Source organism: Amborella trichopoda, chromosome 4 (assembly GCF_054954075.1).
Source record: "Amborella trichopoda isolate Santa Cruz 75 chromosome 4, AtrichopodaSantaCruz75HAP2 v2.0, whole genome shotgun sequence".
NCBI lineage: Eukaryota > Viridiplantae > Streptophyta > Magnoliopsida > Amborellales > Amborellaceae > Amborella > Amborella trichopoda.
Window position 1 is genome coordinate 8,400,647 of NC_142339.1, and position 72,089 is coordinate 8,472,735.

At 34.0% G+C, this 72,089-nt stretch overlaps 4 protein-coding genes across 5 annotated transcripts; 1 reads left to right on the forward strand and 3 right to left on the reverse strand.

Annotated features, from left to right (window-relative positions):
- Window positions 1-4,640: 4,640 nt before the first annotated feature.
- Window positions 4,641-6,593, reverse strand: LOC18442864 (berberine bridge enzyme-like D-1). Its single transcript, XM_006853074.4, has one exon. It carries the CDS (start codon window positions 6,480-6,482, stop codon window positions 4,866-4,868), a length of 1,617 nt encoding a protein of 538 aa, XP_006853136.4. The 5' UTR covers window positions 6,483-6,593; the 3' UTR covers window positions 4,641-4,865.
- A 4,810-nt stretch (window positions 6,594-11,403) lies between these two features.
- Window positions 11,404-19,039, forward strand: LOC110007980 (uncharacterized). Its single transcript, XM_088863730.1, has 4 exons — window positions 11,404-11,463; window positions 15,813-15,980; window positions 16,077-16,226; window positions 18,705-19,039. The coding sequence occupies exons 1-4, from the start codon at window positions 11,404-11,406 to the stop codon at window positions 18,720-18,722; spliced, it is 396 nt and encodes a 131-aa protein (XP_088719856.1). The 3' UTR covers window positions 18,723-19,039.
- An 11,746-nt stretch (window positions 19,040-30,785) lies between these two features.
- LOC18442866 (GDSL esterase/lipase At1g28590-like) lies at window positions 30,786-37,835 on the reverse strand. Of its 2 annotated transcripts, XM_088863625.1 has the most exons (5): window positions 37,483-37,835; window positions 37,140-37,364; window positions 33,154-33,302; window positions 32,591-32,867; window positions 30,786-31,375 (listed from the first exon to the last, which is right to left on the reverse strand). In XM_088863625.1, the coding sequence occupies exons 1-5, from the start codon at window positions 37,829-37,831 to the stop codon at window positions 31,137-31,139; spliced, it is 1,239 nt and encodes a 412-aa protein (XP_088719751.1). In that variant the 5' UTR covers window positions 37,832-37,835; the 3' UTR covers window positions 30,786-31,136. The 2 variants fall into 2 exon arrangements, with proteins under 2 accessions (XP_088719751.1, XP_088719752.1); XM_088863626.1 differs by lacking the exons at window positions 37,140-37,364; window positions 37,483-37,835 and adding an exon at window positions 36,239-36,400.
- A 4,966-nt stretch (window positions 37,836-42,801) lies between these two features.
- On the reverse strand, window positions 42,802-45,733 carry LOC105421311 (GDSL esterase/lipase At5g45910-like). Its single transcript, XM_088863745.1, has 6 exons — window positions 45,460-45,733; window positions 45,145-45,363; window positions 44,859-45,007; window positions 43,739-44,048; window positions 43,647-43,695; window positions 42,802-43,158 (listed from the first exon to the last, which is right to left on the reverse strand). The coding sequence occupies exons 1-6, from the start codon at window positions 45,731-45,733 to the stop codon at window positions 42,864-42,866; spliced, it is 1,296 nt and encodes a 431-aa protein (XP_088719871.1). The 3' UTR covers window positions 42,802-42,863.
- Window positions 45,734-72,089: the final 26,356 nt, after the last annotated feature.

The window sequence follows — 72,089 nt, forward strand, 5'->3', positions numbered from 1 at the left end:
AACTTTTTAGAGAGAGAAATTATCTCAGAATTTTTAGAGAGAAATTATCTGAAATTTTATGTTTTGGAGGGAGAAAGTATCTTAAAATTTTAGAGAGACAAACTACATCAAATTTTAGAGATACAAACTACCTAAAATTTTTTAGACAGTGAAACTATATCAAAATTGTTAGAATGAGAAGCTATCTCAAATTTTAAATTTTAAAATGTTAGAGAGGGAAACTATATCAAACTTTAGATCAAGAAACTACTTGAAATTTTTTAGAAAGAAATTATCTCAAAATTTTAAAAAAAGAGATACTATCTCAAATTTCAAATTTTAGAGAGAGAAAGTATTTTAATATTTTAGACAGAGAAACTATATTATTTTAGATAAGAGAAAGCACTTAAAAATTTTAGAGAGAAAAACAATCTCAATTTTTTAGAGAGATAAACTATATCAAACTTTGAGTTTTAGACATAGAAAGTATATTAAGATTTTGAGCAAATTATGTTCGTACACTATTGGGTCAATTTCCAATTAACCCTATTTTTTTTTTCTTCTAAGTTATACTCTTATTTGGCAATGACATTGCAAAAGACCGGACAGTAGGATTTTTATTTTCGCACTTACAAAAACTGTCCAAGATATGCATTGCGGGTACGTTTGAACTTGGTTGAGTTTGCTATCTTGTGTTTAAAATACCGAACAATTATTGGTCTATCAATCAACTCTCTCTTCTCTAAGATTAGATTTATAAAGTTGACCTAATTCTCTCTCCTCAACCAAACCCCGTCTCTACTCTCTCTCTCTCTTTCTTTCTAAGTATCCCGTCTCTGTTCACTTTAGGTGTCCGGCTTTCTCTCTCGCTTTAATTCTTTTTACTTCAATCTCAAATTCTTGACAGCAGAACCATATTCATGTTCCCTTTTCCCTTCTTGCCTCTGGTTTCTTACATGCTTCTCTGAGTCCATTGTATCAGAGGTCTCGGAGAGCAAACCCTAGTTGTACGGACTGGATGAGGATGAAGCTCTTCGTGAGGTCATTGAAGGGAAGTCACTTTTAGATCGAAGTTGAAGCTAGTTACAAGGTTGCTTCTGTTAAAAATAGCACAGAGACTATCCATGGCCAAGATGTCGTTGTTGATACACCAGGGGAAGGTTTTGAAGGATGATATCACTTTCTTCGATAACAATGTTGTTTTAACTTTCCTAATCATCTGCAACAAAGGGCAAAGACAAACGCCCTTTTTGCCAAATTGTCTCTACAAAATCCAACACCAATGACTTTTTCCTCTGCGAAATAGAATATGCCAAACCCTCTCGCTCTCTAAAGTATGACCAATCCTCTGACCTCCTGAAGCTCCACTCCTGAAAGAGAGCTCTCACCCACATAGCATATGGAATCCCTTTTTTTTTTTTCCTCTCTCTCAAAGCCTCACCTCGATGCCTTCCTTATCCCCTGTCCAACAATGCGAAGGCCGGACAGCCTCGTGAGTGCGAAAATAAAAACTCTGCTCTCCGGTTTTGTATCGCCGGACGGGGGTTTGTATCGCCGGACGGGGACACAAATTTTGAAAAAGAAAAAATGAAAAACTTTACCGCAGTTGGGGGGTGATCATCGTAACTTCGAGCAAATGAAGGCCCATTAAGACCCAATACATAATTTGTATTAAAATTTTAGAAAGTTAAAAAAGAAAAACTATATCAAATTTTAAATATTAGAGAGGAAAAGCAACTTCAAATTTTAAAAATAGTAACTATATCAAATTTTAGAGAGAAAAATTACTAAAAAATTTTTAGAAAGAAACCATCTCAAAAGTATTACAAAAAAAACTATCTCAAATTTAAGGCTTTAAAGTGAGAAAGTATCTTAAAACTTTAGAGGCGGAAACTATATCAAGTTTTAGATAGAGAAAGTATCTAAAAATTTTAAAAAGAAAAACTATCTCAAAATTTTAGGAGAGAGAAATTATCTTAAAATTTTAAAAGGAAATATCTTAAACTTAGAGAGAAACTATCTAAAAAAATTTAGAAAGAGAAACTACTTCAAATTTTAAGTTTTAAACATAGAAAAAGTATAATAAAATTTTAGAGAGAGAAACTATCACAAAATTTTTAAAGAGAGAATATCCCAAATTTGGGTTTTAGTCAGAGAGTACATTACAATTTAAGGGAAAGATACTCTATTAAATTTTGTTACCACAAAATGGATATGAAAAAGATCGTAAGGAATCAATGAATTTTGTATTCTAAATCCAAACAAGAGATTTGAAGAATCCATAACAAAAAACTTATATATATTAAAAATACATAGATTTTTTTATTTATTTCAATATCCAAAATTCTTAATTTCCTCCTATCCAAATGGGCCCTAAGATTTATTGCCCATCAACTAAATATTCTAGACTCAATCTTTGAGGAGTAATTGATTTGAAAGTTTTTTTGGGAGCTCCCAAAAAAAAGCTTTTCCTTTTAAGATTGATCTAGAGACTAAGGAGTATGATCGAGTGTTTTCAGTTTGAAAAAAGCCCCTATTTGGGTTTTAGTGAGAGAGTACATTACAATTTAAGGGAAAGATACTCTATTAAATTTTGTTACCACAAAATGGATATGAAAAAGATCGTAAGGAATCAATGAATTTTGTATTTTAAATCCAAACAAGAGATTTGAAGAATCCATAACAAAAAACCTAGATATATTGAAAATACGTAGATTTTTTTATTTATTTCAATATCCAAAATTCTTAATTTCCTCCTATCCAAATGGGCCCTAAGATTTATTGCCCATCAACTAAATATTCTAGACTCAATCTTTGAGGAATAATTGATTTGAAAGTTTTTTGGGAGCTCCCAAAGAAAAGCTTTTCCTTTTAAGATTGATCTGGAGACTAAGGAGTATGATCGAGTGTTTTCAGTTTGAAAAAAAGCCCCTAATATGGCATTAACATGAAGTTTTGATGCATATTTCGTCCGCTTGTAGCACCAACTGTTTTTCTTTGTCTGATTATTATTCATTTAAATATGAAACCTTTGAGAATTTCCATAACAACTTAGGCATATCAATAACTAAAGGGTGCAGTTTGCACTGTAGAGGTAAGGTGCACCTTCAAATTTTCTCATGGGATATAATTTTGATTTAAAATTTTTTTAGGATTATCTCAAAATCTATTTTTATATCTAATTATAAAAGTTTAAATTTCAAAAGTAGTTAAAATCAAGTAGATCTATAAACATATGAAAATATTAAAAATGGACGGTGTAGATAATATGTTGTAAAATGTATTATTTTTAAGACTTAAAATCTTTTTATTTTTTATGGTCACATATCTCAATGTCGAGATGATCAATCAAAGGGTTTTTCAACACTAAAACTACCTTTTGCGATGGATTTTTGAGGTGCATCCGTAGTTCTACATTATAAGGTTGCATCCTTATATAAACTTTTTCCATAACTAAATGGAGATTATATTGTACTCCGTCCATTTTATAAAGGTTTGCTAATAAGACTGCCAAGTTCATCAGAGTCATCCAATCGGTGGGTTGCATAGTGCAAATGGACCGTATGCTCCAGGGGCGCACCAAATCATTTCACTATAACGGCATGTTTGATTTCGTGTAAAACTGTGTTCTAGAAAACATTTTTATATGAAAAAATTATCTCATGTGGTCAAGTGTAGAAATATTTATTGATCGATTAGTTGCCAATTGGTGTGAAAAGATGCACTAGAACCAATTGGTATGAAAATATAATTGGTATGAAAATATTCCTACACATTATTGCATGAGAGAATTTTTTTCATGTCAAAATATTTTTTAGAAAACATTTTCATACGAACCAAGTGAGCTATAACACAACATATATAATACGTTCCCGCAGGAGCAATAATGTATACAAACTCCCTCAAGCACAAAAGCTACTTGGAGATTTTTTTTATCTACATTTTTCTCCCTCAAGCACAAAAGCTACTTGGAGATTTTTTTTATCTACATTTTTGTGTATCTGCTTTAGAACAATTAGATATTCAAAAAGAAAAGATAAAGACTTCGAGTTTGTCGATATTTATGTTGCTCCAAAAATGGGACAGTCTTATGTATGATGTAAAAATACTCCACATTGCTAGTCAATAAACTTATTTTCTCTGGGATTGTATATAAAGAGACCATTTACCTTGGGTACACGAATGTCACAATTACATACAACCATCCGATGTGAAATCTGATGGCTTGGTATGTCACAAAGTTCGAAAAAAATTCGTTTGAACGATGAGTTTGGTCAATGAAATAAATACAGCCACCAAATTTCACATCTAGTAGTCAATATTAATTTTGACCACTTTGTACCAACGTAAATAGTCTCATTCGATACTTTCCATTTTCTCCATTATTTTTTCCCTTTGTTTTGGGTCAACTTTTAAAATATTTATGTTGAAGCAGAAATTGAGAATGCATGTACCATTTTCCTAGGGAATGAATTGTACATTTGTTTTCTTTGGGCACAAGAACCACTTATTTACCTGGGGATGGCAATGGACCAGTTGAATTACACAGCGTAGCTCGGATTTGGCCAGGGTCAGGGCCAGGGCCAGTCTAGCCCTAAGGGGAACAGGGCCAGGGCTGGTCCAACCCGTTGTCTTGCTAATGATAAAGAGTAACACAATGAGACAATACAAGAGTCTAGGGTACACATTTCTTATTGATGGCAAATTTATTACATGGATGATATTCTTATTGCCTGCTTGTTACAGAGAGCATTAGAGCACATCATAGTTCAGTTGAGACCACAAAAAACATGGTTCAGTTGAAACCACAACAAGAAACCACAGCAAATCATTTACAACATAACCCAAGCCCCAAAGATGACATGGCTCGAGGAGATCCATTAAATTCAACGTACTTGTTTCGGGTCGACAGGAATACCCTGTGGGTTCCTAAACACATTGTGAGGGTCAACATGGCTCTTTACAGTAACCAGACGATCAAAATTGTTCTTGAAATACCTCTTTCCCCATTTTCTTGCAGTTTCCACACTTGCAGTTCCATTTCTAGCAGCTCCTAAGTCCATGTCCAAGTAATTGACATAAGCCTCTCTTGGGGACTTGCTCACATAGGGCTCCATGTAATCATAAAAACGTTTGATCCAATTCATGTACTTGTAATCATCCTCTTGTCTTTGCCAATTTACTATATACTGGATGCCATATAGGTTACCTTTACGGTGTGGAAAAGCTATATGATCTTCCTCAAACTCGTCCATTTTCCCACCATAAGGATCAAGAATGATCGTCCCGGAAGGCTCTTCCTCGAGATACTTAATAGCACCCTCTAGAGAACTAGCATTCAATGGTACTTTCACATAATCAGATTTTGCCTTGAAAAATGATTTACCCACTAAGAACCGATTAAGCAAGTCCTCTTTGGTGCTCCCATCTGGCAAGCCTGAGAAACGAAGCACAGAATCAATCCATGGCATCTCTTTACATATGGACTTTCTAATGGCTAGGCTCCTGAACTGATCTCTCATTATCCTGACTGTATCATCAACACCTCCCAGATACATTCCTAGGAATGAAACGCCAATAACATGACTCGAATTAGCCGCTAAAGTTGCCGAGAGATAGAACTCTTTAGGCAAATTGTGGGCCACAACTTGCCATTCACGAACCAAATTCATTACTGTTTCATTTCCCTCTCTCTTAGCTTGGAACACAGTCACTTTTCCATTGATATCAGCTAACCTAAGCTTCCAAGCGACTACTATTCCCCAACTCCCACCACCACCACCCCTAATGGCCCAAAACATGTCTTTGCCCATTGTGGTCTTATCCAATAGGAGCCCGTCGGCATTGACCACTAATGCATCCAATATGTTATCAGCAGCAAGCCCAAATTTCCTAGATAGGAGCCCAAATCCCCCTCCGCTAATGTGCCCCCCACTTCCCACTGTGGGGCAAGATCCGGCGGAGAAACCATACCGATCCTTACTAGCCTTTGCTATGTGATAGTAAGTCTCACCTAAAGTTGCTCCTCCCCCGATCCAAGCTGTTCCTTCGGCAACATCAACGTCCACCTTGTTCAGCCTCATCAGATCGATGATGACAAATGGTGAATCCCCAGTTGAGGAGAAGCCCTCGTAGCTGTGGCCCCCGCATCGTGTACGTATAAGCCACCCATGTCGCCTTGAGCACACCACAACACTTTGTACTTGGATGTTGCTTGAAGGGAGAACGATAACATAGGGCATCGGGGTGGACGGCTCGGCAAATCGAAGATTTTGTATGGAGAAATTGAGGAGGTTGTAGTAAATTTGGGGTGATGAAGTGAATGTGGTATAGTTTATCACGCTATTGTCTTCCAAACAATCTAGAAGGCCACTCTCCAAAGTTGAAGCCATGGAGGGTGATGCATTGAGAAGAGAGTAGAGTAAGGGATTAAGTAAGGCCACGATAACAAATGTTGTTAGGGTAGCCATTGTTAGAGGAGAATGAGCTACGATTGTTGCCATGCTTCCTATTTATAATCAAATTCTTAGTCCATGCTCACCGTCCATTATGCAGAATGCTAGGTACGAAGACAATAGTTTGAAGGATTAAAACTTATATTATAGACGCATGTTGCCATTATCCATTTGATTAGGTGGCCTTGTAATCTTAAAAGTATTTGGTCAAGGCCTCGTAAGACCCGATGTGATTAATAAGAATAGGGAATAGTCTTAATAACCAAGGAACAAATAGTTGTACATTTTGGACTTTGAGATGAGATCATGGCCATTTGGGACATGGTGCTAATTAAAATTTTGTTCAAACTAGAAGGGACCCTTGTTATTATGTAGAATTCTTTCATGCGGCGAGGATCTCATTTCTACATTTGCGGTTATCGAGGTTAAAAATATTCGTCTAAAAAATGGATGCAAATAGGTAGTTCATTTTAAGACAATTGAAACTAACGGTCCAAATGTTTTCTTAATAGAATTATTATTTTTATTTATCAAAATTTATTTATTTATTCATATTCATGATCTCCATATTGGAGATTACATGTCTTTAAATATTAAGTCCAAAATTCCATCTCAAAATTAGATTTTTACGAAGTGACTAATTTCTACATGGGCTCATAGAAACTGTGTCCTATTACTATTGGAATATGTATACAATGAGACTATTTACTTTTAATCCCTCAGTTTGAAGGCTTATTTGGGAGATTTTTTGGATTTTTTAAATTTTGCTAACCACCTAAGAATCTCTAGATAATTATTTTCAAAAAGAAAAAAATTAAAACATTCGAGTTTTATGATATTTAGATCTCAACTTCTAAAAATTAAACGGTCTTTATTCCATCTTGAGACATTATTTCGTTTCATATGTGTAGGGGATGAAAATTGGAATCTTTTTATTGATATTAATCTATGTGTTGAAGACGTTATATCCCTATATTTACGGTCCTAAAATTAATCTTAGAATAGGTCTTAACTGAGGGAGAAAATAAAATAAAAATAAAAATTCAAACTTCAGTCCAAACATATTTTGTTCAACACTAAGTCGAAAACGTGTAAATTTTAACACGCAAGCGTAAATTGTCCATGTTTAATACGCAAGGTGCACATGCTTTTTAAACTTGAATGGTCTCGCACGCATTGTATATGTTAATAGACAAGTGATGAGGATAAACATGAAAACCTCAAGCAAATAATTATTAAATTATTAATTTTAAAAGAAAAAAATGAATTTTGAATTTGTTAAAATCTGATAGTTTTTCTTTAAAACTTAAAATTTGAGATAGTTTTTTTTTTTAAAATTGTGAGATAGTTCATCCCTCTCAGACTTTTTACCTCTCTAAAATTGTAACACACTTTCTCTCTCTAAAATTTTAATATACTTTTTCTCTTTAAAAGTTAAAATTTGAGATAGTTTGTTTTTCTAAAATTTTGAGTTAGTTCATCTCTCTAAAAAATTTAGTAATTTCTCTCTCCAAAATTTTAAAATAATTTATCTCTCTAAAAGTTAAAATTTGAGATAGTTTTTCTCTATAAAAATTTTCAGATAGTTTCTTTCTTGAAAAAATTTAAACATTTTCTCTCTAAAATTTTCATACTTACCAAATGCTCCCTATATTTCGGGTCGAGGGAGCCAATAAATGAAATCCATCGGCTTTAAAAATGTAAAAAAATAAGTTTTGGTATGGAAACGAAATCATGAAAGAATTGGTCTAATTTCCATGATTTTGATTTTCTTGATTTTAAGTATCTAGTCATTAAACAATCCAAACAGTAAATTTTGACAATATCCATAGGGTTAGAAATCTATGTCTTAAAATCCATATACGCAAAGAGACCCAAAGGTTTTTCTATATATTGAAAAAGGAAGTAACCCAAAAGTATTCTCGGCCTGGTGTACGAAATCTCTAGGCATATAGGTAAACTAGTTTTTAGAGATAAAAAGGGAAAAATAAACCATACACCTTTTAAATTTGTAGCGTATAATATGACTGTGGATGTTGAGATTTACGTTAGACTGTCTTCCGCACTCTTACACACTAGAGGTGAAACGTGCTTTGAATCTCTGCCGAGTCTACTCAGTCTGGGCCTTAACTTTGTGCGTTTCACTGAGTACTACAACTAATCTACAGAATAAATGGGGCACCACCCCACTTATTTTATCTCTCTTTAAAATCTAGGGGCTCACCCACTTTCTTCTCTCTTTAACAGGGGCACTCCCTTTTCTCGGCTCAATCATGTACGCTGTCTGTGATTTCTGCTCTCCTTTTCCATTCTTCTCTCTCTCCCCCTCCTCTTTTTATCTTTCTCCCTCTATTTCACTCTTTTTCTACCTCTCTCTTTCGCTCTCTAAAAGGTGATAAAAGTCTGCCCCGTTTGTCATTTCTCTATTAGGAAGAGAGATTTCAGTGGAAAGAGGTGTGAGAAACAGATATGAAAGAAATAAGAGGGAGAGAGAGATCGTAGAGATGGATAAAAGAGAGGTGAGAGAGAGAGAGAAATCAAATAGTGGGCGTGGAGAGATCCATAAGGGGGACAAAAAGGAAGAGACGTGGCCAACGACCCCTCTCCCTTTTGCCATGGGTGCAGGGTGCTTTCTCATTTCTCATGAGCATGCGGTCAAAGTCCCCCTCCCTCTTTTTTATATTTGTTTTATGTTTTTACTATTTTTAATCTTACAATGTCATTTCTCCGGCGGTGCGCTCTGACCTACCCTAGTAGCGTCGGACTAGGACCTGGCCTTTGGTATGAGTCGAGTCCAAAAATAGTTCTTTATAATATATATATACTATGTTAAGTTTTGGATAAATCCAACTTAATGATTTTCAATGCAAATTTGAAAGATTTTCAAATGAAAATCCCTTGATCTGACACTATAAACTCGTTTATTAAAAAGATGATAGAGAAGTCGTGGGATCATTCAAATTATGATCTAGGGGTTGATCTATTCAAATGAATAGATCCATCTTTAAATCATTCGAAGGGCCAACATGATCTTTGCACCAAGATACTTGTTTGAAAATAGTATTTCTCTTGATATATAAAATTGATGTTACAACGGTGGATTTATACAGTAAGAATTGCATGTAACTGCAATATAAATTAGTAGTTACTAAATTTTTGAGATATGGTTTCTATATACTTTTAGTATAGAACTGTACATTATTTCAATGCATTATTCGATTAAGATGAAGGGTGCAGGTTGTTATATATATTGATGAAGAGTGTAGGTTGTTATATATGCTCACACTCTCTCTCAAACTTGAGATGATTTGAAATAAATGATGGAAAGTTTGGAAACAAAGCGCGTGAAGTGATGCAGAGAATGAGATTTTGTAAAGAAGTCCGCGAGTTGAGCAGCAAAAGGGGCATAGGGCAGAGAAATTGTGCCTGTCAAATATTTTTGTTAAATATATTGGCAATCAACTTCAATATGTTTGGTACATTTATGAAACTCCAAAATTTTTCAAATATAAATAGCACTCTTGTTGTTAAACACAAAGTGGAGTAGAAGTAGTAAGAGTGACACCCATGTCTGCAAGCAACCAACGTAGCCAAACATCTCAGTGGTAGTTTATTCTATAGCCCTGTATTCAGCTTTTGAGGTAGATTAAGAAATGTGTTTTTGTTTCTTACTTTTCCAAGATTTAAGAGAGTCTCCTAGAAAAATGCAGAACCTAGTGGTAAATTTTCAGTCACATGGATTCCCTACAAAATCAGAGTTTGTATAGGTTGGAGCTCAAGTGAGGAAGAGGATGAGAAAAATGAAGCCTGGTGAAGGATATCCCTGATATAACGAATGATATACAAGATAGCAATGAGATGAACCGAATAAAGAGCACTTAAAAATTGACTAACAATTGGTAGACCTGGGTTTTCTGCAAGTCCGAATGGGTCTCGGGTCGGTGACCCGGGTTCGGTAGGAAAGCCCCATTATACGATGAGTTACCTTTATTTATAGGCATCCACGAAAACATGGGTGGAAGCTCAAAAGTGGACTAAATTTGCTAAAAATACCATTTTTCTTGAATTAAAATGTAATTTCGTGTTAGTGAAAAGGGACCAAAATACTCCTTCCCACAATTGAAGAAATGACTAATTGGTCCCTTTTGAAGAAGGCCTAAGCCGTGGACACCATCTAGGGGCAATTTGGGGGCTTTTTAATGGCCATCTGAATAATCCGTTGCCGTATAAATGACACTCGAATTATTTTTGTCGTTTTGATATCCATTTCGATACCGAAATCGTATTTTTTTATGGCAATAAAAATATTTGCCACTTTCAAGAACATGGAAACTTTTGATTCTTCATGTAGACCATTATGTCATGTTTTTGGCAAATTATTTCATCACGACTTGGATAGAATCGCATCACGGTCATTTCATCAAAATTGATGGTCATTTGAACTTGTTACTAATTTAGAAAGTCGTCGGAAAATGAGATTTCGGCCACTGAAAAATGGGATTCCGGTGACCGAAAAATGTGCTATTTTCATGTTTAAATTGTTCTCAATCCGACCCTTCATCTCGCTTGAATTTTACCTCATATTTTTCATCTTCATCCCACGATCGCAACACATCTATTTTCATGACGATCCAATATCGGGATCTCAAAATATGCCCACTTGATCTAATGCCATTTTCTCCTTTTAGACCATTCAATTTCAAGCCAAACTTCTCTCTACGAATTCTCTTCACCTGCTCATCATTTAGGGGGTGGATTTATATCAAATTGTGCGCGTCACTGAGACGAACCTTGCATTGGAATTTGGGCTTGATCGGGTCTAAGGAGATATGTTCATTCAAAAATCAATCCCATGCTCAAAAGTAGCAGTTTCCATAAATGGAAACTGGTTCCCTACAGGCTCACCAGAATAGTGTAAAACCTGTCATTTTTGTGTAAGTTGGGCATACGGGGTCTAGAAGTGACAGAAATGGCTGAAAATTCCTATACAGGGGTTTTGAAACATTTTGAATTCAATGGTGGTGGTCTGGTGCTCATTTGAGATGTAAAAATTAGGGCTCTAGTTATGAGGTATTTTTCAAAGCAATCGGAGCTAAATTTTCGAATCGGATCTCGATCAGACATAACTTAAACTTGTCAAATAGGGCTGAAATTTGATCAGGATCCTTAATGTACCCCAAGCCATCATCCTATAAATTTTGGGGTTATTTTTACTTGGGGCTAAGTCAAATAAAAAAAATACCATATAACAACAATAAGAATTGCATAAGCAATATCTAGATGTGAGATTGTTAGATATATCAGTTTGCCAAACATTTGCCTGGAAAACGTTATATCAGGAAGAGGTTTACCATGTGTAGCCCAAAATTTAGCATTCAATTGAATAGGGGTATTAACTCTCTTTGTATCACCTTTTAGTCCAACTTGGGAAACAATTTTTTAGGCATATTTTAGATGTGAAAGCAGATACCCATGAGGGGAATATTCAACCTCTAATCCAAGAAAATAGCGCAAGAACCTCAAATATTTCATTTCGAAAGTTTGATTAAGCTTCTATTTGATTTTATGAATTGTATCCATATCATTACTAGAGATGATGATGTCTTCCACGTGTAGTAACAAGAGAACTCATCGTTCACAAGTTTTAGACACAAATGGGGCCGGATCATGATGACTCTGTTGAAACCAACCGATAGAAATTCACTGCGGAATTGCTCAAACTAAGCACGGGGTGCTTGTTTGAGGCTATAGAGGGTTCGTTGAAGTTTACACACCCTCTTTTATGAATCAATAACCCTATGAGGTAACTTCATATATACTTCTTTAGCAAGATTACCATTGAGAAAAACATTTTTAACATCAAAATGATAGAAGAGCCATTGCTGAATGGATGCTATTGAAATGAGTGTCCGAAAAGTAGTCATATGGGCTACTGGAGCAAAAGTTTATACTATGTCGATTCTATATTGTTGATTGTAACATTTTTCCACAAGGTGAGTGTTGTACCGTTTAAGGCTGTCATCTGCGTTTGTTTTGATTGACATTGAACAACAGTCTCACCTTTTGGAAGAGGTGCTAGTTCCTAAGCATGCATCGATCAAGAGCAGTTAACTCATCCATCATCGTCTGTTGCCATTGAAGTTTACTTGCAGCTTTTTTGTAAGTTTGGGGTTCAGAATAAGAACAAACAAAAGCAAGAAAGGCTTGCTGCTAAGGTAAAATAGTTTCATGGTCAACAAGTCGGGTAGGTGGTATAAAGACACGAGTGCTACGTCTAAGAGCAAGGAGTGACATAAGATCAGCAGTTGCAGGGTTTTGATGAGGACTGTTGACATGAGTTCGTTGAAGTAAGAAAAACAATAATTGGATTTAAGGGTATGCTATGAACAATATTAGGGAGTTGAATGTCTACAAAATACATTTCAAAGGAAAAAAATGGATGCTCTCGGAGCTTTATAAAGGAAAAAAGTGGATGCTCAAAAAATTAATTTAATGTACATTTTATGTCTTTATTTGAACTTTTGGAATTGTTCAAGGAACACTTGCCTAAGCATACTTTGGTAGGAGAAATTTTTTTGGCGAGTTGGCTTTCTCATATGTCTATCTTCGTTCCCAAGGTTTCTAGAATCCGACACATATATCCGTCCTAGATTTTCAAGGTGTTTAGGATCCGGATATTTCTTAGATACTGCAAATCTAATTCCACTTTTACATATATGAATTTGGAGCTCCAAAAATACTATAGTAATGATTTTTATGAATTGCAATGAACAATTCTACAAAAAAAAAAAAGTATAAGACAGGCCATTTTTAAGATTCAAATTCATATTATTCGTTTCTTGAGATACATAACTACTGTAATTGAGATAGGATCTTTAAAATTTGGGGGCTAAAATCCTACTCTCAGATGGACTTGGAAGAATGAACTCACTTCAATATGCACCTGAACCCCACCCTTTATGTATTGTGATGATCCACACTTTCTAGTACTCAAAACCAATGTTCTTGGTGGAACAACTCTGCATATCGTTTGACAGGAAAGTTATTTTGAGAATTGAAAATCTACTTTACGCACTGTGAGTATTTCTTGGGGTGCTTATACAAGCTATCCACCATCTGAGTTTATTCATGAATAAGGGAACATGGGATGATATCGAGAATGGGCTCTAGGCAAAGATGGTCAGGATGGTGAGTGCCGCATCGTGATGTCTAAAGTTCTATCTCTCCAGCTCCCATGCTAACATTAAAATAAAAGTTCGACGCCAATGGCTGTTGAAGTTGTAAACGGTGGCTGGTAGGGCAGAGTATTATGAAGAGAAATCGAGTATTATGAAGAGAAATCAAGTATTTGGAGTGGCGTAACAAATAAATTAAGGATATCATTTAAATTTTGCATTCATCTCTAATTTAAATGGAAAAATAAAATAAGGATATCATTTAAATTTTGCATTCATTTCTAATTTAAATGGAAAAATAAAATAAGGATATCATTTAAATTTTGCATTCATCTCTAATTTAAATGGAAAAGACACTCTATGCTCCAGTACCAGTCTCTCTCTCTTTTAGGCTAAGTTGGGAAAACAGAAAGGAAAAGCAAGAGTAGTTAAAAAGTTATGGTACATTTTTGTCTTCATCATATTTTAGAAATTTTCCCTCTCAATATGAATTCTGCTTGGGTTGTTTTGCGAAAGTTGTGGCGAGGGATATTATATATATATGGAAAACGTTTTTGTATGCCTATATGGATACCACTACAGTAAACGATCAATGGTTTAGATCGAATCTAGGTTGATCTAATGGTCATAGTTATTTGAGAGTGTTTTAATTTTAGTTATTTTTTTACAAATTGGAATGATCTAAAATTTGGAGTGTGTATACATCTTAGTGAGGCGCACCTAATAAAAATATATAAAAAATAATATGTAGAAACTAAATTAACCAAAATAACTTTGAAACTTTTTTGGGTATTTTGGGCAATTTATTTCATGTAAAATATTATTTTGATATTTTTCGTAGATTCACCTATTTTTGATGAATACACGCTTTAAATTTCAGATCATTCTAATTTGTAGAAAAAAAATAAAACACTATCAGACATTTGTGATCGTCAGATTGATCCAGATTCGATATGGGTCGTTCGGTGTTTATTGTAGCGGTACACGAATCGTCGTACCGTAGCATCTTCCTATATATATATATATATATATATATATATATATATATATATATATATATATATATATATATATGGAAAAATTTTATATAGGGATGCTACCTTATAATGTTGAACTATGGATGCCCCTAAAAAATCCATCGGAAAAGGTAGTTTTAATGTTGAAAAACCGTTTAATTGATCATCTCGATATCGAGATATACGACTATGAAAAATAAAAAGATTTTAAATCTCAAAAATAGTGCATTTTACAACATATTATCTACACCGTCTATTTTCAAGGTTTTCATATGTTTATAGATCTACTTGATTTTAACCATATTTGAAATTTAAAATTTTATAATTAGATATAAAAATAGATTTTGAGATAATCCTAATAACATTTTACATCAAAATTATATACCATGATAAAATTTGAAGGGCACTGTACCTCTAAAGCTACTGAGGAGTCCGTATGCCAACTGCCCCATCTATATATATATATATATATATATATATATATATATATAAGTGGATTCTGTACACCCATTAGCTGACTGCTACAGTAAACGCTAATGGCCCATATTGAATTTAGGCCGATATGACGGTCATGACCTCTTTTCGTGTTTGAATTTTAAATTTTTTTTTATAAATATAAATCACTTGAAATTTTAAGTGTATATTCTTCTCATCAAGGTGCACCTAATAAAAATATAAAAAAAATAATCTACAAAAATATTTTGATTAAAATACCCCTAAGACTTTTCATAGGTATTTTGATCGATGTTTTTCATGTATTAAAATTTAAACACTATCATATATTCGGAATTGTTAGATCGGCCTAGATTCAATCTGGACCGTTGGCAATTACTGTAGTAGTACGCGAAAAGATGGGATATGCGAATTCGCGTATTTGGTTGTGGTGTGCCAACGGCCCGGATTAACGTATTTAAAATCAAGGCTCCTCATTCAAAAGGGCAAACTTTAGCTTGCAGAAGGGAAACTCCATTTGAAATAGAGACAGCTTAGGCCTGCAAACTCCAGCTTACACTCCCACCTACTGTCCAGAGATGGCAAGCCTACCTGCCTCAAGCCTTTCTTATACTTCATCTTTCTCTCTCTACCGATGCATCCACTCCCTTTCTCTCTCTAAACCACACGAAATAAAAAACCATTCCTTTTCTCTTTCTAAAACCAGAGGAACCCTATCTCTCCCTCGCGCCTAGTTTCCTCTCTATCTTTTACAAACTACAGGGGCCCTAATACACCCTCGCGAACTCTCTCTCTCTAAACCAGAAATACAGGGGAAGCACTACCAAACTGACGTCTCCCTCTCTCTGCGCCTCTCATACGAGAACAGAAGTGAAAGTTCTGTCTTAATCGCAGTCACAGAGGTACGAATTGTTATGGGTTATTGGTTTGAAAACCCCGTGATGGGTTTGCATTTGGGGTATTCATTACTGATCTGCGTTTTTTGCTATGAAAAATAGGATGTTTGTTCAAATGCTGTAAACCCTCGCGAACTCTCTCTCTCTGAACCAGAAATACAGGGGAAGCACTACCAAACTGACGTCTCCCTCTCTCTGCGCCTCTCATACGAGAACAGAAGTGAAAGCTCTGTCTTAATCGCAGTCACAGAGGTACGAATTGTTATGGGTTATTGGTTTGAAAACCCCGTGATGGGTTTGCATTTGGGGTATTCATTACTGATCTGCGTTTTTTGCTATGAAAAATCGGATGTTTGTTCAAATGCTGTAAATCTGGCTTTTTTTGCTAGTTTGCATTTAAAGATTATCTCTTTATCTCTCTGTGATATATATTGTGTTCACTTGACCTAAGTGTTGTGAAGATTGGCTTGGCTTGATCGCTTCTTTGACCTGGTCTGCACCAGGTTAAGTTTCATGCCTTCTATTATTTTCTCCTTTATTTTTTTTACATATCGATTGAAACTCTACATCACTACTATTTGAAACATCCTCTCTGATCAATCTGGGTCTAATGGTTTTTATTGATTTGTTTCAATATCTCGTTTGAGATGGGGCAGAAGAATTACCTGTGTTTGATGGATTATGTGTTTTTGGAGTTGTAAATGCTTGTCTTATCTTGTGGTCATATTTAGTTAATCCTTATACATAGACTTAACTATCCTATTTTTCTTTAAGAAAAATTATTTTGTGAATTTTGGTGGCGGGGCTTTGGTTTGGATGTGACCTCACACTCGGAGGTCCTGTGTTTCCAGTAAACAATCTATTGGTTTGTGGCCAATTAACAAGTCAAAGGAGGAGAGAAGTCACGTTGTTTAGTTTTGTGCAGAAATTTATGCATATTAAGATGGACATTTTTGAGGTTTCAATGTCTGGCTGCTTGGTCAAAGTCTGTGAAATCTGTTAAGTTCGTGGTTTTGAAATCTTAAAAGTTGATGGTTTTCTCTTTTTATGCATTCGTGTCTGGGGAAGAATTTGAAGAAAGCATATTAGTACTAAGGTGCACAACAATTTGATTTTGGTGATGTGGAATAAAGCTTCTGATCCTCTTCATTATCATTGTTCTTTGTGGTTTCTGATCAGTATAATTAATACCATTGACTAAAACAACAACTTGAAGTGTTTAGGGCAAATAGAAATCTATTTTCATGGACCATGGAACAATGATAAACTGGGTGTGTTTAGGGTTTCCATTGAGATATTGCTTGATTGACAAAGTTTGTTATGATAGAACTATCCACAATTAGAAACTGAGCATTTTGTGGATTACATTCGGGGTCTTCCTCAGTTACAGTGGCCAATTTATAAATCCGGGGTATTTGGAAGGAGTGTTCATCGACTTGGGAGTGTTGATTAGTGATTGCCTGGTTTTTGTCAGTCTGTCTGGTTTTGCATTGCACAATTGTTGACATTTTTGCTTTGAAAGTTAACATAAACTCACCGATCAAAAGAAAAGTAAACATAGATTCAGGTGATTTACTCTTTCTTTTTTTTCTTTTTTTTTTTTAATAGTGACTCGTGTGACGTTATTGTTTTTGGGTAAGGTTATAAGAATTTGGAGATGCTATTGTTTAATTTTTTTTTTTTTTTAATTGCGGGATGCACATTTCAAAAGTATTTGTAATGGAATAATTCTAATAAATTGGAGTTAATTAGACTTCAAGAAAGAATTTTTGATACTTGATAAAAAAAGAGGACGAATTTAGTTTGACTTACTTGAAGAATTGTGAATGCCCATAATTAGCAAGAAAGAGGTAATAAAATAGATATTACTGCATAATTTTGTAAATCAGGGTTCCTTGACCTTAGAGCTTTTGTTGGAAAATAATAAGCTAAAGGAATTAGAAAAGGGACATAAGTTTGTATTTGAAGGAAAGTGTTAATTAGTATTAGACAAGAGGGTAACATAGTATGTGTTGACTTGTTCCAGAGCAACACAAAAGAATCAGTCTTCAGGAAATTGAAAGGTAAGCACTTGATGATGGCTTCTTGGGTGTTCTGCTCAACTTTTGGGCGATCATTAAAATTACAGTTTGGAGATTTCTGGGGAATTTTTTCACCATTTTAGGATGTTAGTGGAGGTTAATGTTAACTTCTATACACTAACATCAACAAGAAGGGATTTTTTTTGGTGGGTGAGGTTCAAACTCATTAATCATTTTTACGCCTTACAGCATTCACATTTTGTGTTAGTGTGTGGTGTAGTGTGGTGGGGTGTACCGTGTTTTTGTTTTTTTATTTTTTTAGGGGGGAAGGGGCATATACGATCTTGGCATACCATTGGGCAATATGCTTAGAAGGTTTCATATCTAACTATATCCCTAAGCAGAGGTGGCTCTGCATGAATCTTTTGTTTTTTTGTCTGCTAGCCTTTCCATTGGATCACCAAACCATACCACATGATTCCATTGTTTCTTCTGTACCTACTCATTCCTACCATGTGCATCATGTATAAATTGCTATTGTTTGTTTGCAAGCATATTTGATTTGAATAGGCTTATTTCTTTAATCTGTAAATTGTTATTGTTTCACTTGAAAGAAAAGCACTCTTTGAGAATTTTTTTCCATTGTTTCATGCTATCTTGGGTAAATAATTAATTTCCTTTGTTTACTTCTTATGAAATTGGGATGCAGGTCTACACCTTTGGATGACTACCGGTGTCCAAATTGTACCTTTTTTCCAATTGACATGAAAAGTTAAATGACACACTATGGGCCTATCGAACAAATGAGAAGACTCCTATAAGCATGACCCCATACTCATTAGTGTATCGTATGGAGGTTGTGCTAATTTATTTTCTAATTATAATATTAGAATATAGATTAGTTTTAGAATCTTTTACCTCTTGAGAGCTCGAAATTAATGCTTTCAAGTTTTTTTTTCATAAGTCATTTTGTTGTGTTTTAAAGACGTTTCAAAATAGAAAGATCAGAGTAAATTTTACTGTGAAAGTCTCGTGCTTTCAAAATAGTCTATGATTAATTTTTAAATTTCTTATAAATTAGTCAATTGCTCCTACTGTTTAACTATAATATTCTTTTCCCTTTTATTTTAGAAAAACGGTTATATAAATCCGAGGATCTAAACAATCAAATTAAAGCCCACCTAAAAAATTCTCAAATTGATGTCCAAATATCCTCAAATTGATCATCTCGATATCAAGATGCATGGACATGAGAAAAAAAATGGATTTCCAGTTTTGAAAATAGTGCATCTTTTAAAGCATTTTTTGACCGTCAATTTTCAAGATTTTGGAATTTTCATAGATCTGCTCGATCGACACTATTTTTTAAGCTTTAAATTATATAATTAAATATGAAAACATATTTTAAAGCTATCACAAAGATTTCCCGTATTGGAACCATATTTCTCGACACTATTTGAAGGTGGGCTTTAGTTTGATTGTTTAGAGCCTCGGCTCTATCCAAAGCACCATTTACTATATTTACAAATATCTTATTTTATTGGCCGCTTCGTTAAAATGACATTTGAACCTAACGTATCTTTTGTTGTTTTAATCTTTTTTTCAGTCTTCTATCTCTCATTGCATGTCTACGTGCATTAGTTATTATAATTTAAGAAATCGTCATATGAATCATTCATTTTGTTTGTCATAATCCTACTTTAAGTGTGTTAGTGTGTTATTTTCAAATAATCTCCTTCATTGAATTGAAACATCAACAATAGATAGAAAAATAAGCCGCTTTATGACTTGCACATAAAGCGAATTCTCAAATTTATTGGACAAAGGAAGTTAATTTCCCAAGAATTTACCCTCATCGAACGATATCACTTTAATTTCTAGATAAACCAATTCCTTAAAAAAGACATTTGCAAGGATTAAATTTTCTCTAAGGTTTAAAAAATGGGAAATTTTCGCTAATATACTTTAATTTTAAGAAAATCACAAAAAACTCTAAACTTCCTAAAACCTCGCCCACATCTTTTTTCTCAATTTTCGACATTTTTTGGACAAAAATACCATTTACAGTAGTCTTTCTACCGTAATGCATTGTGACCATTACGATAATTAAAATACTGTTGTAAATAGAGACAGAATTATGGTAATTCTAGTACCGTAATAACATAAACATCTATTACGGTACTTTAATTACCGTAATAACATAGAGTATTACGATAATTAAAATACCGTAATACTTTAAAGTAGTATTACGGTAATTTAAGTATCGTAATATTGCCTCACTCCACACGAAAGATGTTTTTACTCTCTCGAGCCTACTATTTATTTACTCCTTAGACAAAAATCCACGCTAGCTCTTATTTTTCAAATCTCAAATTTTTAAGATATAATCTCTACTTAATTTTTATATGGCTCTCAAAACTTTTAAACGAAAACACATTTAAATAGGTGTTTTTGAACGAGGGATTAGATCCACATCGTGCTCTCATGGGAACATAGATTTTTTGAAAAGGGTATCTCTGATATTAGTTTTAGTTTGAAGCTTTTAAAGTATTACCATAATACTTTAAAAGCTTCAAACCAAAGCTAAAAAACATGGGAGCACGATGTGGATCTACTCCCTTGCTCAAAAACACCTATTTAAGTGTGTTTTGGTTCTAAAATTTTGAGAACCACATAAAAATTAAGTAGATATTATATCCTAAAAATTTGAGATTTGAAAAATTGCAGCTAGCGTAGATTTTTGTCGAGGGAGTAAATAAATAGTAGGCTCGAGAGAGTAAAAAAATCTTTTGTGTGGAGTTGGGTAATATTACGGTACTTAAATTACCGTAATACGACCTTAAAGTATTACGGTAATACTCTATGTTATTACGGTAATTAAAGTACCATAATAGATGTTTATGTTATTACGGTATTAAAAGCACCATAATTCTATCTCTATTTACAACAGTGTTTAAATTATCGTAATGGTCGCAATGCATTACGGTAGAAAGATTACCGTAAAAGGTATTTTCGTCCAAAAAATTGAGAAAAAATGTGTAGACGAGGTTTTGGAAAGTTGGAGGTTTTTTTGCGATTTTCTTAAATTAAGGTATATTAACAATAATTTTCCTTAAAAAATTAGATCGGGTGGCCGAACACATCCCCACTAGGTTATAGTTGACCCGATGAACCAGCCGACTCAAACAGATTTGATTAATTAGAGCTTACCCGAGTTAGAAAGCATTTTAAAAAAAGAAAGTTAAAAAATCTAAAAATCAAATTAAGTTGATATGTAAAAAACGATGAATTTGTTGCATATTTTGATAAATTATTGAAAGGTCCGAACATCGAGAATTTAACTTTTGTCTGAGGGCCACACAGTCATTTCATAACCTAAAATGTACTAATTCGAAAAATAAATAAAAATGCAAGAACAATAAAATCTAGAAAACTTTACACACATATCCCTGAATTTTCCTATTATTCAATATTCCCCTTGAAATTTCATAGTTTATGTTCATCCCACTAGTTTAAAAAACAAATCGGTGATTAGGATCGGGCATCTCAAAAATCAGTCTGGATCGGTGAATTGGCGGTCCGGATCGCCTTTTTATTGTAGGAAAAAATAGTGAACCAGCAAAAAAACACATATAAAAACAGTGAACCGATCAAGAACTTATCAAGATCGGTGAATTGAAATTTTAATTGTAGCAAAATGACATTTTTACTGTAGCAATCATCGGTCCTCTTTTAGACCTAGCTGATTTCCTATATATTGATAGAAGCAGTACGGGGTGACCGATTCCTGGGTCATATCGAGTGATTATGTGCCAACCCGAGGCTTTTAAAATCAGTGGTCCATCCCTAAAAATTTAACTTTTTTTTGTTTTGTTTCAACGACCCTTATTTCGAGCCTTGAAAGTCAAAAACTCTATACGCTAAAAACGTCTGGGTATTGGATGGGCTATTAACCTTGTTATTACCCATTGAAGTTGAGATACCGTATCTCCGAGGGCTCATTCATAATGATTTAGATGAGGAACAAAAGATCAAAGTACAAATCGCTGCCTCGATACTTTAGATGAAAAAACGACTATGAGTAATACAAAATATCATAGTTTACCATTGTAGAATCGAAAGGGCATACCAAAGAAAAGTTGTTCCCCGACAATTTAGAGAAGGAGACATGGTACTCAAGAAGATCTTTCATGCTCCTGCAAATCGACACCCATTAGGCAAATTCAAACCTAATTGGGAGGTGCCATTCGTGGTAACCCGAGTGCATGTAAGTAATTCCTACAAAATAAAAAATCAGAAGCGGTATGAACTTCATGACCCCATTAATGTAATGTATCTCAAAAAATACTATCCGTAACGGGTTTAAAAAAAAAAATAAAATAAAAGAAAATGAAAATAAAGGATGTGGTGAAAACCCGAAAGATGCATCAAGGCAAAAAAATTGAAAGAAAATCCTCCAAAAATGAGGCCCTAGTCCAAACTCAAGTACAAAATAAGTGCTTGCAAGCCACAATAATACTGCATAAGCAAACCTTGAGGATAAGACTCCCCCTAATCCTTTTAGGCTCCCAACAAGACCAACTTCGGGTAGATATGGGAAGGCAACATGAATTGGAGACCCAAGACTTCAATAAATCTTGAGAAGAATGTCGAGACCTCTTTAAGAAGGAAGCCCAACAATAACCCAAAGAATTGTTCATGCTTCTGCGAAACACATGATATGAGTTCCAAAGACCAAAGGAAACTTCAGGTTTCGTGGGTCCCCACGATCTCACAAGGAAATCCATTTCATCTTTAAATAAATGAATAAAAAGGAAATAAAGAAAATCTCCACCAAAGGGGCTACAAGTGCATCCTTCTTTGAAAATACCTTTCAAAAGGACTTTTAAAAAATTCCCTTTCTAAACCAGGAAAGGATTTCCTCCATCACTACGAGAGGTTAAAATTATTAGTCGATCTGGCCTCGCTCTTGAAGCCAACTTCCTATGCCTGTTATGAAGACTTGAAACTAGCCAGGCACACTTCATGATTGTATGAGTATAATTGCCAACTGCCACATATCGGAGATGGGTAGACCTCGCCAATGACGACATTGGCTAGATTGAGAGCATTCTCTCTTGGCTAGATCCCATGAGGCCAAAAGAGGCTAACCCACCACCATATGTGTGCATGATGGTCCGATAACTGAAATTTTGGGACAAAGGCCCTACTTGGGGCTTGAGTTTGTCAAAATTCAGCCCGAAAGTTTGTGCAAATAAGTGTCCCTCAAATCTCGATGAATCAATTGCACACATAATATTTCGCACATCATTCTTAGATAAAAGAGCGAAAATCAAAGCCTACCATAAATTCAAAAAAAGGAAAGCGAGTGAGAGCAGATAAGATAAACAAGAAGAGAGAGAGCAATATATATACTTGCCTCGGACCCCCTGCCATCTAAGTAAATGCTTGAGACTGTGACTAACTACGAGTAGAAGATGGTGTCGGCACCCACACATAAGGATTCGCTTCTGCTAGAGAAGCGATACCACCTGTAGCTAGTAGAAGTCCTGACAACTTGTCATATTTTTCTATAAGACCTTTCACATCCTCCAGAAGCGCATGACATTGATCTTTGGCTGTGTTCTGTTAAACAAAAAACACAAAAGGAAAGAGGTCACAACCAAAAAAAAAAAAGATAAAAAAGAGACAAAAAAGGGCAAACCGCCAAATAATATAAAGACAAAAGTGAAGCATACCCTCTCCAATCGGTAGCGATCTAGAGTCGCATCCTTATTGGCCAAACGTATCTTAAAATCTCCAATGAGGAAGGGAGATGGTCCAAGAAGGGTAGGAACAACAACAGAAGAAGATGATACCAATCACGCTCTCTCCAGCTTGGCCCGAACTTGTCCAAGTCCGCCATCAGAGTGTCGTGCTCAATCTTGGCCCTCTCCAGTTCATCCCTCATATAATCACACTCCTCCATCGCCATGTCCCTTGCCTCTCTCATCCCCTCAAAGTCCTGGCAAAGACTCTCGAGATCCTCGGTGATCAAATCTCTCTCTTTTGCCACCAAATCATACTCGGCACGACGAGAAACGACTTCCTCACCATAAGTCTGACCCTCACCAAGACATGCAGTCCTCAGTTGTTGCATCTTCTCCTCACCATGATCTATTAGGGTGACTTTGTCCCTCAAAACAACCATGAATCTCTCCTCATACAAAGGCAAGGAAATACCCTCCTCCTCCTCCTCACCAATAACTCGAGTATCCATCCATGGAGTCATCTCTCTCGTATAGGCACCCTCATCAGCAGTGCTAACCGTCACAGGGGTCCAGGGCAGGGTAATCTCAAAGAATGACTGAGGCAAGCCAAATTGACGACAAACTCGACCAGGAAAATATGGCATCACCAGGAACGTGCAAATCAGATGAGTGGTCATCCTGAAGGTCTGGGAGGAAGTCGCTTAAGCACCCGAGACAGGGTCAACTCTCATAAGAGTCCAACCAATATGGAAAATAAAAGGATATAAGTCACCTCAATAGCAGACTCTTATTAAAAAACAAGAAGAGAGAGAGACTCGTGACTCACCTCTCCTGTGGCATGGGTGTCCAAGAATAGTGAGTAATATAACCTCAAAAAGACCTCCTTAGTCTCCTAGACTTCATATGACCAGCGACGAATAGTCGGAAATGGCGGTGCTAGTTGGCCAGGAAGAGGGCGAGGAATAGTGATATGCTCCCATGCCCAAACCTAGAGAAGAATCAAATAAGCCCCCAAATAGGGGGCTCCCATGGTAGCACTACAAAGGTGATGATGTAACCAACCCACAATCGCCAGACCCTAGGCTACTCGCTCCAAATAATCTAGTTGTCGTGTCCCCCAAACCACTGAGAGATGAGCTTGATCCTTTGTCCGATCGGGAAACAAAATTCCCCGAACAGATACGCAAGGAAAAGCCTGCAAAGAACGTTTCTCACCGTTCGAAAGTTACTCATGTTCAATGGTCAAATCCACTTCTTGTCGAATTCCTCCAGCTCATCCTTGATCATTACCTGCTCATAAGAATCTCGAATCCTCTACCTCTCTTCCTCTCGCCTCTCCTCATTAGGAAGTGGCACTGGAGGAGATTTTGTATCCTCATCCGAAAATGCACTCCCATCCACATCTACATCTCCAAGCTCAAGAGCGCCACGCTCAATCCCCTCTGGATCCCCCGACGACAGGCACCCGACTCTCTTGACTCCGTCCTAGCCCGAATAGCTGCTCTAGTCACACGACTCACCCTGAACAAATAAGCTCACTCCTGGATCCCTCGAACCTTTGCCCTCCACCTTAGGGGCCTTCCCTCTATGGGGTGGTCTGCTAGCTGTGGAAATCGAAATATGAGTAGCTCGACCACCTGTCTTCTTTTCCACAAGATAGGGGACACATGTGACTTCCCACCTCAGCTTTCCAAGATGGATTTCTGACTCATGCTTACCCTAGATCTTCTCATAAGGAATACCAAGCAACTCCTTACATGCAGAGGCATAACTAGTGGGTGCCTCGGGGGAAATACTTAAGAAAAGTTCACCCTCACTCCAACTCAAAAAATCCTGGTGGCGTCCTCGAGGGTAGGGGCACGATCAAAGGTAAAAGGCTTGATCCTACAGACATCCCACAAACCTATCCTGGCGAGAACTTGTCTCTGCCCAGGAGTCAATAACTCTGCCCACTTACGGATGACAAATAAGTGGGGTCTACAGCCCACGTATAACCCTTGCAAAAGAAGTGACAAAAGTAAGAAAAAGAAGGGGAGGAGCCATTAAACATTAGAGCATCATGACAAAATTAACAACAAAATATCCCACAACAAGGGCAGGAACAAAAGCAAAACACCCCATAACAAGGACAAGAACAAAAGCAAAACATCCCATAATGGGGGCAAGAGCAACAACAATCCTTGCAAAAAAATTAAAAAATAAAAAATAAAAAATAAAAATAAAAAATAAAAAATAAAAAATAAAAAATAAAAAATAAAAAATAAAAATAAATAAATAAATAAATAAATAAATAAATAAATAAATAGGAGACCCTACTCGTGTTGCTCAGGCGACGCAGCCTGTGCGGCCCAAAAAAAAAACTTTAAAATTTTAAAACAGGGAGGCCTCTAGAGTTCTAGAGGTTCAATCAAAACCGAATATAAAAATTTGGATATCTCAAAATACCGATCTTATTCATCCATTGAAAATTGGTTTATTACATGCACTCACGCAATCAAATCTGGCCTTGAGACCGAAATTTCTACTGTTCTAACAAACTTCAAAGGAAATAAAACTACTGAAAAAGAACGGTGAACATGAGATCAACTTATTCAAACCAAAAAAAAAAGATACTACGACTACTCAGTCTTTGACTTGGGATCAACATCCTGCTCCTTGAGGTCCGCCACAATGGCCAACCATCGAGCCAATTCAACTTCAGCTTCTTTCAAGCTGATGTCGGACACAACATCATTGGATTTGACTCGCTTATTTGAAGAAGATGCATCGTCATCTAATGAAGGCACAAATTTTTGAGTAGGGGCAAAAGATTCACCACGAAGTCTCGGAGCCCTAGGGCATAGTGGAAGAGGACATGCACGTTCCTACCAGGAATCATAGTTGGAAGTGGTATTGGGTTTGTCTTGGTTGATCGGCCCTTCGTCAGAAGAAGGTTTCTTCTCTTTCCACGATAATCCTGCTTTAACTAGAAGGTTGGAAGAGTGTTGTTGAAGTGGAAAGAGAGGGTGATGATCAATTGCCTCTCTAGGAGCCCTTTGAGGGAAATAGCCCTCTGTGAAGTACTGGCTTGCCAAGAGGAGACACGAATACCTCATAGGCAGTAGAAACAGGGGCACATTCTCCACACCCCCGATTACCCAATCAAACGACAACTCATCGTCAAATATTCTGTGATAATGATTGATATCGCGAGGCTAGGTGGTATCACTGATATATACCAGAGCAGCAGATACAACTATCATGGATCAAGGAAGACGGACAACTGTGATGTACTCATAGGCCCAAATATGTGGAAAGCAGGAGCTAAAACACCCCAAAATGTCAGGAACTAAAATTCAGGACTTCGGAATCATCCGAGGCAAGATGACCCAGGCGACACTACTAGTGTCGCCTAGACCGTCCTTGGCGTCACTACTAGTGTCGCTTGACTGAATTTTAGAAGCAAAAACAAAGTAAAAGATTGAGTTCGGGAACACAACTGCAAGATCAGGACACTGTACTTGATAAATCAGTCGCCTTGGGTAACTTGATTGTGATGACCCCGGTATATGCCCGCTAACACGATGGAAATAATGGTGTAACCTGCTTTTTCTTAGAATGCATGGGCTACATGGATGAGAGAACTACGAACGATCTTCCGACCACTCGGTAATAGGACCTACCCCAAAAGCACAAAGAGAAAGATGCAGATTTTTTCGACGGCACGACATCACTCTCGATTAAGGACCAATGATTCCATGTCAACCCAACCACCATGAGAAGAGTTGGTAGCCCTCAACAATCATGCACCTAAGAAGGAATGATCGTCTATCATCGTAATACCAGACATATTCAAGCCAGATATCCTAGTAGCCTCCTCCAAAGTACGAGTCGTCTCAACTATAGGGAGGAAGAAGGTATTGATCTGAAAGTTGAATCTCTCGGCAAGGGCCTCAAGGAGGGGAAAATTCACATAGCAAAATGCCATTATCACGATACCCACAATTGAAATTGAGGCCAGAAAGGCCATAAGCTCAGGCCATTGCTGAGCAGAGAGGAACCAAACCCTGAACCAATGGATGATAATAGGATAACCCTAAACTTGCTGACGAGCATCACTCGTTCTTAGGATTTGCAAAATATGGAAAGGTAGACCCTCAAGAAAATGTTTAACCTTAGATAAAGGAGGGATACCCTCTCCCTCTCTCCTATCATCAGCTTGATCTGCACTCTTTCCCTTACCCTTAGAAAGGTTAGTATTCTTCTTAGGAGCCATGAAAAACCAGGTAGAAGAATAAGAAGGAAGAAGATGATGATGAAAAGAAGAAGGGAGAAAATGAAGATGGAGGATATGAGAAATCCTATCCAAAAAACCAACTTGTAGGTTCGAAATTCAAGATCCAGGAGGATTAGGCAACCCCAATACCTTCCAAAATAAAAAATTGGAGATTCGATGGTCGGTGGCTTGAGAGACACAGGGTGTGTTGCCTAGATTCGTACGCCCGGTTTAGATGACACAAGACGTGTCGTCCAAATTTGTTTGGACAAAAATTCCCTTGCTCGAGTTCCAGGGTATTCCAAGATCCAAAATCATCTATCTTCATATATTTTATTTATGAAATTAACTGTTTTCAAATGATTATGAAATAAATTAGTCTCAGACAGCCCATCAGATGCTCCTTGGTGGCACGAGCCTAAAGTGCCAGCCAATTTCAAAAGAAACACCTTTCATTTCCAAAAAAGAAAAAGGTAAAAAATAAAGAAATTTGCTCCTTGGTGGCATGCGTCTAAATTGCCAACCACATTTTAGTTCAAAATGTCTAACCCCATATGACATAAAAGGTCGGGTGTATCCGTCTAATCCCGTATGATGTTAAAGGTTGGGTGTATTTAAAAAACGTCTAAGCCCTTATGACGTAAAAGGTCTTGTGTATACATCTAAGCCCTTATGACTTTAAAATTTGAGTGTATTGAGAAAATGTCTAGCCCCGTATGACATAAAAAGTCGGGTGTATCCGTCTAGCCCCGTATGATGTAAAGGGTCGGTGTATCCGTCTATCGTTATATGATGTTAAACTGCTTAGAGGGCTCTATGGTTGCAAGAGTTAAAACTGCTAAGCAAAATATCTACCTCTTTTCAAAAAATTTCTATATGTTTGTGTTTTAAAAAACTTTAATTTCTTTGTTCAAATCATGATTTGTCCAAGTTATAAGTTCTATTTCAAATCTCTCCCTATTTTTAAAATTTATAAAATATCTTTTAAAACGAAGGACCTTGGACACCCGTATATGATGGTTACCACGTTACCGCCTCATCTCTCTCTTCAGAATTGATCAAGCAAACATTATCTAAAACAAGTAAAACCTATAGACGACCTTATGAAACCCTAAAGATATCAAAGGAAATATCAAGTTCAAGAATTTAAAAGTGAAAACCTCCAAAGTTTAGTGACATGGCCAGAAAATCCAACTCGAGTCCAAGCTTGTGTAAATCACCGGAACATCTCACACCGAAAACCCTAGGGTGAAAATACCCTCGATGGGTGAGCGAGGACAACATTGTCTGGGAGGGAAAATTGGCGTTCCCTATGATCATGTGACTTCAGATAAATTAAAATGTCAGTAGTGACTACTTTTTTGATACCCACCTGTCCCTCGAAGCATAGGGCGAGCCAAAAAGGGGCAATTGTAGACAGTCCATTTTGAAATCTGGTAAATTCATTGGATTTCTAAACTATAGACATCCTTAGGATTACACTATCCCAGTAATCCCCCGGGCCAAAGACCATCATAGTTCATGATTCCTATCCTGTGATCCAGAATCTTGTAGAACCACTATTTTAGTAATAAATCATGTAAAAATAGCAAAATAGCTTATTTTTACTTGATTTTTGGTAGACAATATCACAAAAATACGTGACTCACCTCAAAGTAAAAAACTGCGAATTTTGGTCAGATTTAGGCTCCCTTTGACCCCCAAATTAGAAATTTGGCTTGTAAATCTGCTTAAAATTGATATATATCCATTTTGGCACGATTTGAGCCTTTATATAAGCACATTTTGTGACACATTTAATGTTGGACTTTATGCACCGGTAGGCTAAGAAATCTGACAGATAGAGAGAGCCCAAGAAGAAAATCGTGAGAAAACCTAGATCTAGAGAAGCAACCTTAATCCTAGCCCCCTCTCCTCTGAAACCAATTTCTAGCTTAGATTAGTAAAACTCTAGTTCAACCAAGCCAAGGTTTGGTCAAGTTTGAAGAGAGAACAACATAGGACACACGTACACGACTGTGGTTCTGATACGGTCGAGGTTTCGAAGCCTTGGGTGCCTCAGGCCATCTGGCATGGCTAGGTATTTTCCTCATCATCTGTTTTTCTCTTAGTTTTCATTTACTTTGTTAGATTTATTATTTTATTCTTTTTGTTATTCAATCTTTCGTGCGTTTTGGATCGATGCTGGCTTTACCACTGATATGAGAGCGGATCTATTCATTTTTTAATAGATCTAACCTCATATCAAAATTTGATTTTCCCCAGTCTTTATCACTTTTAAAATCAATTTGTGCTAGGGATCTGAGGGATTTTCCTGTAAACAATAAGATGCAAGGTTTCCTTTTAGAGAGAAGAAAGTTTCATATGGAGAGAAATATTGATGGTGCCTCTTGAAGACTCTTGAAGATTGAGAGGTTGGTTTATTGTTGAGAAGCAATTCCTATAGAGATGTTGGGTTGTTTTCCTTTCTAGTTAGAGAGAAACTCAGTTTCTCATTGCTCTCACGTCATTGGATGTTGTCGGTAATAGTTGTCAGAAGTAAAGAGTAGGAAGGGAGAGTGGTTTAAAAGGGTCTGCTTGATTGTGTTTTTGTCGAGGTTTGTTCCAAAATATTTGATGTAACTTTTATTGGTATAGTGGATTTCAGTTTGCCGTACCCGTAGATGTAACCCTTCTAGGGTGAACCACGTAAATATTTGTGTTCTTGTGTATGTATTTCATGTGTTATTTATCGTACTTTATTTGTCAAAAATCAACCCATCGAGTTTAGATCTTCCACACACAACACACCTTATTTGACAATTAAAGACTTCAACCTTACATAAAATATTTCCAATATACATAAATAGATTACAGACTGCATTGTAATAAGCTTCTACTGTTTAAGCTAAACCAATACTACCCGACTTCACTTTCCTTCCACCAAGATATTAATTTCATACTATTCCAATAACACAATCCTATTTCTATGTCTATTTAAAACTGAGAAAATTCACTCGAATCAGAAAAAAATAAATAAATAAATAAAAAATAAAAATAAAAATAAAAATAAAAATAAAAAAGGTAACATGCCGCCTCATGCTTCATATTAACAAAAAAGAAACCTCATAACTCATACTCTTCCATCTCTTCTTTTTCATTTAGGGCAAGTAGATGGGGGAAGCTCAATGTGTGGGTAGGTGAGACCACCACAAAGCAACGATTGGACCATGGATTTGTATGCGGCTTCAGTGAGATGGATTCCATCCCAGCTCACATGTGAGGATGGGTCATTGCACACTGGCACCCCTAAGTGGCCGCACCAATTTATGAAGTTGAAGTTGTAGTGGCCACCACGTCCACAGCAGGCAGAGAGAGGTGTCTCATTTGTGAACCCTGCATCATGAAATCAACTCTTAATAAGGGTTCAAAACTTAGAACTATAGTCATGATTTGAGGTAGAAATGAGGATGGAAGGTAGGAGTTTGGAGACCAAGGTTCCAGTGTTTGTGTGGTCATCAAAAGAAAAGTAATCAAAGGAAAAGTTTTAGGGTCGAAAATCGAGGGGATGCAGCTTTAGCGTTCCAAATCTAATGATGACCTGAAAATTTGTTTGTGCCCTTAATTATGAAATTTAAAAGGAAATAAATGGCCAATTTGATAATGGAAAGTCCTAACAAACTGAAGTACTAGTTTTGGGATATAAGATCCTTCTATTTCTTTGTATCTATACATTTCAACGTCGACATGATCATTTCAGGATGCTCAGGCTTTAGAACACCCTTTTTCCATGAATTTTTTGTGTGTGTATATATATATATATATATAGAAGACACTACGCAATATCTATGGGCGAAAATGAATAGTGATATCGCCCATAGGCTCATCACCGTCCGAAAAAATCGGGCTGCGTGTATTTTTTGATCGCCAAAGGCCTAGCATATCCATTGCGGTACATACTAGATCCGTGATGGTCAAAAAATTGTGGAATCAATCCGTTCAATAAACCACCATGGACATAGCAAGCTCGTGGCGGTCGCGAAGCACTGTAGAATTTCGCTTATAGGCTTTTCTAAGGTTTTTCAGCATTTCACCTATAGGTATTTTTAAGATTTTTCATATATATATATCTATATATATTTATATGTGTGTGTGTGTGTGTGGGGGGGAAAGTATACAATGAGACCATTTATTTTTGGTATAAGGTGGTTACAATTAATCTAGATTATTGGATGTGAAATTCGATGGCTGCAGTTATTTCATTGATCAAACTCAAAGTTCAAAAGAAATTTTCTCGAACTTTGCAACAATCCCAAGCTATCAGATTTCATATCAGATGGTTATAAACAATTGTGACCTCCTTGTATTAAAAATAAATGGTCTCATTGTATACAATATATATATATATATATATATATATATATATATGGGAGTGAAGATGAAACCAAAAAATCATCTATTAGTTTTCCATTTGTTGTCTTTTCTTTTGGCGACGAGTTACATGGAAAAACTACAAATTATGATCTTATAAAAATTATACTACGAAATTTCAAGAAAGCTATATGATAATTGGAAAGAAAGTTGAGGAGGTGTTGGGATGTGATTGAGTACCATGGGATTCTGGTTTCTTGAAGATGCGCATGGCAGCATTGTAGTAATCAGCATACATAATTCTTGCATGGGGAAACCTCTGTCTCATAACTTTGATTGATTCTTGGAGCTTTGAGTTGTGGTCGATGGAAAAGTCATTCAAATATGTAAGACATCCAGTTTGTGGATCATACTGTTGTCTATCAAATTTCTTGAAAAGTGTCAGATAAATCGGTAAACACCCGATCGGCAAGTTTCCTGGTACTACTACATTTTTCGCACCCTTGCGGATCAGTACCTGCATCAACCGTTAACAATGACTAACTAAGGGACCCCCATTTTAACATTTTTATTTTTCATAAAAAAAACTTGAAGGCATTGTCCTATGAAAAAACTAAAAAGAACAAATCAAAATTCGAGTTGACCCGAGGTACAATTTTAAAAACAATTAAAACAAAAGTGGGTTGACCAACTTTCTTTATAATTTCTCGTAGAACATTTCGTATTGTCGGTATGTAAATCACTATTGTTTCTATACTAATTTATTGAGGAATAATATATGGAGCTATATCTGTGGTACTCACCTCTACTGCATGCATGGTGGACTTAAGGACATGTGGTACAAGAGACTTGAGCTCATCCATGCGTTTGGCCGCAATGAAAGCATAGTTGTAATCGTTACCACCAATCTCCCCTACCAAAAATAATGATTTCTTCATATACTTCTTGCACTCTACCATAGCAAACATGAGAAAGAAAATGTGAGAGAAAGATTAGTAAGGGAAGTCATTTGCAAAATATGAGAGAGATTAGTAAGTAAAGATAAAGGAAGTCATTATAAATGGTGGAGTTACCGAACAAAATATATACAAGGTTGAGAAACAACTTATCATAGTAAATTCTTAATTTATAATCTACTACAACTTATCATGTTATATTCTTAATTTATAATCTACTACGACATAATATCTACTGGTATAGAAATAAAAGTAGGTACTTCCATTTTTGAGTTAAAGAACATGATTTATACCAAGCTGCCAAATAAATAAAAATAAGCAAACTACAACGGGGGCAGAAGTTAATATATTGTTATCGATGGGCAAACCATTTTTCCTTTTTTTGCCTTTTTTTCTTTTTTTTTTGTAATTATTCATTGGGAATGTTATCTATAAGAATCATTTTTCTTTTTTTCATTCTTTTTTAATTATTACTTGGGGATGTACTGTTTTAAAAATTGTTATTGGTTTTAACTCAGACTAATAGCTGAGATTCAGGTGACGTTACCACCACGACCTCAACCCCATTCCTGAAGAGGGTAAATCAGTGTCGAATGTACGAATTAGTTTCATAAACTCGGAAATATAATAGATTTAAGGATCATGAAAACATACTTTAGACAACTAGAAAAGACAACCATCCTTATGTATTTGAGAACAGTGACAATTTAAAAGCCATACTATGAAATCGTTGTCATATACATCATGTAGTTTTAAAACTCAAAAGGTCATATGGTCTAATTAATTGAAAAAAAGACTATGATGATGATGGTGATAGTGATAGTGATGATGATGATGATATATATATATATATATATATATATATATATATATATATATATATATATATATATATATATATATATATATATATATATATATATATATATATATATATATATATATATATATATATGAAAAATACTAATATTAGCCCACTAGTTCATATGAATATATGAGTTCATATGTGCCCAATGGCCTAGATTGAATTTGGGCTGATTTGATGGTCACGACCTCATTTTATATTTTAATTTTAATTTTTTTCTACAAATCCAAAAACTTAAAATTTTAGGTGTATGTTCTTAAAAAATAGGATAATCTAATAAAAATATCAAAAAAATAATTTACAAGAAACAAATTGATCAAAATACCCCTGAAACATTTCAAGGGTAGTTTGATCAATTTATTTATCGTGAATCATTTTTTAAATATTTTTATTAGGTGCACCTTGATGAGAAGAATGAACTTCTAAAATTTCAAGTTATTTGGATTTATATAAAAAAAAAGTAAAATTCAAACACGAAATAAGGTCGTGACCTTCAGATCGGCCCAAATTCAATCTGGGCCGTTGGGCTCATATGTTCATATGAGTTAGTGGGATAATCTCAACATTTATATATATATATATATATATATATATATATATATATATATATATATAGAGTGTGTGAGTGACATCCTGTTTAAATTATAGTGTGTGAGTGACATCCTGTTTAAATTACATTATAATATAAAGAAACTTACATTTATATCCCATCTAAAAATTATAATTATAAAAAGCTCCCTAATGAATTTTTTATTTTAATTTTACCCCTGACTTCACAAATGACTTTGGATTTTTAATATCTATATTCATATGATTTTTAACGACATATTTGGGAAATACAACAAAATCACTTCGGATATTGAAAATCTAGAGTCACCTTGACTTTGGACTTTTATACTTGAACTTGCATTGTAATTGAGATTTCCACTCAACTTAAGATATTCAAAATCCAAAATCAAGAGTGACTTTAAATTTTCAATATATAAAATCACTTTAAAACAAAAATAAGAAAAGAAAAAAATTAGCGACATTCGATTTTAATTCTCAGGGATATAGTAAAATTAGAAAAAGAAGAAAAACAATTGTCAAAGGGATATGCACCTAATATACAAAAGTTTGGGGCAATATTCGTAATTTTAAATTTTAAGATATAGGAGCAAATTTCTTTTTATACAACAAAATTGCTATTCTAAAATAACCATGTTCATGCCATTTGTATTCCGAAATATTGTACTCGTATTTTACTCATTCCAACAATTAATGGTGAAAAGGAAATAATTTAATGTGCATCTAGGAAACCGTTACTTTAAGTCGCTCTATATTTGCTGGACATTAAAATTAGGCCTTTAACAACTCAAAATCAATTTTTTTAACAAAATTATTCATCTAATTTAAGGCCATATAAAAAAATTGGAATAAAAGAATGAGGCCCACAGATCTAATTATCCTATCAAATGGACAGTATATATGTTCATTAGATCTAAAAAAGAAGTTTGGATAGATTGTTTTCAAAACGAATTAGGTCTTTGTTAAAAAAATAGATACAAACAAGTGCTCCTCACATGGCTTTTGGAGGCATGTTTTATTCACTATAAGAATGTTAAATGAAATCACTACACTATAGATACTTATATATATATATATATATAGACTGTTGCATGAAATTACTACCCTCTTTTTCTCTCTCTGTTGCCAAAAGACCTACCTAGGAGTTTTCCATTCTCAGATTTTGAGCACCATCCATTCATTAGTAGATAATTATTTTCATGAGATAATATTGATTTTGAGTCCTTAACCAATCAATTAAGGTGCACCTCAAACTTTGTCGTGAGATGCAATTTTGGTATCTCTTGAGACAGCGTGAGAGTTTATTTTTATCTTTAATTATAAAAATTAAACATCTAAAAGTAGTTCAAATTATGCATATCTTTAATTGCATGATCCATTTATTCCCATTGAGCAAAATCATCTTACTCCGACTATTGGGATCCATCTTTTGGTCGACATACGGCTTAGAAACGGTCAAATTAGCAATCTACCATCATTCTCATTGGCAGAGTACCTCACCTTCACCAATGGTGTACCTCAATCTTCACCAAGGGTATTCATTCACCTCAAAGCCCTATACTTTCTAGGATCTCCCTCTTTACAAAGGGTTCTTCTTCAGTTTTCTTGTGTGTCTCTCTCCAAATTGCTTACAGTAAGGCCATAATGTATAGGACGTGGTTAGCATGTAGCCAAACCTGCACATATACAAATACGGGCCTGGCAATAAATATATTTTTTGAATATAATTTGATCTTAATTTTTAGAGAATATATAATCTTTAATATGGGGATCATGAATCTAAAAAGTTAAATAAAATTCGACCGTTAGTTAAAATAAAAAATAATAATTATATTAAAAAAATATTTGAATCGTTAATTACAATTATTTTTAAATGGATCACCTATTTGCAGCTATCCTCAAAATGAATGCTTTATACCTTTAGACCGCATATCGTACAATGCGGACCAGCCAGCATGAAACAATTGATCTAATGTATATTTACACGGGTTGATCATAGTTAAAATTTTTATTCATGCCCCTTCCTTTTCAAGAAATGCCATTACTGACACCTCACATTTGCCTAAATTTTCCGTATCTAACCTCCATCAGAATGGATGGTCCCAATTCAGCTTCAGAGGGGATTTTGAGGATCTCTAGGTCATCCCAATCTCCTAACTAACTGGGTGCTTTGCCACCTTAAAAGGACCAAATGTATAATTTGGTTTGATCGCAGGACCACCAAAATGCACCCCAAAATCAACACCTCCAGTTAACGAAGGATCAAGAGGTCTCATCCGGATATATTTTGTGTGAATATGAGAGAGAGAGGGATGTTCTCTTAAATAAATAAATAAATAAACCAAGAAGAAGAGAGAGAGAGAGAGAGCACCAATCAGAGCAAGATCAAGAAGAAAATAACCTAAAGGGTCACAAAGAGAGGGCAGGAGTTGTTCAAACCAGTTGAGCTGCACTCCAAGGGAGAAGTCTTGATTGGTCACAAAATTAAGAATACCCATCCTGTCAAGATAGGATTTTTGGAGTGCAGTGGCTCCTGCAACCGCAAAGTTAACACCCTTTCTGAAGTCCTTCTTCCTGTGTGTCTTAGAGAGATAAGGAGGCAAAAGTGGTAGCCCCAAAGCCTCAGCTGAAACAAAAAATCAAAAAAATGGAAGATAAAAGAGTGTCAAAATCCATTAAAACAAAAGAGGGGAGATGCATTGTTTGTTGAAAAGCAAACAATAGAGAGGAGAGAGAGAGAGCACCAAAGAAGTCGACAATAAGACGGCCATTGGAGCACCGACCAGTCGCTTCCTTAAAAGTTGTCTCCCCATAAGGAAGGTCGGTTATTTTTCCGGGAAACATATTTGCTCCAGAGAGAAGGAGGTTTCCCGTATCAGCAAGTGAATCACCAAAACTGAAGAGAGCAGCATAGTTATTTTTATGTGCTGCCACTGCCTCTGAGAGATAAAGGTTGAATAAGAGAGAGAAAATCAGGAAGAAAGAGAAGTTCATGGAAGCAGGAGAAGAAACCACTGGAGTCCAGAGAAATGAGGATAGAAAAACAAGAGCCTTATGTGAGAGGGAGGCTGGTGAGCTGCAATGAGGCAGCATCAACCATCTTATTTATAGGTGCACTATTTTCTCTCTATTTTATGAGGACGATAAGTACTTGTCTATATATACTGTGTGAATAGAATAGATGAAGACGTGTTGAATGTTTTCCTGCTTTTCTTCATGTACGACCTCCATTTTTGAACTGTACAACTGCTCCACGCTTTTTTCAGTTTGTATACATTCCTTTTTATTTTTTTACACTGCTCCACGCGTTTTTCAGTTTGTATACATTCCTTTTTATTTTTTTACCGCAGATCTCAAATAATTTGTATACCTAAAGGCCGACTCCAAATAGTTGGAAAATAATTCTAATGATGACTTTTTATGGAATCCTACCCATATATATAGTTATATGTGACATTAAAAGCCAGCCGTAAGATCTTAGTAAATGGCTGAGATGGCTTGAGTGACAATGTTACAAGTTGGCTCTTGATCATATGGCTCAGAGTTTTTTATTGGAGAAATATCTCCGTAACTCCATTTTTAAGTTATATATCTCAAAAAACTCAAGATTTTAAAATATATCTTGAGTTATAAAAATTCTAAATTTTATATCTTTTAACCCCCTAAGCTAAATTTATCTCCTTTAAACCTTTTTTTTTTTGCCCCAAACAAATATAAGAAACATATATATTTTCTAAAGACCATCATTTCTCTCTCTTCACATGATTTTTCCCTAATTCTCTCTCTACCTATTTTTCCACTCTCTCTCTCTCCCCAGTTAGAGAGACAAAGAGGGTGAACGTTAGAGAGATAAATTTGGGGGAATATATAGAAGGGGTTAAGAATGATCATATCTTTTTATATTTGTTAGGGCTAAAAAAATAGTTAAAAGTGGGTAAAGTTAATCAGGGGATTTGGAGATATATTTTAAATCTTTGGGTCTATTGAGATATGAAAACAAAATATAAAAGGTACGGAGATATTTTTCCTTTTTCATGTTTAGGCATGCAGAGTTCTAACATGGGCAGTAAACCATATTTTTGGTAATGAAAACTTACCAGAATACCCCTGAATATTGCAGGAAATTTTGGTCATTCATTTTTATGGGATATATTTGTTTTTTGTTTTTTCAGGTTCACCCTAAATTTATGTGGGACACCCAAAACTTCATTAAAAAATGTTTTGTAGAAAAAAATGAAAAATAAAATAGTGTTTAGTGTGACATTGTGGCATGAACAATCGTAACTGTTGATTTTGAATCGAACTACAAAAATGTGAGGTCGTATATAATTTATATGTTGTTGGAGCCATGTAAAAACATGTCCCTTTTTTATAATCTATAAGATATGATCTTGCACACACATCTTCATGGGCTAAAGATCTAAAATATAGAATTTGAAATAAACATAGTCCCAAGTTTAGTGGTCTTCATGGGCTAAGGGCTCAGGAGAATTAAGTAGCTTGAAATTTTCACGTCCTTCTCTGCATGTATGCTTCCCAGTATGCTATCAACCAAGCTTATCATGTTATAGACTAAAGAAAGATCAAAGGGATTGAAAATTGGGATAATATAGGAATTACAAAAGAAATTAAAGAAGAAAAACCAAAACAAGTGCAAATATTTGATTTGAGGTCTCTTCCCCCCTGATCTCCCTCCCATTCAATATTAGCACGCCTTATTCCTCTAGTATCTCATTGATTCATAACTTTCATAGCTTGACCGGACCGGTGGGACCGAGTTATGAATGCTAATGGGTAACTTGGCCGAAACGAGTCCAAAGAAAAAATCGCCTGTAAATTAATTACAAATATTAATTACAAACAACACTTTACTGGTTTTGGCTAGTCGGATCCATTGGTTATACCAATTATAGATTAAACAAAATTCACCATTGTTTTGTAATATATTTCATATTTTAAAAATATCATTTTTATTTTTTATTTTCTAAAAATTAGTCCATCTAATTCTACCTGTTGGGTTCTGATTGGACAAAACCCCTCGCTGATATATGGCTGATTTAATCCGTTATATTGGATTGAACTCTTTCACATGTTCTCTAAGTAATTCAATTTTTAATTAGAAAAATTATGTATAGAACCTATTTGGCCCCTTTTATTATGAAATGCTCCACAATATTTGGAAATTATGTGGAGATCACCCTTTGCTACAGGTTTATTTTATTTCCAAAATTGCCTCCCGATCCGACATTTCCCACCCCGGACAAGAGGGAAGTTCCCCAAATGTTCTAATTTTCTTTCATTTAGGATCTTTATGATGTCAGAAACACCTAATAACTTAATCTCTCAGTTTGTTTGATGATTGCAATTGCTGAGAACCCCAAAACTAGTATTGATGATTGCAATTGCTGAGAACCCCAAAACTAGTATTCCTAATATATCTGACGCTGATAATATCATGAATCCGTAGCTTCGTTTAAGTTTTAAACTGTTTGGTATTTATATTACCTATAGAACTTCAAAATCATGCCAGCCTTTTCTCCCCTAATGTTTCATCATTCTCTCCCTCTCCATTATCTCTCTCTTTAGCCATCCACTTTATCTCTCTGTCTCTATTGAGTATTTAAAGGCAATATATCATCACTCTTTCTCATATTCAGGGTTAAATGACTGATTAAGGTAGAGAGAGAGAGTACATGCTTAGAGAGATAGATAGAATAGTGAGAAAGAGAGACATAAAATAATGGGGAGAAAGGGGCGGTCACGCTTTTGAAGTCTTCAATGGAGAGAGAATCCCCATGATGAGTATCACATCTATAGTGCTTGTAGCAAACTAGATCTAGACAACCATTTGTTTTCTCCAAGGGCCCATTTGGCTCATTGGAGTCGGATATATAGGAGTCACTTTTTTTGGAAAAGCTAAACTAATCGTGGTCGGTTCGCTAGAATTGACATTTTCATTGGAATTGAGATTTCATGGGATTCCTGAATACGCATTTTAAATCTAAATTTTGGATATCTCAATTCAACCAAAATAGGTGGAATTGATATTTTATGGAAATGATCCATTTTCCTACTGAAGAACAAAAAAAATATTTAAGAGAAAATATATTAAAATTATACAGAGAGAAACGATATCAAATTTTAGAGAGAGAAAGTATAATAAATTTTTAGAGAGAGAAAATATACAATTTCTTTAGTAAGAGAAATTATCTCAAATTTTTAGAGAGAGAAACTATATCAAATTCAAAGTATTATGGACACCATATTAAAATTTTAGAGGAGAAATAATCTCAAATCTTAAATTTTAGAGAGAGAAAGTATTTTAAAATTTTAGAGAGAGAAAGTATTTTAAAATTTTAGAGAAAAAAACTACATCAAATTTTAGAGAGAGGAACTAGTTAAAATTTTTTAGAGAAATATCTCAAAATATTTAGAGAGAAATTATATCAAATTTTAGGTTTTAGAGAAAGAGATAGAGCGAGCATATTAAAATTTTCGAGATTAGAAAATATATTAAATTTTAGATAGGGAAACTACCAGAAATTTTTTAGACAGGTAAACTATCTCAAATTTTGAATTTTAGAGAGAGAAAATATCTAAAAACTTTAGAGAGAGAAACAATTTCAAATTTTAGATGGAGAAAGTACTTGAAATATTTAGAGAGCAAAACTATTTGAAAAACTTTAGATAGAAAAGCTATCTCACATTTTAAGTTTAGAGGAAGAAAGTATATTCAAATTCTAGAGAGAGAAACTACCTAAAAATTTTAGAGAGAAAATATATCAAAATTTAAATTTTAGAGAGAGAAAGCATCTTAAAATTTTGGAGAATGTAATTATATCAAATTTTAGATTAAAAAGTGCCTAAAATTTCTTAGAGAGAGAAATTATCTTAAAATTTTTAGAAAGAAATTATCTCAAATTTCAAGTTTTAGATAGAGAAAGTACCTTAGAATTTTAAAAAGAGAAACTATATCATATTTTAGAGAGAGAAACTACCTGAATTTGTTTAGAAAGAGAAACTTTCTGAAATTATTTAGAGAGAGAAACTATCTCAAATTTTAAGTTTTAGAGAGACAAAGTATCTCAAAATTTTAAAGAGAAACTAAATCAATTTTAGAAAGAGAAAGTATATAAAATTTTTAGAGAGAAACTATTTAAAATAAATTTCGATAGAGAAACTATTTCAAATTTTATGTTCCCGAAAGAGAGTGTATTAAAATTTTAGAGAAATTTTAGAGAGAAAAACTATCTCAAAAAAATTTAATGGGAGAGAGAATTTGTATTTCCAAAAAAAAGATATTCTTGGCAATCCAAACAGTGAAATTGCATTTTTTTTATTTCTACCATATACATTTTCAAAAATCTCAATTCTAGGATTGAAAAATCGAGGATCCAAACGGGCCCTACCGTTTTGAACAAGAAGTAAAATCCAAATGCTTCCTTTTATGGTTTAATAAGAAATAAGTTATTCCCAGCATCTTGACTTTTCAAATTTAAAAGGGAAAGTTGGAGACACTCATTTTGAATGGGACTGCATCAGTATTTACAACTTATGAAATTACAACTGGCGTTCATGAACTAAGTACAAAAAGATATTTGCTGGACAAATATTGATAGATATTCAAAAGGATACATGGGTAAAAGAAATTCAATACAAGATCCATAAAAAGGCCTAAATAATTCCAAGCAATTTTCTTTGTAATTATATTTCGTCTTTTTTTTTTTTTTTTTTCTTATAATCACGATTGACTTTGAAATTTTTCAAAGAAAAAACACTTAAAATTACACATAAAGCAATTCATGTCACAACTCACATTATAAATAATTTACTACAAAAAGGGCCAATCTTGATCCCAATGAATAGGACTTTTTATCTTCTTTCAAAACAGAATCATACTAAATCTCTTCTCCGAATGAAAACTCTCGACCAACTACACTTATTAATCATCAATAAGATAAACCGGTTTTTTTTTTTAAAAAAAAAAAGAAATTCTAAAATTAAAAAATCATCCTGAATCTCTATATAGGCCAATAAAGCTTCACAACTCGTCACTAACTACGAGTTGCATGTATAAGATTTGGCTTCTCAGTTAGATTTGATCTAGTTGGGCTAGGCTCTTGGCTCAGCTCCATATGGGGTCCATATATGAACCGCTCAACAGAGCGGTCGCAATCGATTTGTAAGCTGTTTCAGTAAGATGGATTCCGTCCCAGTTGACATACATTGATGGGTCTTTGCAAACTGTAACCCCCGAAGTGCCGCACGTCTTTACAAAATTATAGTTGTATTGGCCTCCAACTCCGCAACAGGCAGAGAGATATGTCTCCTTAGGAAACCCTGCAATCACAGCACATGGAAATGGGCACTTAATTGAGGTTTGAAATATTAAGTACATCCTGATTACCATGCCTTGATAACTGATGTTTTGCGATTATGGTTGGAGATTGAGATTCAAATTTAGCGATTATGGTTGGAGTTTGGATTCAGATTCTAGTGATTATGGTTGGAGTATGGATTCAGATTCAAGTTTATAGTCTTATGAGATAAGTTGAAGAGAAGTTTTGAGGTTCATAGTTATTAGAGCCTAAAGATGGCCTCACAACAACTTAGTTTTCCAAAAATAATTAATATATCCCTTAAAGAGAAAAAAAAAAAAGAAAAACATGCGACGAGACCATTTATCTTTTGTACAAGGTGATCACAATTAATCTTGAAATTAAGTGGCTACATTTTTCCATTGACCAAGCTCAAACTCAATAGAAATGTTTTTCGAACTTGGTGACACATCCAAGCTAATAGATTTCTAAATAATTGTGATCTTCTTGTATCAAAAGTAAATAATCTCATTGCATCCAATCCCATTGAAAAATTAAACATGTATATATGAAGTGGGAACTATAGATACATAAAAACCCTTAACATTATATCGGATTTCCCTATAATTATTTCTGTAACTGTACAAATTTTAAAAAACATGAGTCTAAGCTTAAGTTAAGCTAGAGATGATTATCAGAGATGAGTTGGAAGTACCAAAAAGTTCTGGATTTTTGAAGAATCGCATGGCAGAATTGTAGTAATCAGCATACATAATTCTTGCATGAGGAAACCTCTCTCTCATAACTTTGATTGCATCCTGGAGCTTCGAATTATGATGGCAGGCAAAGTCGTTCAAGTGTGTGAGGCATCCAGTCTGTGGATCATACTGTTGTTTATCAGATGTCTGAAAAGCTGTCAAGTAACTGGTAGAGCACCCAATTGGCAAGTTCCCGGGTACTACTAGAGTCTCAGCACCTTTAAGGATTAGCTCCTGCGTCAACCATTAATTAAAAGGTTAATTTTATCCTACTCAACAAAAATAAAAAAGGAAAGGGAAAAGGATACTTAAAAAACAGAAAAAACAAGAGAAAAAAAAAAGGAAGTTCTCTGGATCCATAGTACAGTACATGTCCATCATCAGTCATAAAGATGTAGGGGTTTCACGATCTAAAAAGTTTCAAAATATTTTTATTCACCTTGAAATTTCTGTCCATCAAATGAGAAAGCTTTTCTAATCACTGAAAAAACCGAAAATAGTCTTGAAACAATGCCTTGAAAAAAGCCCAAAACAGTCTTTAAACAATGCCTTCTTCACAATCACCCCTTCATGAAAGGAAGGGGCAAAGTTGATAAACAAAAACCTATGATGAATACTTTGTGAATCCATGATCAAAGAAATTAGAGCTGAAATAGATTTCAATCATTTTTTTGAGCACTAAATCGTTTCTTCTTAGAATGATCTATGAATCAAAGTAATAAGGGTTATACCTATCCCATGGTGACATGCTGAATTATTGAAAATTTAAAATCCTAAATTGGCATGTGGACATAGTTAACGATTCTCGATTTTTATCAAAAAGTACAACAAAACAAAGGGAAAAAAAAAGAAAAAAGGAGAGAACAAATAGATGAAAACAACACCAACAATTCAACTTAACAATAAAAAAAGAACATAAAACAAAAATTATAATTGGCATTAATTACTTAGTGAGATAGGCCAAAGGTTCAAACCCTAATTATCATTATTATTATTTTTCTATGGAACAGTATATAAAATGGTGCATGTCTTGATTTTACTTACGGTGACTGCATCCATAATGTAGTTAACTACATCGTCTACATAAGACTTGACGGCATCTATGCTTCGGCCTTGAAAGAATGCATAGTTGTAATCGTTGCCTCCAATTTCCCCAACCAAAAACATGGATTTCTTCATGTACTCCTTGCAGTCTACACATTCAAAAATATTTAAATACGAGAAAGAGAGGAAAAATATGAGAGAGAAAGAAGTGCATAATAGAATCAGGAAGAAGTGCAAAGAGAGAATCATATTATTAAAAAAACAAAAGAGAGAGAAAGATAAAGACCTGAGGGCTCACAAAGAGAAGGCAAGAGGTCGCGGAACCATTGGAGTTGCACACCAAAGGAGTTGTTGGTCGCCAAACCCGTAATATTTTTACTATAAAAAAAAGATTGTTTGAGTGCAGTTGCTCCTGCAACTGCAAAGTTCACACCCTTTTTGAAGTCCTGCTCACCCTCCTCCTTAGAGAGATATGGAGGCAAAAGTGGTAGCCCCAGTGCCTCAGCTGCATGTATAAATTACCCAAGAAAGAAAGATGAGAGAGGGATCTTCCATGTGAATTGTAGAGAGAGAAAAAGAAGAGAGAGGAGAGCGAAAGTACCGAAAAAGTCCACGATAAGGCGACCATCGGAGCACCGGCCAGTGGGCTTCTGAAAGAACGTCTCTCCATAGGGAAGATTGGCAATCGTTGAGAACTGGCTCGATCCCAAGCGAACCAGGTTCCCTGTATCGGCGAGTGAGTCGCCAAAGCTGAATAGAGCGACATACCGCCCCCTTTCATCTGATGCTGCTGCCTTCGATAAAAAAAGAAGGCCGAGGTAGAGAGAGAAAACCAAGAACAGGGAAGGCTTCATTGATAAGCAAAGAGAGGCCATCACAGTTTAGACAGAGAAAATCAACCAAGGAAGAGAGAATTACCGACTTTCAATATCCTATGTATAGATACAGAGAGAATCAATCTTCAAGGATTAGTAGGGAATTGATAGATTTTTTATTGATAATCCCATAACCAATCACAATTTTAAGGAACCCTACTTTAGGGATAGAGTGTACTCAATTGCATCCCGAATCACACAATTTTAAGGATAAACTATCTGACAGAAAATAGATAGAGAGAACTAAGGAGAGGATTCTAGATGGATGATACGTATTTTTCTTTTTTAATGAATATTTTTTTAAAGAAATAAATCTACTAACTCCAAATTACCTAATATCTATCTCTTCATTTCCAAAGAACTTTTTCTCAAGTAAATTATGTACTCCCAATTTGAGTACATTATCATGCCGGGAAGATGATTTGAGTTTTAATGCTTATGGTCGTGATGATTTGAGTTTTTGTGCTTATAGTCATCTTCATATGCATGAGTGGTTTCCTTTAAATGGTCTGATATATTTGTCTTGTATTGCATATCTATATTTATATCCATAGTACGTTATTACATCAGGAAGATGATTTGGGTTTAAAATGGTCTGATATATTTGTCTTGTTGTGTTAAATATCCATATTTATATCTATACTACATTATTATGCGGCGATGATGACTTTACATTATTTGAGTTCCCATAATAATTGGAAAAGAAATATGCCGGAAGATGATTTGAATTCCCATAATAATAGGGAAATAAGTTCGGAAAAGAAATATGCCATGAAGATGAGCTCCCATAATAATAGGAAAACAAATGTATTTTAGAAGTTCGTAAGAGATGAAGGCTAGATTCATGGCAAATTTAAGCGAGTAGCAGCATACAAGAAGATCTAACCTCTTCCTCATACTAACTTTAGTTTGGATATGATTTGCTTAAAAATTGTAGGCATTTTTTATTTTTTAACCATTAAAAAATAGCATTTTTTTTTGTCATTATTCATTTTTTATCTATATCCATGTAATTATCTCCGATTTGTTAGACTTTATTTTCGGATATTTATTCTATACAGGAGCTTCTAGGTCTGATTCTTTGGAGAAGTTTATTTTTCTGTTTTTATTCTACAAGCTATATAAATTTGAAATTTGGTATGTGCCATCATCTCAACAGGGGTCACTTAAAAATATATATATATAACTATTATTTTCATAGTTTTAGGGGTATTTTGGTCATTTTATTTTATTGAGATTATATATATATATATATATATATATATATATATATATATATATATATATATGGGTGTGGTTTCAATAAGGTTGCGACCTTAAACAATCAATTTAAGGCCTACCTCTAAATTTTATTATAGCATATAATTTTGATGTAAAAATATTCTTAAGATTATCTCAAAACCTATTTTCATATCTAATTAAATAAAATCAAGTAGATCTATAAACATATGAAAATCTTGAAAATGGACGGTTTAGATAATGTGTTGTAAGATGCATCATTTCTAGGACTCAAAATCCTTTCTTCTTTCATAGTCCTATATCTTGACGTCGAGATAATCAATTAAAACAACATTTTCCAATGGATTTTTTTAATATTAAAACAATATTTTCCAATGAATTTTGAGCTGCATCCTTAAGGTTGCAACCTTATATAAACTTTTCCCTATATATATATATATATATATATATATATATATATATATATATATATATATATATATATTTGGAGCTGCAGTTTCAGAGAGGAGTGGTCGCCTAGAATTTGGTGTCAAAATGTTTTGTAAACAATAACTAAAACTATAATTTCATTTTTGATCTATCTATGAAATTATCTCTAATTTATTAGACTTTATTTTCATATATTGTTCTATCCAATGAGATTACATAAGGTTTCGTGCGTTGCTCCTTACTAGTCATTGTTAAATAATTTTCTTACTGATAAATATCAATAAAATAACAAAATTGGATTTATAGTAAATTTTGAAAAATCACACTAAAAATTCAAATAAAACAACTAAATATCCCTAGAAGATTCTATGTATGGACTTTTCTCGCGTATCTTTCTTTCTGGTCTCTGAATTGCTTCTATCCGAAACCCTAAATCTCTCTCTAGGTTTTCTCCCGAGTCCATTCCTTATCTCTTTCTCTCTCTACGATCAAAAAAGACTTCCTCTCTCTACATTGAAAAATACTCTCCCTCTTCCCGTTTTTTCCCCTTCTCTGTCTCGTCTGGTTTGTAGTGTTTAGGGTTTTCAAAGCATTGTCTGATATTGAAAAATTCTGCTTCTTTTATGTGGGGTTTTGAAATTTGGTCGTTGATGAGGTTGTCATATAACTAAGCTTCTTAATAATTTTGGATTATTTGATCGAACTTTTGATGATGATAGGAAGCAACGATCAGTTTCTGAAGTTATTCAACTTAATTGATTTATGACAATGAAGAGTTATTTCAATATTTGTTTTGCTCCTTTGGTCCTTTCTTCTATAATCTCTCCGTTGCTTCTTATGATAGTTGTTTGCAATATGAATCGCTTGGTTCATTCTTTCAAAATTCGGTCCGATAATTATCATCAAAAATGATTTTTTATTTACACTTTATTATATTCATTGTGTACTTCTGCTGTGCCACATCCATGTTGATTAAAGGTGTCATGATCGAATCTCTCTCGTTCTCTAGTTTGTTTATGGTCGGGATGATGGGTTTCTTATTTGATCTGTCTGGTTGGAAGGTGTGCCGTTTATATTGATCTTTATTGGTGTGTTTACATTTTGGAAAACCCGATTTTTATTTTGACCTGTTTCTCTCCCCTCTCTGGATTGTGTGTACAATAGGAAGATGTGCTTTCTATTTGTTCACTCCCTTGTAATAATTGATTATCTGTATTCATTTGATGCGTCTTCTATTTTGATATCTTTTGGATTAATTTGCAAAATCTTCTTTTAAGTTATTATGTGATTTTGGGTTTGATCGAGAATTGTTGGAAAAGCAAAGAAAAATTCCTAACTGTTGTGTGTGGAAGTTCTAAGCCGGATGAGTTGATTTTGGCAATTAAATTACAAAAAAAATAGAACCAGGCAAGAAATTTTAAGTAGAAAAGAAATAATAGAAAAAAGAACATCAGAATTTATGCGATTCATCACAGATGTGACTACATCCATGGGCAAAGATGATCAATTTTTTTTCCACTAAATCAAATAAAAAAAATTACAATGCATTTACTTGAAAGAATCATAGACATAAAACTCAATCTCCCACCAAGCCTTCTTCTCTCTATAATTTTCTCTCTCTATAATATAATCCAAAGCTTTTTTCTTTTTTCTTGACACATTCTCTCTACAAAAGCCACTTTAAATAGAAAAAGCAACCCCCATAAACTGGTACGTGAGGCTCTCCAATCTTTTATGTTCTTTTGAATACATAACTTTATCTTTGTCTGGTGACTCTAGTGCTTATCCTAACTCAACTAGGACTAACCCAAAAGAATTTACATAATAAAAATTATCTAAAAATAAGAAAATCCAAATCAAAAGAAAAACAAATCCTTTAAAATTAAGGACTCACGATAATTATCAACAAATCTCCACATTGGCTTGAATAACATGAACTTTTGTACTCAAACTGGCATTGTCAGCATATCGGCAGTTTGGTATTCTTTTTCTTTAATATTTGGTTTCTTTTAATTTTGGGACTTCAATTTAGTTACTATTATTAGGAGCTCATCTTGGAGTCTAATTTAGATTGGGATGGAGGTTGAGACCACATGGATAAGGACAAAGTTACATTTTTCATGAAGTTCGAAAAAGTTGAGATTGACCTCAGATACCAATTTTGGAAGTTTCTTTTGTCTATGTATTAGGTATAAGTTGGAGAGAGAAAACTTAAGGAAAAAGTAGGGATCATATGTAGGTACTCTTTTGGGCTTGTTTTTCTCTTTATATTGGGTTGCTTTGTTGAGAGGCAAAGTGTTAGAAAAATAGAGAAAACTCTTAGGTTATTTTGTAGAGAGAATAAGGTTTGGTAGGAGATTGAGTTCTATATCTCTAGTTCTCTAAGGTACATGTCTTGTATTTTTTTTTTGTTTGATTTTCTAAAAAAACATCGATTGTCTTTATCGTTGTAGTCACATCTGTGATGAACCATATAAATTATGTTGTTCGTTTTTTCTATTATTTGTTTTCTACTTTATTTTTCTTGCTTGTTGCTTCCATATTGTCGGTTCTCTTTTCTCGTACTTTATTTGCCAAAAATCAACTTGTCGGTTTACAGCTTCTGTGCACAACGAGTTGTACCAGAGCCTGGTTTGGAGTTATTGGTATGGTGGTAAAGATTTCGAATGAAAGTTTCAAGGGGAGAAATTTGATGGCAAAAATAATTTTGGAATTTGATAAATCAATGTTCGGGATTTGCTAGTGCAAGGTCTACATAAAAGCGTTGAAAGGAAAGACGAAGAAACTGGAATCTATGTCTAATGAGGATTGAGAAGACTTATATCTTAGGGCTATGAGCACTACTCGATTGTGCTGATGGAGTGAAGTGTTATTTAATATCCTCAATGAGTATTCAACATCAAGTCTTTGGTTGAAGCTTGAGAGTTTATATATGATGAAGTCTCTCACAAATTGAATGTTTTTGAAGCAAAAATTTTACACCCAGCAGATGAATGAAGGTACAAATATCCAAGAGCACCTAAATTGCATTCACAAATTGTTTTGTGAATTATTGAATATTGGTATCAAAATGAATGATGAAGATGCGGCTATAATTTTATTATCCTTAATGCCTAATTCATATGAGAATCTACTCTCAACATTCTTATAGGGAAAATATATCATAGAGATGGAGGATGTGATTTCAATTTTTCTCTCAAATGATTTGAGGAATAGACAGGGTAATGCTCAACCACTTGTAAATGGTTTAGTGGCTAGTGGGAGATTTGATGAGAGAAGTGAAAAGGAACATGAAGGTTAGGGCAAGTCCATATCCAAATCCTAATCAGGAAAAGGTAATATTCATTACAATTACTGCAAGAAAAATGGGCATATAAAAAAAGACTGTCAGAAGCTAAAAGAGAAATTTTGGTAAGTGGAATAGATAATGTGTTGTCAGTAAATTGTGACAACTCTGAAGACTCATGGATTCTTGATTCAGGATGTTCCTATCATATGGGGCCTTCGTTAGAAGTGTCCTATTCATGCGCTCAGCAACTCCATTATGTTGAAGCATCTTCTGAGTGGGTCAGTGATGAACAATGCGTTCGCTCTTATAAAATTCACATATTTCACTGAAGTATACTACCCACCATTATTAGTCCTCAAGAACTTGACCTTCTTTCCAATATGTCTTTCGACCATAGATATCCTTGATTTTGTTAAATACATGTGTCTATTTCTTTAATGTGTAAATTCACACCTTCTTTGAGAAATCATCTATGAAGGAAACAAAATCTAAAGATCCACCTTTTGAGATAACCGATGCAAGGCCCCATACATGTGAATGTACATAGTCAAGAATGTCTTTTGTGGTATGCTCTGACGTTCGAAACCACATTCTAGACTTCTTACCATAGACATTTGCTAAGTTCTGCCAAAACTCTCTCACCTATTTGCCCCAACCGTATATATCACAACCGAGTCAAGTCGGAATCACCACCATTAAATATGGAAACTGTTGCTCTATCTCTTATAGTATTCTCAAGCAATACATATTAATTCAGTCTGATCTTCTTGTCTTTCATCACAACCAGAGCACCCTCTAGAACCTTCAGAACTCCACCTTCGCCAAGAAATTTACAACCATTTGAGTCATAAGGCATCCAAAGATGTAAGATTCTTCTTCAGATCTGGAACATGTCAAACATCAGTCAAAGTTCGCACAACTCCGTTATACATCTTGATAGTAATTATCTCAACACCAATAGTCTTACAAGCTGCCTCATTCTCTATCAAAACTAATCCACCATCAATGCTCCTGTATGTGGTGAACCAATCTCGATGAGCGAACATATGATAAGAACATCCTAAATCAAGAACGCACGAGTCTTTAGAGTTGTCACAATTTATCGAGACTCGCAATAAATATCTGTTCTATTTAACGAGCTTCCATCAACTATATTGGCTGCTTCAGAGGCTCATATGAATGAGTGAGTGAGGACAATAAAATTGTAACCTTATCCTGATCATCCATTTTAACTCAAATATTCAATAATTCATAGATAATTTTATTGAAATAATTCAGGTGCTCATGCACATCTATACCTTCATTCATTTATAAAGTGTACATTTTTTTTTTAAACATAGTCGATTTGTGAGGGACTTCGTCATATACAAATTCTCAAGCTTCGATCAAAGACTTGATGTCGAATCTTCATTGACGATATTAAATAGCACTTCCCTTGATAAACACAATCAAATAGTGCTTGAAACCTTCAAACCTAAGTCTTTCCAATCCTCATCAGACATGGATTCTAGTTTCTTTGACTTTCCTTTCAGAGTTTTATGCAAACCTTGTTGCACTAACAGGCCCGAACATTTATTTTCCAAATTCTAAAATTAATTTTATCATTAAATATCTCCACCTAAAACTTTGTATTCATAATGTTTACCGCTATACCGACAACACAAACAAGGCTTTTATACTACTTATTGTGGCTGGAAGCTCTAAACCATATGGGTTGATTTTTTCAAATGAAGTACAAGAAAAATAGAATCAGCAATAAGCAATAACAATAAAGAAGAAAAGAAACAATAGAAAAAAGAACACTAGAATTTACAAGGTTCGTCATAGATGTGACTACATCCACGGGCAAAGACAATTGATATTTTTCTACTAAATAAAAAAAATAAATTACAAGGCCATTATTTGATAGAACATAGACACATAACTCAATCTCCAACCAAGCCTTCTTTTCTCTACAATTTTCCCTGTTTACAACATGACTCAAAGTTTCCTTTTTTTTTTTTTTTTTTTGCACACCTTCTCTTTCTACAAAAGCCACTTCAAATAGGAAACTAACAACAAAATGATTTAAAAGCATATTCTGAAAATCCCTGAGAAGATAATTTGTGTATTGATAAAAAATGCAAATTCATTTTCATTTTTAGTCAAAAACGGCTCAACAAGTTACAAAAGTTCTTAGAAGAATATGAAGATTCCCAACATTGGAATGCCTTTTGGAGGGTGTTGTCGGAGTCCCTTAGATTGAACTTTAGTCCACATTGATGCCCATCTGCATCCATCATGGCAAGGTTTGACAAGTGTGCTTTTTGGGTCACAACGAAGCCCAAAGCGCATGTTTGTTATTTGTGAGGTTCTCCAATACTAATTATGAGGATCCTCCAAAATTTACCTTGGTGCATGATTGTTAGAGGGTCTTCCTTACCATATAGGTAAATTCACAGGTCTGCTTCCACCTCTATCCCATTTGTTGTGTCATGTGTCATCTTTGGTTTGCTCCAAGAAGGGTTCGAAGGGGTGCATTGGATTTGATGTTACTGATCTTCCTATTGTGCACAAAAGCTCTTAACTCGATGAGTTAATTTTTTGCAAATAAAGTGGTATAAGAACACAAAGATTTATATAGTTCTCCCCAAAAGAACTACATGGGGCATGAGAAGCTAAAATCCACACAATGAAAGTTACATCAATGATTTTGAGACATAGAGTTACCTCTCTAACCCTAGACAAAAACTCGGTCGTACAAACCGTTTCGAACCACTCTCCTTTCCTTCTCTTTACTTCTGGCAACTATTACCGACAACACCCGATAGAGACGTAAGAGTAATGAGAAATTGACTCTCTCTCTGATTAAAAGAAAAAACCACCCAAAATCTCCATAAGAACTGCTTCTTTTGACAACCATTACCAACAACATCAGATAGAAGAGCAATGAAAAATTGACTTTCTCTCTGATTAAAAGAGAAAACCACACAAAATCTCTTGAGTACCGATTCTATACAAGAGCCACAATTAGAATGTTTCTTTCCATATGAAGCTCTCTTCTCTCTAAGGGAGACCTTGCATCTCACGTACAAAAAGCCATGTCTCCCCTCTCTCCAAACAACATTTCCCATATGGTGACCCAAATAAGGTACACAAATTCTCTGCTCTTTTATCATTTCTATTTCCTTTAAGAAACCTACCAATATCAATCTCAATCCGACATAATATGGGATTTTTTTATTTCGATGGTTTTGAATAGTACCAAATCCAATACTTCCAATGCTGACGAAGGCCTTATTGGGAAGTCCTTCTTTATTCTAAAGAAAATGTCACGATGGTACCTTCATGCTCTAGGTTTTCTCCCAGCTATTTGCTCCGGATAAGTACCCTAACAGGTTTGCTATAAGTAAATTTTGGCGGATAACCATTGAGGGTTTTCCCAGACAAGTACCGTTTCTGGTTTGCTCCTGGCATTTGGTGCTGCGTACCTTTTAAAGGGCCTGTACCCAGGTTCATAACTCTAAAGAGTGGTACCGGATGCCATTTTAGGGCCACGCTCCTTGGTTCATCAAATATACTAATTACCTTGCACCAACCTAGGGGCCATCATATGTCCCGGTTGCCGGACAGTGTATAGTACTTTGATTATTATTGGTGGTCACCTCTTATTACCTGCACCTTGCTATAATATCTTTTATATTTTTTTGTCGGTTCAAACTAGTACCAAACCGGCCCTTTGATGTCACTTTTGCACACTATCAAACGTGCCCTTAGATGTCAAGTTTGCAAATTCTAAAGGCCAATGGCCTGGGCAAGGATATCCTTATTGCTAACTTGGTTTTGAATACTACTTTAAAAAAAAACAGATTCCTGACCCAGATTTGCCATCCAGAAAACCGTTGGGATTGGCACATTGTTGGATCGATCCAAACTACAAATAAAAAAAAAAAAAAAAAAAAATTAAAAAATGACTGAAGTTTCTAAAAAACATAGTTTTTTAGATTTCTCAAAAAGATGAGGCCATGGAATTAAAGATTTTCATTATTTCGTCGAAAACACTTAAATGTTGAGAACTTGTTTCTGATGATATGTTTCTTTTCTCTTCTTTTTTTGACAAGTGTAAATAATTTGTTTGATTCAAAAAGTCATTACACATAGCAAATTACAATAAGGAATCTGAAATCACTAATGAATCTAAGCCAACACTCTTTTTTGCCAAGTCATCTGCATCCCAATTGCCTCCCTATATACATGATTGAGGGTAAAAAGTAATAAGTTCGATAGATCCATTACTTTCAGCCACATAGATCTCATATGCCACCGAGGTCTAGATAATCTATTTCACTGATTGATAATATTTAAGGAATCTCTTCAATGATATGAGCCCAGATCCTTATGCTTCCAAATTGGAATACCTTGTAGCAAAGTCACCATTTTAACGTAATTGGCAGTCACCATCCCACACGGAACCGCAAAACTAAAAATCACCAATCCCTCACTATCGTGACATACACCCCCAATACCTGCCCTACCTGAATTGCCTAGAGAAGATCCATCGAAATTTAACTTGAAGTATCCCCTCGAATGAGGAATCCAATACACTTTAAGACAAACTCTCACAAACCGCAACAGAACTAAATTGGATGTATTGTTTTGAATATCAAACTGAGAAATCCCCCTTCCTTCCTTGGTGATACTGAACCAACTCCAAACTCTGTATAAAATCTTATTCTTAATTTCTTGTACCTGTAGTGATACTCCATCAAAATTACGTTTGCTTTTTTCCAACCAAATCTCCCAAAATAAATTGAATATCATCATTTATCTAGACAGCAAGCATATTCTCTTTTAAATAAGTTTTCTAGATGTAATACTGTCTTGCTGCCTTTATTGTTCAAAACCAGCGCGTTGGTCTGCATTTTTACACATCCTGAGTTGCTATTTGTGATTAGATATTACTCAACAAGAATGTTTTGATTCATGCCTAGAATCCAAGTTCAAGTTTTCATTGTTATTACAGGAGCTTAAAGCTTTTTCCTTACACTCACTAAATTCCCCTATAGTGGAAATATTACAAGTAATTATATTCCTTCAGAACTTGATTAAATCATGATTAAAGCAGATAAAACACTAATGCACTCATCACATTTTTCAAAACAATGCTACTTGGTCGAGCATTCTTTTTTTTTAAAAAGAATTATTTTATTTTTGTGATATTCAATCGCGGGATTCGAACTTTTGGCATACCATTGCACTTATCAACGGCTAACCAATAAAATTTCATTAACTTTCCGAGCCTATATGGTCACATTATTCAATTACACCCTCTAAGAGGAAGAATTTCCTGGATTATATGCCTTCCAATGGGAGCTCACCCAACTTTTTCGAAACATTTCTTGAGATGTTGCCATTTTGTGACTGAGGTTGAGTGCTTTAGGGATGCATTTCTATCTTGAAACATTTCTTGAGATGTTGCCATTTTGTGACTGAGGTTGAGTGCTTTAGGGATGCATTCTATCTTCCATGAGATGAAGTCCATGACTTGATGCAAATATTTTTAGATGTATTTTTAGAAATGCATGAAATATGTGCACTAAATATATGTCCATAAAAGTTAAGTTGAAGTGGCACCTCTTGGAATGAGAGTAAATTGATAATGGATAATTGATTGTGTGTTCGAGAAGTATACTTTGGTGAGTATATCAACATACTCTTTCTCTAAAATGAGATACATAAAGACAAATTATTTCGAAATAACCTTATTGATGCCAACACCCTGTGTATGTCAGGCTAACTGTTTTTGGATGAATCTTTCATCGTGATTGCGTAGAGGCCCTGTGAATGTTCTCTTTTCTTACCTTATATTGGTTTTGTCAAAAGGGAATACAACCTAGTTTATTATGGTGTTTTCCTTTATATTCAGTTCTTGTTTCCAGATAACTATTCCCTTAGTAAAGGCTCTTGTTTCCAAGTCCCTCATTCAGTTAGCTTTTATTTTAGTTATACCACTACTTTGATACCTTGTAAATAGCTGCATTACTTGTGCTCTATATTGGCTCATCTTTTATGAGCTAAAACTTTTTAAAATTTCTGTATACCTTCTTTGTTTCTTATAATCCTCAACAACCATGCTATTATTTGGAGATCTATGAACTTCACTTCATGTCTACTACTGATATGCTTTCTCTAAGACTTTAAAGTATTTAATTATTGCACGTTTTTTTTCTCAACTATGAAATGATAAAAGGGAAACTCATTGTCCCCCACACTTATTTTAGCTTATATGCTTATGTTTTAATATCCTTTATTCTTTTTTGCATAGTGTTAGTCGTGCTAACTTAGTGGTGCATCCTGATGCAAGGAAAAAAATAAACTAGAATAAAATCAAAATAAAAGTTTGAAAGATTATACCCTCTCTATGGTTCTGTAAGGGAGTCCACTCCAATATCTTTTTAAAAGATCAAACTCTTTTTTTATTCTCCAATCACTCTCTCTACAAAGAAGGGATATATTCTCTTTAAATACAAGCTTATAAGAAACAATAAATAAAATAAAAATAACAAACTAAATTCTATCTCCCCCTTATCTCTTAAAAACAAGTCTAAAATATCTAGCCAACTCAACCATGCCAAGCATTATCCATATCCATCTTTTAAATAAAAACTCTCAACTTCCAATTCTACCCTATAAATTCCTACGACCAAAAAAAGTTAAGAATAATCCTAAAGAAATCTAAAACTCCAAATAACATATTTTTAAGTCCTAGAAAACTATAAAATTTAAAAAAATAAATTCATCTTTTTATTTGCTTTGTTCTCCTAGGGTTGGGAGAAGTTCGACCTCAAATTTACAACATTCAGATGCCAATCAAATAATTGGGGATGTAGTCCCATCATGCACCACGATACGTTTTCTTCAATAAACATATTCATCAAATACTTTGTATTCATCTTAAAGTAGAACACTAGGATCTCGAGCTCAATAGTGATTTCTCATTTGAGTTCCTCATAAAACTTAAAAAGATCGACCTTGATTCCAAGATTTTGTGGATGCTCCTCAAATCATGTTTCTTGTATCACAATTTGATCATTACATTCAGGATTGGCAATTTGAGTCAGTCGTGGGACTAGAGTAGAACTTGGTGTTGGATCTTCATATTTGTGAGTGCCCTCTTATCGAATAATGGTGTTTTTCGCTGCAACCATTGATCCATTTAGTAAACTTTGCTAACTTCTTCCATGACTTTGGTTATATTTTCTAAAATGTATCCCATGTGAACATCCATAGCAGGATATGTGTGGCATTGCGATGACTGTTTTCTCTATATTAAGTAATGCAGAGAAAATAATAAACTAGAAAAATAAAAGTGAAAATAAAGGTTTGATAGAATGTATTCTCTCTGAGTCTGCATGGAAGTGCACTTTAAAATCCATTCACAACATCAAACTCTTTCATTATTCTCCAATCACTCTCTTTACAAAGGAGATATCTCATTCCTTTAAATACAAACTCATATGGAGTAATAAATAGAATGAAAATAAAAATAAAAATAAAAATAACAAACTAAACTTAATCCCTACCTTTTTCCTTAAAAACAATAACATATCCTAACAAACCTAACCATGCTAATATCTATCCATATCCATCTTTTAAAAAAAAACTAAACTACCAATTCTACTCCTTTAAATCTTACAACTAAAAAAATATAAGAAAAGAAAATTAAAATTTCAAATATCATGTTTTTTAATTCAGATAAAAAAAATAATTAAAATTCACTTTTTTATTTTTAAATTCCTAATTATATTTCTTCACCTACTTACATGACCTTCGCTTGTCTTCGCATTATTTCCTGTGAATTCATATCGATTTCAACTACTAGTGTTCACAGCTAAAACCCAAGTGTTCACTGCTGGTCCTTTATAAAAAAATTGCGATATGAAACTTGGAAAACAATTTTAGTATTCTAGATGAAGGTGCTAAGTGACTCACATCCTTCACTAGAGAAATTAATAGTTTCCAATATTTCCTTGGTAATGTTATTTTATAATGCTCCGATGTATTATCATGAATCTTGCACCATTTACAGACCCATTTTTCAGTTTCTATGAACCCCCATTGCCAATAAAATTTCTTACTAAACTATTATTGTTATTAATCAATATTTGATGGATCTACTAAGCTTAAACTTTTTTTGGAAACGGCACATATCAGGAATTTGTTTAAGGACTTAAAGAAAATACTTCGTATAAATTGCTCATAAAGTGTTCCAGTATGGAATTATAGTGGATTCTTGACATATATTGACCTACATTTTTCAGATTTTTCTTGTTTTAGACAAATCTTTGATTACTTTTCTTCCTTTTAAGGTATTTTATTATCCTGATTATTGAAGCCTTATATCGAAGCTCATTTTCCTCTAGAGCGAGAATTTCTAAGGAAATTTATATTTTCATCTTTGACATAGTAATCTCACCTTTAATAAGATATTGTCATAAATTATGCCTGTAATGATTAGAAACTTCTATACCAAGCATCACAATGACTATTTTTCTTAGATATATCACTTTAATGTCCAAGAAGAAAAAAAAAACCACTTCAACAATGATATTTTCAAAGTCAGTAAATACATAAGATGTGCAATTCGTCCCCAGTCCACATCCTTTCACTAAAGAACTAGTCATTGGATTGTGGGAGTGTGACAATTTTTGATGATGTGAGAAAAGTAGATAGATACATAATAAAAACGAAGATAGAAAACATAGAAACAACAAAAGTTAAATTAGAATTGAGGAAATGAGGCAAGAGAGCCAAAGCAAATGGAAAACGCAAAAAAAAGTAGAATTGAAGAGATAAGACATAAGAGCTTATATGAAATTGGATGTGATTATTGAAGAGTAGTGAGATAAGATAATCGAAGAAAAATACAACAGAAAGTATTTTCATTACAATGGAATGCAGTTGGAGAGAAAGAGATAGAGAGAGCGAGAGTGGGTGTGTGTCTGTGTTTTGTCTTATGAAGTATCCAGTGAACAAGGACGTAATTCAATGATTAAAGAACTGAGGAGCCCTGGGAGTAATATGGTATGTAGGAAAGAAGTCCTACTCCATTCTTTTGATATGTATATATAAAGAATTCATATTTACCAAGAAAATACATAAATAATTCAGGCAAATTCTATTGAGATGTAATGTAATTTTTCTTGAAAGCCTTATGAATATGATGCTTTGAAGATGGAGAAATGGTAATAAACAACCATGCGTTGAATATTGATTTTTTTTTTTTTTTTTGCAACTAAAGCTACTGTTTTCGATAACACTTTTGCCCAGCTAAAATTTTACAAAAAAGATCATGAACATTGACCTAAAGATGAGAAAATTTGAGTGATGCTGATAATAGTCTTTTAATAATACAAGAAAATATTTCATTTAAAGAACTTGTTATTGCTTTCATGATTTTTGTTAATGTCAGCGTTAGCCTTGGTCCCACTATCCGAACAACAAAATAATGCTAATGATCTTAGTGTAATAAATCCTAGGCCATTGAGAAAGACAATGAAGGAAGGGCACTTACAATGTAGGCTCTAAAACTACACAGTAATCAATTTATACACTTTTTCCCCACTCTTGCTCGATCTGTCAAACATTGGAAGAGAAAGGATAAATTTACAAGTTGTTAAATGAAATTTTCTCTCATCCAATTGCTGGAAAATCCATGACAGGACAAATTGGTATTGGAGTGAAAGAGAAGACAATGTTCTTCAAATTATTTTAGAAAATATAAGTGGTTTATTTTGAGTCATTTAACAAAATATTCATGTTTACATCGAGTTCTTGAGAAAACATGAAAACATAATATAGAGAGATCAGTAACTCCTTGAGAGAGAAGCCTCGCTGTTATGTACTAAAAAGAAAAATAAATACAAGGAAGACTCAAGCCTATCTCTCTGATATCTTTCTTTTTAATTCACGGTGATACACCATAGACAAGAGCAGGCCTCTCTATAGACCTCACAGAATTATAATCTCTAAACTAATAGATGTGAGATATTCATATCATACAGACCAATGTGCTGACCTAAGTTATCACATTTAACCTAAAAATGTAAGTGAACTATAATTTAATTAACCAACTTTCTTCGTCTTATTAAACTTTCAACTCACGTATTGTCCTTTCTTCGTAGCAACTCCCATGCCAAGTTAATAGAGAATATGCTCTAAGCAGAGGTTGTCCACTATATGACTTCTAGAGTTCCATTCTTTCCATATCCTAAATAAATAATTTAAAAAAAAGAAAAAAAGGGTTGTTTCATTCTTTAGTCATTTTTTTTTTTTTTTGATATCTTTTGTTTTTTGAGTCTTCAATCTATTGTTCTCTTGGTCCCTTGCATCTTTTCTCTAGGTGTGTGCTTGTATTGTAAACAATTCATAGGGTTCTTAAAAGTATTTTATTAATTGCTAATTCGAGCTTCATTAAATATTACTTCTTCTAGGTGGCGTTTTGAAATTTAGTAGCTTATGAGGTTGTCTTATAACTGAATGTTTTCTTTTGAATTATTTGCTCGAACTTTGATGACGATAAGGAGAAACGATCTCGTTCTAGACTTGTTCAATTTAGTTGATTTATAACAATGAAGAGTAATGTCAACATTTGTCTTTATCCATTTAAGTCCTTTCTTCTACAATCATTTCAATGATGCGTCTTGTGGTAGTTGTTTATAGTCTCAATCATTGGGCTTTTTCCTTTATAATTTCATCTGATTATTGTCGACCATGATTGTTCTCTTTTTTTCCCTATAAATTTCTTCTACACTTCAATTGTGCCGCATCCATTTTGTTTAAGGGATGAAAGGTGTCATGCTCTTTCTCTAGGTTTTTTGTGGTTGCGATGATAGGCTTCTTATTTGATCTATCGTTGGTTGTTTGGTTGGGAATGGGTTGTTTGGTTGGGAATGATATGTGTTGATTTGTATGCATTGACTTGGAAAATTAGATTTTTATTTCGAATTTAGTAGGTAAACCATTCTATCAACAAAATGGTTTAAAAACATCTTTTGAAAATCCAAGAGGTGGCAATTTGTGTTTTTCTGAAAGGTGCAGATTCATTTTCCTTTTTACTCAAAAAGGGCTTAACAAATAAAAAACGTTCTTAGAAGAACATGTAGAACAATTGGGATCAAGATAAAAATAAAAAAAAACAGAAACAAATATAATATGGTCAACATAGTAACAATGAAAACAATGACCATATGTTTCACAATCACATCCCGTCAAATCTAATCAATAGGAATGGATATGCACTTCATTTATTACGTCCTTTGTGGGTCCTCTCGCATCCCACAACATCCAATGTATTAATGAGATGAGGATATCCTCGTGGCCATGGTGCTCTCAAAGGTAAACGAAGTTTGAGAATCAGCAAATATGAATTGCATTTAACAATATATTTTGAAAACATTTACCTTTTCTCTTCCCGGCATTTCGAATTTAATGGTAATCAGCAACTATTTTCCGAGTTTTAATTGATTTTCTTCTTCTTTTTCTTTCTATTATTTCCTTGATGTGCATTCAAGATTGAAATTCCAGTTAGAAATATCCGTCCAATATACAAATGTCAGATGGTATTTGATTGAAGTTGGAAGGCCACTTCAAGCTAACTGACCAAAAAAAAAAACAGCAAAATGCAATCTCTACTTGGTGTGTATATCAACCTTGAAGCACATCCAAGTATATTATTTCAGTTTTCAGTTTTCAGTTTTTAGTTTTCTTTTATTCACCTTTAAAAATTTTTGTTCTTTTTGTTTTCTTTGTTCCTTCGTAATGCTCGTTCATAATTTTAATTGGGAAACTGTACAAAAGCCTAAATAGATGCAACAAACTAACAGTGATGAAATGCAAAATAAAAACTGAGATGGATCCTAAAACTACTAGGACACTTGTCTTCAATGTCTGTGTCATAAGATGAATTATTTGACGTAAACAATTTTAGGATGGCCCGAGAATCTATTTTTATATCTAATTAAAAAAAATTTAAACTCCAAAAACAATTTAGATCGGGCAGATCTATAAACCCATGAAAATTTTGAAAATGGACGGTTCAGATAATGTGTTGTAAGATGTACTGTCTTTCAGACTTGAAATCCTTTTTTTCTTTCTTAGAATCATATTCTTAATGTTGAGATGATCAATTAGATGGTTTTTAAATGTCAAGATGATCAATTAGATGGTTTTTGAATGTCAAAACAATTTTTTCTGGTAGAATTTCAATGTGCGCCTTAATTCTATCATATAAGGTGAAAATTTTATGTAAACGTTATCTTTTTAAACTAAATCAAAACACACAAGCAAAGTATATAATTGTTCATCTTTTACCGATAAATTCCCTTATATTAATTTTGAGGGATATGACATGGTTATCCGATCTTTACCGCAAGTCAATCAATTCTTGGCATCTACAATAAGATTCATGTTCAAGGTATATCCACGTGACAACAATTGTTATATACAGACTAAGGGTGCGGTTTGCATAGGGTTGCAACCTTAAAAATTACAGTAATGTGCAGGTGCATATTATGTCATAAGATGCAATTTTGGCATTAAAAAAATTTTAGGATTGCCCGAGAATCTATTTTTACCTTTAATTATAAATTTTTTAACTCTAAATATGGTAAAAATCAAGCATATCTATAAATGCCTGAAATCTTGAAAATTAATGGTCCATATATTGTATTGCAAGACGTACTATTTTTTGGACTTAAAACCTTTCTCTTTTTTTACCTCCATATCCATGAATCTTGACAATCGATTAATTCGATGGTTATCCAACATCAAAACAATATTTTCCAATAGAATTATGAGATGCACATTTTTTTTGGGTAAGTAAGAGATGCCCCTCAATTCTATAATTTAAGGTGTCAACCTTATAAGAACTTCTTCCATAGATAAATTTGTTAATAAACTTATATCGATATGCAGAAAACGTATATTTGACTATTAAGAAGTGTTTATAAGAACTTCTTCCATAGATAAATTTGTTAATAAACTTATTTCGATATGCAGAAAACGTATATTTGACTATTAAGAAGTGTTTTTTATCTCTAACGAAGCCTCCATTTCTAACATCACTTGATGTATGCATCGTCTTGGTTCTATAATCAATTGCTTGCCCTATTGTAATGATATACAAGCGTAAAAAGGAGGTACAATACTGTTGAATATGGTCTACCCTGAAAGGTTATGTTGAAACTATGAAATGAGTTTCTCCATGAGAGGCAATTACTTTTATATATATATATATATATATATATATATATATATATATATATATATATATATATATATATATATATATATATATATATATATATATATATATATATATATTTATTCTCGGTAAATGGGCCTAGGCAACAGTGGTCAAGATGGTAGGTATAATAAAGTGACATCTACCGTTCCATTCTTACCAGGTAAAGTGACATCTACCGTTCCATTCTTACCAGGTTCAAGTTATCATTAAAAAACAACAGACGATTTTCTCAGAAAAGTCAATTTATCATTCAAAAAGCGAAAAAATGGATTCTCCTTGAGAAGTCAAGTTATTTGATTGCTATAGCTTAATCAACCTTGTTATAATACACATTGATTTACCGAAATGAAATTAAAAATAAAATAAAAATAAAAAAGAGAATTTGTTGTAATACTATATAAAATTTTCTAGATTTATCAAATGAATAATATTTTAACTATATGTGCCAAGCGTGTGAATATAAAAATTTCTTCTTCTTTTTTTAACAAGGTTATATAGGAATGGAACACTTTCATGATTATGTATCACAAACCTGCATTATATATGGATATTTCATATAATATAAATTATGTAAATCTTAACCTGTCACAAAAGATATTATTGTTCTCGATTGTCATATACATTTCATAAGAACCACGTGCAAAGGAAGCACAATAACATGCATTTTATACTCCAATTGCCTTTATTGGACTCTCGTGTCCCTTTTCACAATATATAGTCCCTTTACAAAATCGTCCCAATCCAGCCCATAAGAAAAGTCACACTCCAATTATTGAAGGCATCCTCCAACTAATACTTCTTAGTATAATCTAACTTTTCATATTGGACATTATTTATTTATTTATATAAAATACGTGCCTTCCTATTTAATACTCTGCCGTTTTTCAAACAGTTGTAGCAATAATGTAAACGAGCTGAGCAGACACGTGATTAGTGATATGGAGATCATGTGTGGGGCAGCAAAGTGCACGTGGGAGCAGCCCTCTCTACTCACTTTCACATTCAACAGCCAATCTCAAATATTTGAGATAAGGCTGTAATGATGATATTTGAGATAAGGTTGTAAAGATGATAATTTTAAGTTAATAGTTTGGTTTTTTAAATAATTCAATTAAGGCACGTTTTTAAATTTTATTATAATATGTAATTTTGGAGTAAAAATTTCGTAGGATTATCTCAAAATCTATTTTCATATATAATTATAAAAGTGTATACTCTAAAATTGTTAAAATCAAATAGATCTATAAGCATATGAAAATCTTGAAATTGGGCAGTCTAGATAATGTATATATATATATATATATATATATATTTATTTATTTATTTATTATTATTATTATTATTTTCATATTCATACATCTCGATATTGAAATGATCAATTAGATGGTTTTCCAATGTTAATACAACCATTTTACATTTTAAGGTTGCAACATTATATAAATTTTTTCCTTTAAATTATTATCTTCATCTCAGTTTGAGAGCAAGAGAGAAACTTCCAGAGTGGCACAATCACCGGAACACACCATCCATCAGAACTATGTGGTGGAGCACCATTAACCAGAGCACACCATCCACCGAAACTGTGAGTTCATTGATAGGGCAAAAATCACCAGACAATAAATCAGTAGATGGTATAAACTACCGGAGGTCAATCTACAAGAAGCATTGTGTGATGCAGCAAAAAAGATAGGCGAGCCACAAGCCCAAACTGCATAAGCGTTCAGGCAAGGTCCGCCTCACATGCAAAGTGCACCATCAAGTGCCCTCTTCCTCACCCATGCGCATTCAGATGCTACGTATGTTCCATATGGGCTTTCTCTCTTTTTGGTTCTCATAACACAAGTGAAGAAGATGCTCATATATTTAAATAAGATTTCCCTCTAGCACATCTTCAGATAAATAACTCAATACACTTCTCTCTTTACACATAAGATAAAAAACACAATTTCTAATGACTTACGCTTTCCAAAACACAATGGAATAAAAGGACTCCTATTTTGAAATAGTAAAAGGTATTCTTCCATAGCAAAAATAAACAGTTGTAATCATCAACCATGTGCATCAAACATTCATAATGAGAATACAATCACATAATGCATTAAAACTTGGCAGCTTGAACAAACCCAAATGCTTCTAGGATTGCTCTGGGGTTGTCGGACGGTAGTGAGACCTTGCTGGTTACATTGATCTAATTAAAATACCAAAAAATTTATATGAAAGAATAAGAGCTAAAATTGAAATGCAACATTATGTACTTCTGAAGATTCATGGCTTAATTTTGCATAAGACATCATATAAAATCAACACAGCCCCCCCCCCCCCCCCCCCCCCCCCCCCCCCCGTGCCGCCCCCTCTCTCTCTCTCTCTATCTAGATAAGTCTTATGAAGTGGTTCATTCTCTCTCTCTATCTAGATAAGTCTTATGAAGTGGTTCATAAATGGGTCGAGTGGACCCTCATGGACCATGACCTTTTACACAGCCAGTCCTATGAGGTTATAAATTGGCAAGTGCGTGAGTTATATGTGAAAAATGAGAGCGAGAGTCAGTGTTGTGTGCAAGTATATAGTGTGCACATGCGTGAGTGTTGTGTATTCGAAACTGAAGTAATATTATAAAAAGGAAAAAGTTTATATAGAGCTGACACCCTAAATAATCAAATTAGAGCTCATCTCAAAAATTTCACTAGAATAGGTTATTTTGATGTTCCAATACCCTCAAATTGATCATCTCAACATCAAGATGCATGACATGAAAAAAAAATGGAGTTTAAATTTTGGAAATAATGCATCTTGTAACGCATGTTTGGACCGTCAATTGTCTAGATTTTCAAATTTTCATAGATCTGCTCGATTTACATTATTTTTTAAACTTTAAATTTTATAATTAAAGATGAAAATATATTTTAAGGCTATCACACAGATTTTCAGTATCGAAACCACATTTCTTGATACTATTTGAAAGTGGGATTTACTTTGATTGTTTAGATCCTCAACTCTGTACAAACCACATCCTTCTAAAAAAGAGTATTTCTCTATCTTAGTCCAAAAAAAAAGCTTAAAATGATGTTGATGAGTCCAAAGATACTGCGCCAGTTTCCTACACTCAAGCCATGATAATCACCATAACCAAAAGCCCTTGAGGCAATTATGTTGATCACCAGAACCAAAGAGCCATATACACATTACAAATCCTTGATCGACGATGGAGTTAGACCAAGAGCTTCTAGGGCATGAGCCAAGGAGAGGGCAGTCTTCCAGAGAGTGTGTTAGAGAGAGAACCTATGCTGTATTTTTCTAAAGAGAAAAGAAAGAAGAATGGAGTTACTCTCTCTTCCCGTGCCATCCACTTATAAGAAATATGTTTCATAAATGGTCAAATGACTCTCTCCTATTTCCCAGTCTGGATAGGACTGGTTCTTGATTGCCTTTATCTGGTTTCCATTTCAAATTCGAATATGTTTAACCGAGATTACTCATTGAAATTTTCTTAGAATTTGAGAAAGATTTGAATTATGTTTCATTTTCATTTTTGCTTTTCGACGGTCCTAACAGCTATGCAAGTGGACAATTCGGTTGTGTTCATTTTAGAGTAGAAAATAGGTTTTAGAACCCTGAGATCTGGATCAAGAATCGTCGATCTAAATAGTGAATCAGCCAGGATTAAACCAGCTCTGAGAAGATAAGTGTTCCAACCCACCCCTCCCCCCAACCACCAACGACCAACCACCAACCTTCATAATTTTCGTTTGTCTTCTAAGCTTAACTAATATTTTCACAAGTACCCCCAAGTCCCTAACCCATAAGTCCTGTTTTCAATTTTTAAATTTTTCTCTTTTGGAATATTCTATAGATCACTATTTCGGATTGACCCGATCGGCGATCTAGATCTGCGATCCGATACATATCTCTAGGTTGGACGACCCAATGTCCCCTTGTTGAAATATAAGAGCTGTATGATAATATCCAACAAGTTGCAATTAATCGTGCTTACTTTGGTGGGGTCTTTGTAGTCGATTTGCCCTCGTGCTTTATTTAAAGAATATTTGTCATCCAATTAAGAGAAATTGTTCTTTGGAAACTATATTAAATTAACAAAATTTATTTCGAAAAGCATTAGGTAGTGCATTTTACTAGGCATGTAAATTAGATAGCCATGATCGAGGTAATGTGAGACCTGCAACAGAGTCCAGTCATGGTGTCATTGGACGGTGATGACCATCATAAGCACTTTCCCTCCTGGCCATGTGCACAATTATACAGAACGTGGACCCTCATTTTAAAGGATATTTGTCATCCATGTCTCTCACTAAAACAATATGAAAAAGTATATAATACAGATCGAATCGGACCTTACAACAACAAACTATTTTGAAACAATTAATTTTTTAACAAAAATATAAAAATAGTAACACATAAATTTAAGAAACACAGCACAATTTAAATTTTTGAAAAGTTTAAATCTGTAATAGAGAACATATATTCTTAATAAATACGTAGAGCAACCAGCAAACTAATTGTTCACAAAAGAAACTTAACTAATTGTTCACAAAAGAAACTTCATGCGAACTTGCTTCTAATTTGAATATGGGTGATACGTTTCTTTAGAGAGAATTAAAGAATGACCTTTTTTTTTTGCGTGAGTCAGTGGGGAGAGGGCCTCTACGCTCGATAAGAATTGAGCTTAGGACGTAGCTTTAAAAATCGTCCAGCACGAACCTCTTTTTCTAAGAATGACGTATTAGAGTGGAATATACTCAAAACATAGTAAAAAAGGTGGCCTCCCATTTAAGTATCAATGTTTATATATATATAGGAAAAAATTTACATAAGGACGCTACCTTACAATGTAGAACTACGGATGCCCCTCAAAAATCTATCGGAAAAGGTAGTTTCAATGTTGAAAAACCCTTTGATTGATCATCTCGACATCGAGATGTATGACTATGAAAAATAAAAAGATTTTAAGTCTCAGAAATAGTGCATTTTACAACATATTATCTACACCATCCATTTTTAAGATTTTCATATGTCTATAGATCTACTTGATTTTAACCATTTTTGAAATTTATAATTTTATAATTAGATATAAAAATATATTTTGAGATAATCCTAAGCACATTTTACATCAAAATTATATACCATGATAAAATTTGAAGGTGCACCTTACCTCTACACCTATGGATGCATCCGTATGCAAACTGCACCCATATATATATATATATATATATATATATATATATATATAGATATATATATATATATATATAAAAAAAATTTAAATAAGGTTGCAACCCTAAAATGTAGAATTAAAGATGCATCTAAAAAATCTATCAGACAAAGTTGTTTTAATTTTGAAAAACCTTTCAATTGATCATCTTGACATCGAGATGTATGAATATAGAAAAAAAAGGATTTTGAGTCCCAAAAATAGTGCATCTTGCAACACATTATCTAGACCATGCATTTTCAAGATTTTCACATATTTATAAATCTACTTGATTTTAATTATTTTTGGAGTTTAAAATTTTATAATTAGATAAGAAAATAGATTTTGAGATAATCTTAAGAATTTTTCATAACAAAATTACATGTTATGATAAAATTAGAGGTGTACTTTAATTGGATTCTTCAAGGTTAAGGTTGCATACTTATAGAAACCACACCCTCTGTATATATATATATAGAGAGAGAGAGGATAGTACAAAATACCTATAGGAAAAAATGAACAATGATTTCGCCTACCCTTATCACCATTCAAACTTCATCGCATGATCAAAGTTGTCTGGTAGCAGTTTTTCAATTTTCATGTTTTTTTTACTAATCGAAATTATCTGAAATTTGGAGCGTGTGTATATCTTAGTAAGGTGCATTTAATAAAACTATGAAACAAACAATTCGTAAAAAATAAATTAACCAAAGTACCTCTATAAAGTTAACGTTAAGGATTGGGTTTTCCGCATGCTCTAGTTCTAAACCAGTTAGGAGGAGTGCAAAAGTTGCTCCAAAGTTGGTTTTGGATTAGGGAGATGCCAGGGATAGTGGAGATGAAAGCATCAAGAAATCGGGTGTTAAGAGATTACTTGTTCAAGATTCAAATGGGCGCCTAAAGAAATCGAGAAAGAAGCTGGAAAATCAGTATAAAAATGAAGATCAGGGTCTGTGACATAGAGAGAAAGCCCCAAGTTTGAAAGGCACCACAGGCCTATTAGATCCACGACGAGGTTGAAACATGAATTAAAAAAGAAGTATAAACGGATATAGATGCATTAAACAATAAATAAAAATAAGTTTGAAATATAGGAAACTATGGAAGATATATCTGATAATTTTTCTTATTGGAATCGTCATACATAATTTTTTTTCAAAAAATGGTATTTATCTTCGTATGAATGGAAAACATATAGATTACTGTTAGGACTCTATACGAAGAAATTCCAACTAACTAGTAAAATATATAAATTAATTTTTTTATAACAAGAGTTTGTTCAAAAATGTAAAAAAGAAAAACTATTTTTTATGGGAAATTTGTTTTCATCCTTTACATCGAAAGAAACCGTAGAAACTGCAGTGTGATGTAAACTATTTTAAGTCCCATAAATATGATAGTTTTTAAAAAATAAATTAAATAAAACCTACAAATTTATAGTAATTGTATTATTTACTCTAATAGGAAAATGAATAATAAATATTAACTCTCTTCAAATTGTTTGTATATGCATAAAAGATTTTATAAGGAGAAATTACATTTAATTCCTTATTTTTAAATTACTGATTTTGAAACATGGAATTAAAATTTTAAAAAAATAATAAAGTGGTCAATTTACACTTTTAAATAAAAGATAATTTTTTCATAATCTTATATCTCAGTGTCCACAAACTCTCCCAAACAACTTGGCACGGGCTACAGCCGAGGCGAGCTCCAATGATCAACTTACCCTAGTTGAAACTTGAAAAAAAAAAAACAATCAATTTTTGTTAACATATCACAATAATATGATCTAGAATACCTCGTTACATGGTCTTTAGGTTTTTATGATGATCTAGGGATTTTCTGTATTAGATGCGCCATTTTTTTTATTATGAAATATTCTACATCTAAATCAAAATTTTCAATAAACCATCTTGTATTTTTTTTCATCATTTATAGACTTTTAATAATTTCTATTATATATTTTAGTTTTTCTATTTTAAATTATTTATACCATTCTTTTTTTTATAAATATTTTTTGATTGGAGAAGTTTTGTCCCTGTACAAGACTCAGCTGAGTCCACCCAGATTCAGCCATGTTATTGGGCTCGGGCCACGGCCAAGTCCAAGGCCTGAGCCGATTTTCAAAAATTTGTTGTACATGCATGAAAAATTTAGAACTCCTACCAAACTCCTATTATCAATATATTATTTGAACAATAAATACCCATCATTAATAACAAAAAAATATTTGTTAGGATGTAATAAATTATCATCTTATAACCATTGAATTTAAACTATCTAAATTTTGAATAATAAAATGGTCCAACCAGGATAAAGAGTCCATTATGGTTAGGAGTCCCATTGGGTGTAGAATTAACATGGAATAAGCTTCGGGATTGAATTGTACCAGTTAGTTAGAGTTCTATTGTAATTAGGAGAATTAAATAGAACTATTCCGTTATGTTGTATTGTAATAATGATATGTGTTGCAATCTCATTAGGATAGGGAGTCGAAGTGATTAGGGTTAGGATGGCAGGCCACGCAAGTAGTATTTAAATTAGGGAAGTGTTTAAGTCCGAATTAGGAAAGGGTTGGAGTCCTAAATAGCAGGCGATATGTGATGAGAGACGATATCACCTGAAAAAGATGCGATAGGGTGCAAAAGAGAGGAGAATTCAGAAGTGGGTTAAAGAGGAGGAAGCAGAATTCTGGTTAGAGAGAGAAGGAGAATCTAGAGTCAAAGGCATTTGGTGAGTTATGCCCATTTTTCCTATGCTTTTTCTCTCTACTCTATGTGTGTTCCCTTTTTTTCTCTTCTTCTATAGTGGTAGGAACATATTTATTTATATATTCTTCACCATCCATAAAATTAAGCCCTCTTTTTGCTACCCCTTCCTCACTGGTTTTTGTTTTTCATATATT

Bases quoted from the DNA above. Each gene is read 5' to 3' on its own strand.
- LOC18442864 (XM_006853074.4), bottom strand. From the start codon at position 6,482: ATGGCAACAATCGTAGCTCATTCTCCTCTAACAATGGCTACCCTAACA.
- LOC110007980 (XM_088863730.1), top strand. From the start codon at position 11,404: ATGGCTGAAAATTCCTATACAGGGGTTTTGAAACATTTTGAATTCAAT. The intron at 11,464-15,812 runs GTGCTCATTTGA...CCTCGCGCCTAG, and splicing joins AATTCAATGGTGGTGGTCTG to TTTCCTCTCTATCTTTTACA. The intron at 15,981-16,076 runs GTACGAATTGTT...TATGAAAAATAG, and splicing joins TCTTAATCGCAGTCACAGAG to GATGTTTGTTCAAATGCTGT.
- LOC18442866 (XM_088863625.1), bottom strand. From the start codon at position 37,831: ATGCTGCCTCATTGCAGCTCACCAGCCTCCCTCTCACATAAGGCTCTT. The intron at 33,303-37,139 runs GTTATTTTCTTC...TTGCTATGGTAG, and splicing joins CTCTCTTTGTGACCCTTTAG to AGTGCAAGAAGTATATGAAG. The intron at 32,868-33,153 runs GTGAGTACCACA...CGGTTGATGCAG, and splicing joins CCACCATGCATGCAGTAGAG to GTACTGATCCGCAAGGGTGC.
- LOC105421311 (XM_088863745.1), bottom strand. From the start codon at position 45,733: ATGGCCTCTCTTTGCTTATCAATGAAGCCTTCCCTGTTCTTGGTTTTC. The intron at 45,364-45,459 runs GTACTTTCGCTC...TTATACATGCAG, and splicing joins CCTTATCGTGGACTTTTTCG to CTGAGGCACTGGGGCTACCA. The intron at 44,049-44,858 runs GTAAGTAAAATC...TGGTTGACGCAG, and splicing joins ACATTATGGATGCAGTCACC to GAGCTAATCCTTAAAGGTGC.